A 72,089-nucleotide genomic window follows, 5' to 3' on the forward strand; every position below is an offset into this window, starting at 1 on the left:
TCTATTGGAGATGCCAATTTTGCCGTGTAGGAGAGTGCCCAGTGTAGAACCCTCTCCTTTTATTTCTTGACCCTGTCCCCTATCCCCTATTTTTTTTTTCCATTCGCATCTAGAAGTTATGGATGTAAAATCTGGTCATCTCAGCAGACTTATTAAGACTTTTCTAAATCTGAGATGATGATAATGGGAGCTTGCATTTGTGTAGCACTTTAAGGATTACAAAGCCCCTTACATATATTATTTCATTTGAGCCTCACAAAAGGTAAAAAAAAATGCCTTGTAGGAGCCACCCAATGGAAGGCTCTTTTATTAATGGGATTCCACATTCCAGGATGAATAGGGCAAATCATGGAAAAAGTTGGCAAATTTTATTTTCCTTTTTAATCTCAATTAACAAGCATTCCTTTTGTGCCAGGCACATATCCCTGACTTTTTGATATGGAAATTAAAATATGTCCAAGACTGGGATCAAAGCAAATCCTAGGTGTTTTGGGAATGTGTGTGTGTATGTATGTATGTATGCATGTATATAATAGATATATACATATATGTGTGTGTTTGTAGCAACAAATAAAGCAGTATCTCAGTTTGTTTTCATCTTTGCCATCACCTTTTGTGAGGCTCAAATGAAATAATATATGCACTTGCTAGCCTAGAAGGGGTGACACCCAAGAGACTGGGGAAAATGCCAAAAGTCTGACCTCTCCCTGCCTCCCTTCCTCCCTTCCCCCCTTCCCCGACATCTCCACCCACCCCATGGCACTCAGCCATGATATAGAATGACAGGGACTAGGAGATGGTTTAAAATGACAGCCCTGAACTGCAGAAGCACATCACTCAGTCTACAAAGTGCTCAGGCAGGAGTCTTCCTTTACACTCTCCCTCTTCCCTTCATCATGGCCTATCTGGGGGCCCACTTTGCCTTTAGATCCCGTTGGAAAAAGACAGATGATGAGCTGTGTCGACATAGCATGTCCTTTATCCTCCACAGGGCAATCCGCAATGACTTTTTTCAGAGTTACCTTTATCTCCTGGAAAAACTTTCTCTGGGTGAGTCCATGAGACCTGCAAGATCAGGTGCTTGAGGGGGCTGGCTGCTTGGGACGTGTGAGGGGGGAAGAGGGAGGAAAAGAGCCTTTCACATTTTCTTTTGCTGTTATGAATCACCTGGAGGGCAACTTCCAGCAGACAAGTGGCTGAGGACTTCTTTTGGGGGAGAGGAGAGAACAGAATCTCTGGGGAACTGTACCTTAAATTGTGAGTTGGAACTGCAGCTTTCTATTCTGAGATTCACTGTAGTCAAGGCATTTCACTTCCCATTTGAGATCTAGAAATAGAAGCACTTCTTCTGTCTGAAGGAGATGCACCAAGGTACGATGGGAAGTGTACTCAATGGCACTAAAGCCACTCATTTCAGGTATGTCCCACTCTTCCAGAATTTATTTGGGATTTTCTTGGCAAAGATATTGGAGTGGTTTGTCATTTCTTTCTCTAGCTCATTTTATAGATGACCTCAGTTCAAAGTCCACCTCTGACACTGACTATCTGTGGGACTTTAACAAGTTCCTAAGCCTCCCCAGACCTCAATTCTCTTATCTGAAAAATGAGGGGGTTGGAAAGGATGCCCTCTAAAGTAGCTCCTAGCACTTATTTTTATTTTATTATCCCAAGGGTATGTTTACTATTTTGCAAATTTTTACAATTTTGCAAATATTCAAGAGTTGGATAAATTTGAACAGCAGCTTCTTAAGGATCCAGGAGGGTGTAGACTCACCAAACAATGATAGGAAAACGATTTTAGCTTGGGTTTCTGATAAGTCCCTTATATTAAATTTAATTTGATTTTGAAATGACTCCAGTGTGATATCCTTCCCCAAATTCTTATACTTTAAATATCCTTCTTTGATCTTTAGGAGACACAATAAGAAGCAGAGAAAAGAAAAAAAAATGCAGCTTTTGATTCTTTTTATTTAACAGGAATAGAGAGCTGGTAGAAAGGGGATTTGTTATGAGAAACTGGGACAATATTCCACTAGTCCCCTCCTGTTTTCAAGGATTTGGACAACAGAGTAATAAAAAGCTCAAGGATTTGGACAACAGAGTAATAAAAAGCTTATCAGATCTGTCTACCCTTTATGTCTATTGAATTAGTCAAATCAGAGCATCATTTATAATTAATCTATAGAAAATGGTCATTACTAGGGAATAAGTTTGCTTTTTATAGTCGAGTTTTTCCAGTAACTGAAAGGGAGTTTTCATGTATAATTCCCAAACAATTTTTCTGAGGTTGCCTGAAATACCCTTTGGATTTCAAGTGAAAGCAGTTTTTAGCGTTTGGAAATAGTCAACAAATTTAATTCAATTCAATCCACCTTTAAGTGCCTACTATGTGTCAGGCATCATTCTTTATGATGAGAATATAAAGACAAAATAATCCTTGCTCTCTGAGAACCTTATAGTTTTTAGGAGAATACAACACATGCACAGATAAGTAAGCACAAAGTATATACATAAGAATAAAAAGTCTTTTCAAAAAGGGAGAGAGCATTAACTAGAAGGAAAAAGGCTCCATTTAGAAGGTAGCACCTGAGGAATGTTTGGAAGGAAATTGTACTACTTGAGGGGAACATGGATAAAGGACAATCTGAATTAAGGCTTTTATGCCTAAAACTATTTCTGAACAGGGTTTTTGTTCATGGAAAAATTATAATAAGAACTCATCCTTGTTAAGGAGTCTTGAAGTTGGATCAATTATATTTTGTGTGAATAAACACAAAGGCATTTATTAAGTGCTTATTGTGTGCTAAGCACTAAGAATATAGATACAAAAAGAAAGACAGTCTTTGTCCTTGTGGAATTTTTTCCCCTCACTTCCTAATAGGGGAAAACAACAGATATAGGAGAGTGATGGCCAGTGAAGTTTGTGTTTGGTCTGGTTAAGTCATTAGGATTGTTGGATTACTTTATCTCTGGTTAAATATTAAGAACTCTTACCCATCAGAAGATGGTACTCAAGGGTGGGAGTAGGAGTTCCTAGTTGGAGGTTGAGGGTAGAACCATTCATAATAATAATAATAATAATTCTTAATAATGGTGTGAAGATTTTCCAAATCTATTAGGTGATCTTCATAATACCCTTTGTGGTAGATAAGTATGGGAAGTCTTATGCTAACTTTACATAAAGGGAAATTGAGGCTCAGAGAAGTTTTGTGATTTGTTTATAGTCTCATAGATAGTTGATGATAGAACTCTAGAAGCAAAGAATGCTTGACTTAGAACCAGGATAAAACTTGAGTTTGAATTCTGCCTCAGATGCTTACTAGTGGTATGACTTTGAGTAAGTCACTTACTTAAACATTGGGTCTCAAGTTTCCTCATTTCTAAAATTGGGATAATAAGTATCCTGACTCACAGGACTGCAGTGAGGATCAAACAAGATAAACTATAAAAACGCTTTGCAATATTAAAACACTGTATCACTGTTACCTCTTATTGAAATCTTTGCTGCTACTTTGATGCTAAAATAAAAATGTTTTCTATACCTCTCAGCACTGAAAAAATCTCTCAAAGTTGATTTTGACCTATTTCAATGGTGACTGGCTTTGTTTAATTCAGGTGAATATATGCCCAAGTGAGTAATACTTACTCTGCTCATAAAAAAAAAATCATGAAATCTACAAGTTGTCTCACTTATAGTAATTAGCACTTATAGAAAGTGCTATTTCTCTTTCAACAATGCTTTTTAAGATAGCACCTGAGAGCCATGAGCTATTTTCTAGGGAATGACTATTTCTTCTGTTTTCTCTCTTCAATTAGTTTTGAATAGTATAACCGAATTGTATAATTTATATGACTTCTCAGTGTTCTCTCATCCTTTTGCCATCCTTTCTTTGCCTATTGTAGACAGATGAACTTTATTGTACATCTCATAAAAATCTTAGCTTTCTTCCAGGCTTAACTTAGATGATTCTTTTTTGGAGAAGTCTTTCTTCCTTATTTTATTATTGATGAACTGGTTTCTAGCTTCTTACAACGTTCAATTTGGGTTCTAAAAGCTTTCCTTATCCCCTGAGTTTTCATCTTAAATGGTCTTGTATTTACTTATTGGTATAACTATTAACCACTCTCTCCACCTTCCTCCCCAATAAAATATAAACTCTTTGAGATAGGGACTAATTTCTTATTTCTTTTCTGATGTCCAGACCTGAATCTCTAACTTATTACAGGATAGCTTCTCTTAGAAGATGCACCAGTCTCTCAAATTCAAAATATCCTCAACTGAACTATTATCTTTCCCTCCAAACCTTCTCCTCTTGACTTTACTTTTTCAGCCGACGGAATCAGAATTCATCCTTATTTTGCCATGATCAAATTCTGGGAGTAATCTTTTTTTACTTTTAAAAGTGTGGGAAAGTGTTTCATATAATTTTTAACTTGTACTTTCAACTATACCATGATGCCCATAATCAAATTTTCTTATTTGTAAATTATCTAGAAAATAACCCTAGTTCTTTGGCTAGGAATACCAAGGGGATTAAGATCTATGACTATGGCTACCTTAAAACTAATTTTAGGCTTAAAAGCAGTTGGTAGTCATTATCAAGTAGTGACACATTATGATTTGCCCAAGGAGATTATATACAGAATGCCTCTTTGAAATTTGGGGAGTCCATTTTGATTACATTTATTCATAGATTTTTTTTATGGCCAGCAATTGGTGATATCAAGATTTTACTGTGATGAAAAAGTAAGTCCTCTTTACAAAAGTAAGTCCTCCTGTCCTAGGGCCTATAAGAGAGATCTTAATGTTGAGAATTATTATAGAAGGAGAGTGGGTTGCCTATATAGACTATTTGTAGAGAAAGAGATTGGAAGGAAATCAGTCTTCACAACTAAAAAACTTTATAGTAATGTTCTGCTATGAAGTATTTTGCTGAAATGATTTCCCTTAGCTGCAGAGATTAGTGATTGAACAAGCACCTGTTCAATTAAAATTCCACATTTGTATTATGAGAAGTGCTATTTACCATCACTAAGCTCTAAAAAAATGAGAGCAATGCTTGGTAGCTATCTTCCCAGTTGGAACAAATGCCAATATATGCTGTGCCACATTTTTTGATGACGAGAAAGTGGGGGGAAAATCTATTCAAACGTGAATTTTGGGCTGGGACATTCAGAAAGGAAGGCACTCTTTGGAGGTTACAAATATGCTTTGGTATATTAGCCAGAATTTAATCTGGTTTACTAGCCAGACTTGTTTGTGGATGATTGTTTGAAATGACAAGAAAAAAGAAGGAAGTGAACATTGCTTTGAGTACTGAGGATCAATGGACAAATCTGTAGACCTTATAGAGTATTTAATAACTCAAAACTCTCAAAAATGATTCCAAAAGTCCAAATGATGTATAGAAGATTTAAAGTGTGGCATTTAAAAAGGTTTGAGAGGGATAGTTTCTGGGTAATTTAATCATTTTATTAATAAGGTCAACAGGTTATATAATAAAAAGACGGTCATTTGGCCATCTCTCTTAGACCAAAGACAATCAAAGTGGTGGGCTCACAATTTTTATAACTTTTGAAGAAAAGCAGGGCTGCTAGTGACATCATGTCACCCCTTGCCTTGAACTATCTAGAAAAAAGGATCTATCTTCACCAAAGCTTGAGTAGAACACAATGGGCTAATGTAGGTTTAATTCCTTATAAGATTAGGTACAAAATGACCAAGATGAGAAGAGTTAATGAAATCGTTCAAGCATCACTTAGATCAAGACTTTGGAATAAGATGAGAGCCTTGAAATCTCCCCAAGATATTGGTTATTAATCAACATTTCTCACAAAAGTAAGAATTCATCATCATCATCATCGTCAGTATTCATTATAACAGATGTGTCAAATATGTGATTAGTGGGTGACCTTGATGAAGTTATAGATCCAAATCACATTAAAAGCAATTGGGAAATATTTAACAAAATAAATAAAAATTCAATAAAACAGAGGTAATTTAAATTTGTGGTTTCCTAAGTCAACATGCCATCCACAGGGATCTTTATGTTCAGTTCAGTGGCCCCATTTCTATTTGATTTTAGAACCATTTCTTCTCCTTTAGCAACTAGCACAGTATCCACTCAGAAGTATGTACAGTTAGGCAAGAATTCACTATTACTGAGTGGCACTATTAAGTGTGCCAGTCTAGGTTTAGAACTATACATCCAGAGCTATCATTCTTTTTGTTTTTTCAGCAAATAACTATCCTCAGATCACTACCAATGCTTCTGTGAAGGCTAAAGATCAATTGCCCTCTAGTTTCATTCATTAACCTGGTGACTTCTCATATAAAAGTTGGGTTCCTTATGACTCACCATTCCCATATACAGGTTTTCTTTTACTATTTGAGTGCAGAGACTATTTCATTACCTATTTGTAACTCTACAGCTTAACTCAGTGCCTCACATAGTAGTCAGATCAATAATACTTATTAAGTATCTCTTTGTACCAGGCATTGGACTAAGTGCTGAAGATAAATAAAAAGGCAAAAATATAATCACTGTCCTCCAGGACTTTCATCTTAAAGGGAAAGAATAATAAGCACTTAAAAATACTTTTTCTTTCTTTTTTTATTTATTAATTCACTCCCTCATTCATTTCACTTTCAGTGTTATGATACTATTAATTCATAGATTTCTTGAAATACAGACACTCTTGATTGTCTTTTGGGAGAATCAGATATAGATCCAGAAATCAGTATCCAATTAAAAATAATAGCTAACACTTATGTAATCCTTTAAGTTTTAAATTGTTCTTTCTTAAATTTCATAACAACTCTACACTCTTTTCCCTAATGATCTCATCAGCTCCCATGGGTTCAATGATCATTTCTCTCTCTTTTCCAATTCATAATCCAAACTGCCAAAGTTATATTCCAAAATCTCAATTCTGACTTCATTTCTATCTTACTCAAAAATATTCAGACTCTCAATGGGATCTAGAATAAAATACAAAGTCCTCAGTCTGGCTTTCAATCCCTGCCTACCAAGCCTTTATCACTTGCTTTCTTTATTCTATTAAGGTGCTTTTCACAGAGTTATAAAAAAGTTATGACACCATGCTGATTAGATCCACTACAAATTTATGTTACTTGATTTGAACAAAGCAATCAGAGCAACAACTGAACCATTGTCTCTAATGGAATCACTTATCCACTCTTTCCTAAGCTATTCCAAACTTCTTTGTTTCTTCTCCAGGCTCCCATGGCAACTCCTCCCCTAAAGGTAATTGCTTTTGGGATAACTCAGACTTTATGTCCTATAGGGATCTCAAATTCAACATGTCCAAAATAAACCCATTATCTTTTCTCTTCTTCCAAACTTGACCTTCTAAAGAGGAATTCCTGAGTATAAATGATATTTCTCCTTTGAAATTATTCTGTTTCATGCATGCTTCTTGTTTATTTACCTGTATACATGTTTTGTCCCCTTATTCTTATAAGGAATATATTATATTATACTATACATATTATATATATATACTATACCATTTCCTGTTATATTTCTATAATGTCTTAAAAATAAAGAATATTTTATTTTTCTTTGAATTCTCAGTGCCTTGCATAATGCTTTGTACATAGTAAACACTTCATAAATATTTATTGAATTAAATTAGTTAATGCAAGCACAATTATTTTCATTTTATATATGAGGAAGTTTAGAGCCAAAGAGGTTATGATCATATAGCAATTAAGTTTCAGAATCTGGGTTAAAACTCTGCTGTCTTGATTTCAAATTCTGTACGTTTTTTTTTTAGCCACATTATGCTATTCTTTCTAAGACCTACCATCTTTAAAAAGAGTGCATTGGGTCAGCTTCTACTGGCTGCTAAAATTTGCCACACAGAGCTTCAAGGAATTCTAAAATGACACCATTATATATCCCAGAAGACAAAGTTGTTTCTCTTCTCCAGGTAAAGAAGTCCTGTGAGTTGTTCCCTCAGAGTCCAACATGAGGCACATTTAAGCTATCAGGAGGGATGAGGCTGGAGGCTACTGTGACAGCTCATACATCTTATTTAGTTAAATGTTTCTGTCAAGTAGGTGAAAAGAAGTAGTTGAGCTGACAAACCAGAAAAGGCCCCCTCCAAAGGCAGACTCCTGCGAGCTATATATCCCCCTCACGGTGGAAATGTTGCTGGCACTATGGAAAGATGGGAGCATTCCTTTTCATGCATTAAAATTTTAAGAGGCTCTACCAAGCAGTTGACTTAAACAGGTGATGATGACTATGGTTAGTTTTACTGCTTGTATTGGATCAAGGAGGTTCTTGGCTTGTTTTCCTGTAATCTTGGAATAATGTTCACAATTGGGCAATCACAACATTTATTTATATAACTCTCTACCATTTCACAGAGCTTTATACATATAATCTCATTTTATTTTCATTACAACACTGCTAAGAAGGCACCACAATTTTATTAACTCCACACTACACAAAAAGAAATTGAGGTTCAAGCAGGCTAAGCTATGGACAGCATCTGATAGCTAGGGAGAAAGAGAGCTGAGTTTCAAATGGAGATTTTTGGGGATCCAAGTCTAGTTTTCTTCCTTCTTCTAAGTTGTTATATTTATATCTTTCATTCTTCCTACCACAGTCATTTCCCAATAAGTTTTCCTCTCCCCACTGAAACTTCTTTTGAAATGAAGAAAAAGTTTAACGAAACTGACCCATATGGGACATGGATTATTAGGTTATTCAAATACTGAGCTGTATCTTGTATCTTGGAAAAGGTGGGATTAATACTAATTAATGATGAAGCTCCTGAGATACTTTCTAAGAGTTATGGTGGCCACCTTCTTGCCCATACCCATAACTCCAGATTCTCTTAATGCTATTACCCAGACATGAGTAGCTTTTTTCATTTAGTCCCCAGACACTTAGGGTTTACATAGTCTACAAAAATAAGATTTGACATAAACTGTCATAAATTAGAATATGATTGTCCAGTCCAGCAAGACATTCTACATATTCAGTCCGCTAGCTGATATTTTAAGAGACAGAAAGGACAAGGAAAAGGTCAATGGGAGAAAGATTAAGTTATTTAGAATTTGGGTCATCTCTCATCCCTAAATCCATCTCCAAACTGAAGTAAGGTTATCCTTTTGCTAAATTATTTTTTAGGATAGATATCTGTTCACATCAGAGGTTACTAATTCTAAACCTAAAAAATTCTTGAGTACTTTGGCAGGGTAAAAGGAAGGTGGGACTTGGAGTGAATTGGAGAAAAAGGAGGACTCATCTGAAAGTTCCATGAGCCAGTTTGGTCTAATGAATAGAACTTCATTCTAGGTGTTGTCAGGAGGCCTGGCCTGAATTACCACTCCCTGCTATATAAAGTGTAAGTGGCTATTTTTGGCTTCACACCCCAACTCACAGGGATGTGGGAAGGATTAGTGAGATGAGATCCCCACTGAGCTTGGAGCTGTTTGGGGGAAAGGAGCCATGTACAGTGAATAATATTGTTATTCAGATAACTTACAAAGAATCTCTCCAGGGTTTGCCTTTCTGCCATGATTAGTTTCTGAGATCCCAGCTTTATTTGATTAGATCTCAGGAATCTGTCACTGGCAGTGCTCTATAGTAAAGGTCAAACCAATACTGAACTCCAAGGGGAAGGTAGTTTATTGTGGAAAGAGTATTGAATGGAATTAAGGAGAACAATCTAGTTCGAATTTTGTGATTAACTATGTGTTCTGGGCTTCGACCAGGAAAACAAAACCCCAAAGATTTGATGACATTTCTTGTTAATATGAAACCCATATGGCATAGTGGATAGAAAGGTGACTTTAGAATTAGGAAGAACTTGGTTCAAGTCTCACAAACTGGTTTTGTAATAATGAGCAAGTCACTTCTTGGTTCCCTTAGGCTACAAATGGCAAAGCACTTGCCAATTTGTTTTGGTTGAAGTAGTTTCCTTTCTGGGAAGGTATTATCCAAAGGAACACAAATGATCAATCAATTAGAGGACAGGAAATGGATTCCTAGAAACTTTAGGTCTCTCTTCAATAATGTACTCCTTTCTTCCTTTAAGATCTCTCTCTCTCTCTCTCTCTCTCTCTCTCTCTCCTCCCTCTCTCTCCTCTCTCTCTCCTTTCTCTCCTCTCTCTCTCTCTCTCTCTCTCTCTCTCTCTCTCTCTCTCCCCTCTCTCCTCTTCCTCTCTCTCTCTCTCTCTCTCTCTCTCTCTCTCTCTCCCTCTCTCCTCTTCTCTCTCTCTCTCTCTCTCTCTCTCTCTCTCTCTCTCTCTCCTATATCAATAATTGAAATTAAAATTCAGAACTCCCCCACTCTACTACTTTCAATTGGGGTGGTAATAATCTAAATACAACTAAAGTGGCACAGGTAAAATTCTTTTCTTTCCTCTTCCCTCAACATCCCGCCAATCATATTTTTTTCATGACTATTGTGAATTCCTTCAGTTTCTCCTAATCTTCCCTCCTCATATTTTCCATTTTTTGGTGGGAAGGAGTGAGTAGTATATTTTATGCAAAAGAGATATAATCTGCCCTGCAGGTCTCATATCACCTTTTCCTTTCCAATATATCTCTCTCCAAAAGGTATATATTTCCTTCAAGGGCAAGACCACCCTTCCATTATCTCAGATTATCAACTTCTTTCTTATACTTGACTTCTCACTCAACACAAAATGCTCTTTACAAAATCACTAATGATTTGTTTGGTCAAATCAGTTGGTCTTTTCTCTAGCCTCATCATTCTTGATCTCTCTTTGACACTTGAATTTGCTGATCATCATAAATATTTTCTTCATTATGAATTGGTGAAAACAATGAAAGGATGTCATGTGTAAAAACTGTCACATTACATCATATCTACACCGAAGAAAACTGATTTCTAGCTTATTTTGGAAATCTTTCAAGTAAAGAGTTTCAGTCATTTTTAAATCCTTTTTTTTTTTAATGGTAACTATAATGGCACCTTGTGATTATTTGCAAATGGAATCATTCAAGGGAAGTTAGGAATTTGCTAGTCAAATTTTCATTTAGAAACTGCATAATTGATGTATGAGACTGGAAAATGAGCATCATGATTCAATGTAGATAATGATTCTTCTCTTAATTAATTAATTAATTAAGACACATAAATGTCTTAATTAAACTTTTCAGACAACCATTAAACTCAAGTATTGAAATAAAGTCAATTTAAGTGACTAAGTAGAAAATATTCTAGATAATGAGTTATGAAGCCTTAGTCCAAATCCCATCTCAGATACTTGCTAGTTGTATGATCCTGAGCAAGTAACTTAGCTTAGTTTCCTTGTCTGTAAAATAAGGAAAATAAAGCATCTATTTTTCGAGGTTTTTGTGAGAATAAAATGGAAGTTATTTGTAAAGCCCATAGAAAACTTTAAGTGCTAAATAAATAATACTACCTGTTATTATTTCATTAATGCTAAATATTGAAATTGAGCTTATGTAGTGTCCGTTTGGAATTCCCTGTTTGGGCGCCAAAATGTAGTGTCTGAACTAGCTGTCTGGAAGATCTTGGGACCAGCTTTGGTCTTAGTGGAGGAGATGAAGGAGGCAGGTGAGCCACTACAATGGTCAGGCATGGAGTCTCTAACTTCCAGTACTCTTAGCCCTTAAATACCTCAGTATGATTACATCATTACATCATACTAAATATGTGCCAACTAGAGAACCATTATCTCATCAATCACAACCGAGTAAGTGCTAACTAAAAGCACCCTGCTGTAAGTATCCTTTGCATCAACTATACTTTACCCCACTATCTGTGGCCCTTTACAAGGTTAAAATCAGATCTTAGAATTGTGGTATTATAAAGTATCAAACCAAGATTTTCCAAAATAATGAAGGCTATTAAGTGACATTGCTTTTACTAAATTGTCATTACAATGATTTTTAAGTGAAAGCAAAATGAATTTTATATTATTAATAAATAATTTATTATTTAAAAATTTCATAATTGTTTCATTTATTTTCAAGTATTTTTGTATGTATCCATATACTTACATGTACTTTTCTAATATTATCACCTAATGGTCCATAATAGGATAATATTTATATGCATTGCCTATACTATTATACTATTGTTAGGTGATACCTATTATTTCTTATTATTAGGGATTATTAATACTTAATAATAATATGGTTAGCTCTTACTTAACCTTTTATAATTATTAATATATGTATATGTATAAATCTTAAGAATATAAGTAATTATATGAGGATGGATATTCTTTTTTTTTTTTTTAACCAATAGGATTATCTGATCAAAAAAAGTTGGAAAGATACTTCTTTACTCATGAAATCACAGGTTTGAATAAAGAAAAGAAGAAAAAAGTATTCTGTTACACGATCTTTGAAATCTCTTGCAGTTCTGTGTGAGAAAGTGAACCCAAATTAAAATCAGAGACTCTTTGAGTAAGAAAAAGCAAAAACAGATTTATTATAATCTCGGGAGAAAGGGCAACTCCCATATGACAAGGTGTTTTTCAGTAAAAGAGTGCAAAATGCAAAATGCCAACACAGGATTATATAGACCCTCACCAGAAGCTCCAACCATACTCTCTGACCTTTTCTCTTATTGGTTGGAAAGTTCTGATACACCCAGAAACTAAATGAGGTCCCCAGAATACACTTTACTATATTAGGTACTTAAAGGCTAATTTAAGACACAGGGGGGAAATATTTGTTTATCTAAGATAATCAAACACCTGCAGCTTTTAGCTATAACTCAACTTGTTTTTGCAAAGTCTCAAGTCACAGGGCATGGGTCAAAGCCATATCCTTATGAAAGGTCTTCCCTCAGTTTATCCCTTTCATATTCTAAGGTTCTGTTCTTGACCAATTTAGGCCATGGATTCTTAAACTTTTCCCACTCACAACCCCTTTTTGTTCAAGAAATTTTTATGCAAGGTTGTATATATAGGTATATAAGCTAGGTATACAAGCATTTACTGATAATAAAAGAAATTTATTTTAAAACAATTCTTTGGTATACATATAATTTTATTATTTACTAAACATGAAAGTAAATTTTCACATTAATGAGATGGATGTGCTTGTTTATTTTTAAATAAAGAATTAAATTTTGACAGGATATTTGATACCTTTTACTGTTGCCAAATCTTTTGCACCCCCCAAATTCACTATGTGGGGTTGGTACCCACAGTTTATGATGCTTTGATTTAGATAGTCATTAAGAATGAAGCAACCCAAACTAGAATACATAGTACGATGAGTGGTAACCACTTACTAGTATAAAATCATGGGTGTTGTTGACCAAAACATTGCTTATAGTCATAGGAACTCTGAGCAAAAGGAACAGAATCTCTCCTTTAACCAAGGGTTGTCTTACTGAAACTGAAAAAAAGTGAGCATGGAAAATCAGATTTGAGACAAGGGGATCCAATATTTGGCCTTAGGCCAAAGTCTCCACCTTCATGAAGCGGGAGAGCCAGGTTTAGGATGTTTGCCATTTATATCATTTCTGCTTGTTACTTTTTACACAAAGTTTTTTTTTTTCAGTTTATGTGAATTGGAAATGTGCCCTATTCTCTTTGACTCAGTTATACCTAAGGGAAGACTAGGTATTGGGGTCAAGAGGACTTAAGCTTAAGTACTATTATCTACCAAGCAGATTCCCAAAAGAAAATCAGAAAAACCTTTGATAACCTAGATTATAAAGGTAATGTCCAATGTCCTAAATAAACTGCCTTGTTAGTTAACTTTTTGTGTTTGTGGCACTGAACACAACAGCTAGCACACAGAGAGTGCTTAATAAATGCTTTTTGATTGTATTCAAATAGCTTGCTTAGCTCCCCAATTTGACCATAAACTTTCTAATGACCAGGACTAATTTTAGTCTTCCAAAAGTCCCCAAAGTGCTTTTACCTACAAGGTACTCAACAAAAATTTATTAATTGATTGATTAATTAAAAACTTGTATAGGATGTATAATATATAAGGTCAAGGTCAGCATGGTATATTGAAAAGTAGATTTCTTAAGACTGTAACTTCAGGCAAACTTTATCACCTTTTTTAAGTCTTTTTTTTATCTGGAAAATGAGAAGATTGGACTATATAATATCTACATTTTCTCCTATCCCTAAATTCTATGAGTTTATGATTTACTATCCCTTGGATTTTACAGATTTCAAAAATATAAACAATCATGCTGGATATTCAAAGTAGATTATCTGACATCTAGATTTCTTTGATTTGGAAAGAGTGTTATTATAAAATATGAGGCTGAGCCTATGTAAATAGTTGGTTTGATGTATAGGGTTGACCCTGTACTCTTCTATATTTAAATTGCCAAGTTAATATATTAAGTCTCCCTTCATCAATCAAATAAAGCAAACTATTTAGAAGATATATATATATATTTAAAATGCATTATAAATATAGTAGAAAATTGCAGCAGTTGCAATTTCAGCCTCTGAAAATGAAATTAAGATTAACCCAAAGATAAGAGGTGAAAGTCACACTTCTGTTGTGATTGCAGAGTTGGTTTTTCTTTTTCTCTGGGTTATCCTATAGTTCCTACTGATTATCTTTTGTCACAGTTATTGCCTAGCTCCATCCTGAGACTTCTTGGGAAACTACAGATACCAAAAGAAAACTGACTCAAGATATGGCCCATCTTGCATGATCATTTGTGATATTCCATTTGCAGTGAAACTCTATGCTTTAACCAGCCAAGTCATCAACGGTGAGATGCAGTTCTATGCCAGAGCAAAACTCTTCTACCGTGAAGTTCCTGCGACAGAAGAGGGGATGATGGGAGACTATATTGAGCTGTCTAACACAGACATCCAGGCCTCCCGGGAATTTCTTAGGAAGTTTGTTGGGGTGAGTTATTCAAGTGAAGCTTTGATGAGGAGGCAAAGTGTGTAGAAAAGTCTTAGTGTGTAAAATAGAGGAAACTCATGGGATGCAACTGGACTGCTGCAGGATGAACTATTTTGAGCATTAATTTCTCCATCCTCCATTGGACCACCAATGAAGTTGGCTTCATTAAGCAACTAGTTGATCCATTTAGGGACATTTAGTATTCATAGCACTGGACTAATTCCATGTGTTTCAGAAAAAAAAAAACAGGTAGGTGGTACAATGGATAGAGTGCTGGGCCTGGGTCAGGAAAACCTGAGTTCAAATTCAGCTTCAGATATTTACACTAGCTGTATGGCCCTGGACAAATCAGTTAGCCCCTATTTGTCTCAGTTTCCTTATATGTTAAATGGGGATAATTACAATACCTACCTCTCAGGGTTGTGAGAATCAAATAAGAAAATAATTGTAAAACAACACCCAACTATCTAAATGTTGGTTGTTATTTTTGTTGTTTTTGTTATTATCTTCCAAAAATTGTGCTCATGCCATAAACTGATGACCACAAGGGGACATCAAAAGTTCAAAGATGAATTCTCTTCTGAACTGCACAGATAGGCAATTGATATCCTAATGAAGAAGATACATGTAAATACAAATTGTAGATGTGATTGGGTATTTTCTAATTTTTTTTAGCTAAAATTATGCATATATGTTGCTTTGCATTAATAGAAATAGCTAATAATTGACATGGTGGAGTTTTTAAAAATCTCCTATAAGTATATTAGTATTTCTAGGGCCCATGATTTTACTGGTTGGGATACTTTATCCTTGATAGAGTTTGCAAACTTTTATAACTTTGTAGATAAGAATTTGCTTAGCTAAAAATTCATTTCCTTGACTCCAACATTGGAGTAAATCTTTCTGTGCTTAATTTTGCTGGTTCTTAAATAAGAAAAATACAGTTCACTCCTAGGCATGGGCATAAGTAAGTTATTTCCTTAAAAAGAGTACAGTAGAAGTATGAATACAACAAATATCTGTTTAATGAGTGAATAAATGAGTAAAGGGACAGATCCTATCCCTGAAATTTATTAGCTTTTACAAATGACAGCTTTCCTTAGCCTCAGTTCCTTTAACCATAAAATGAGTGATTTCCACTACATAGCCTTTGAAGGCCCTTTTAGCTATAGATTTATGATCCTAACTCTTTCATTAACACTGGTATCATAAAAAAAGACTAATGTTCCATCTCAATAAATTGATTAACAAACAATTATTAAAGTATCTGCCACTCTAACAAGCCAGGTGCTAAAGTTACAAAGACAAAAAGCAAAACACAATCTGTCCTGAAGAAGCTTATTCTACAAACAAACAACATTTACATAATTAATATATCCAAAGTAGATTCAAGGTAAATTTTTTGTGGAAGAAATATAACAATTTTGGACTATCCTAATCCTTGTAATAATCTTTTATGAGAAGGTTCTATAGTGTGTGCACAGGAAATTCACAGCTTATTAATGATAATACTCCAAAAGCTCATTTGTCAATTGATTGGCAGGTATTTGTAGTGAATTTTCTCACAGAAATAATTATAGACTTGTAGGGTTGGCTTAAAAAGCAGTGAATATATTTGGCCTAAAATATAGTTGAATTGTATCAATAACATTTAATAGTCGAAACTCCCAAGTCCTAAGCCCCTCTGGATCTTGAGTTCCTTTCCCCTTCTCTCAAATATATCTGAACTCTGAGACCAGTGGTGAGGGCTGTGAAAGATGGTAGCTGAAGAGTCACTTCTCTATTTGGTCAGCTTCCCATCAGCTATAGAATCAGGGATTTTGGTGATAGCTATTATTTGTGATTATGTTTCTTGGGGTTGGGGGTGGGTACTTGTAAGTAAAATATTCATAATTTTATTAATGTTTTGTGAAATGGTAAAAGTCCATTCCCTCTATTTAGTGGAATATGAACCACATCTCTCTCCAATCAAGCTTAATATGTCTCACAGGCCAATAACTTTTATTAAATGTTACCATATACTAGGTGCTATATTATCACTTAAGGATGCAAAAAAGTCAAAAGACAGTTCCTATCCTCACTGTATAATGAGGAAACAACATGGAAACAATTATGCATAAATAAGATATGCAGGGTATCATCCCAAAAGTCCTACTGAAGTTTTAAGCTGTTGAACCTTGAAGCTTTTAATGCTTTAATAATTTAAAATTTCACTAAGATTTTTGGAGCACTAAACCAGAAATGATCAACAGAGAGAAGGCGCTAACATCATGACTTATCTTGCACCACAAGGGAGATAGAAAATAATCACTCTATACTTAGAGCATATTTAGGAAATTGTGTTTTGTTATGTGAGTCGCATTTTAGTAAGGATATCAGCATGTGGGAGAAATAAACTTGGATGGTGAAGAGCCTCCAGAAAATGTCATATAAAGAAGTAGAGATTTCCCCAAATGCAATGAGCCGCCTCTGGAAACAATGGATTCAGGTAAAGGCTGGGAATTGTAGGGAAGATTTCTGCATATGTCCCTTTTCAGGTAAAATTTTGGTCCACTTGATGAACCAAACACTTGATGAATTTAGTCACTCATCTTGTCATTTTTGTTCCTTTGAGTAAGATGACAGTCTGACAGTAAGGATCCATGGATAGGCTCCATTGACTTTTCTCGTTCCCCCTCTCATTTTTCAGGGGGCTCAAGGTCATGTAATGATGGTAGCTCCCAGTTCCTTTGAGGTGAGAAAACTTTTTCCATTTTCCCTAATGCTGAAGGAAGATTTGAATAGAAAAAGTTGGGCAAAGAAAGGGAGCATCAATAAGAAAATAGTACAAAAAGATTTTTGTATTTGTATTATAATAGGAGATGGGTCATTGTGCCAGTGTCAAAAGAGAACTTCAAATTCTACCTGACACTACTCCTGCCACTTTGGACAAATCCCTTAACATATTAGAATTTCAGTTTCCTCATCTATCAAGAATATATAGCACCTATGGTCCCCTCTAGCTCAACATTTATCACCTTTGTCTTTACTGAATGACTTGGGGCTTACAAAGGCTCTCTTTCCAAGCTATCAATGCTTATTGTGAAGTGTCCTGTAATTGGATACAAACAGTGTATTTTTAGAGTTAATATTGCTATTGTTACACCAGGGTGTAATGATTTGCTAAATTAGTAGCTAGAGCAAGATCCAAGAAGTGAGGGAATACTTGTCTCTGACAAGATTTATTTTTGTGTCAGCTGTGAAAAGGCAGATGTTTGAATATTTTTATTGCTTTCACTTCAGCACACAGTTGCAAAGAGGATAGAAAGAGGGTTTGCATTTGATGCAAATATGTTTCTTGAACACATAAATAAACAAGACTAGGCTGCTGCTGATAGTAGTATTGATGTCTTGCCACTCTTCCAACTTCTTAAAATAGTGAATTTGCTCTTTCTTAAAAATAGCTAGTATTATTTCATAATATCCTTGTGTTTCCCAAAAATATGATTTTGGTCTAAATTTCAGATTATCCTTTCTTTAGGACAATTTTTAAAAATAAATTTTATTCCTCCCCCCCATTTTTTCCCCTTTCTACCCAATGTACTCCATTCCCATCAACTCCCATCCTGAAAGAAAAAGGAAAAACCAAATTTTTGTAACAAATTAATATAGAAAAGCAAAATAAATTTGTATACTGGCCATATCCCAAAGAAACTGCAAATTTGAATCTTAGGGAGATGTCTTGCCTACTAAAGATGAAATTACTTGCTCAGGGTCACAAATCAACATTCATTACAAGTAGGACTTCAACACTATTTTTTTCTGAATCTAAGGCTGGTCCTTGATAGAGGGGAGAGGGGAAAAGAGATAGGGAGACAACACTCTAAGACAGCAGTTTTCAGAGTGTAGTCTGAACACTCCTGGGAGTCAACAAAAGTGACCTTTTAGGGAGTCTGCAAACCCCAAACTATTTTCAGAATAGTTCTAATATTGAATTTCCTTATTAAAATACTTTCCCCTTTTCTATCTAGTTATGAATATGAGACCAGATTTTCTTTATATACTTTATTTTTAAAAAATTTTCATATACTTTAACAACAATAACATCTCAATAGATTGAATGTAGAAGCAGATATGAGAATCTAACTGTCTTCTATTAAGCCAGACATTAAAAAAATATTTGCAAAAAAGATGTAAAACAATTCTATTTTTTCACTATTTTTTTGGGGGAAATATAGTTACTTTAAAGAAACTATATTATGTTAACATGTAATATATTAAATATGCTAATATATTTCTGTATGAATATGTATTTTAAAATTTTATTCATTTATTTTCTAATATTGTAAATATTGATATACATATCCATATCAACATTAGTTTTTGGGGGTCCTCAATAATTTTTAAGATTATAGGGACTTCTGAGACCAAATAGTTTGAGAAATACAGCCCTAGGAGATTGTATTATTATATCCTTTCCAGAATGACTGTATATAACTGGACTCTGTCCAGTTAAACATATGTTTCTCTCTCTCTCTCTCTCTCTCTCTCTCTCTCTCTCCTTCCCCCACATGTGTGTGTATCCAAGCTAATTTTATGAAATTATTTAAATAGAAAGAAATCAACACATGACTATATTTATGCCTTTTACATTCCCTACAGACCAGACACAGTCAAACAAATCTTTGTCTAGCTTGTTGCACTTCATGGTTTTTGTGCAACAATTTCATCTACACATCAAATGTGGCAGGGAGGGAACTCTTTAGAAAGTATTCTTTGAAATTTGAGAGTGGACATATGTCTAGTCATGATGAAGTAGTGTAGCCAGAGCGAGAGTGCTTATGTTGTCTGTGTCTGTGTAGCACTGGGACTTCTTCCATGAGTTCAGTCTTCCCATCCCTTTCTCAGAGAACTATTTAACTCCCAAGAGAAGAGAAATATCTGTGAAAAGGTGGAAAGTGCAATGGGGCAAAGAGACGTGAGAATTTATACAAGAGACCAGAAGAAGGATTGGTTTTGAGTAGCTTTTTTTTTTTTTTACATATACATAATATATATGTGCATATATATGCTCATATATATACATATATATAAATACATATATCTTATTCAACCAATTAATAAAACATCTTAATCACATTTTTTGTTTTAATTTAGCTTTTTTTTTTAACCATTATTATTTATTTAACATTTATGTAGATCAGTTTCTTTCTCTATTAATTGGAAAGACTGGTCAGTCTCCTAATTTTGCATGCTTTTCCATATGCATGTATTGCCTGAAGATGATAGTCTGTAGCACAGAAGGGTCAGTGGTGCCTTTATCTCTTGCTCTAGTGTTCACTTCTGGGCATGATAGCTTAGCAATGTTATTGATAATGTCCAGAGAAGGTCAGCTAGAATGGTGAAGGGTTTCAACATTGTACCATGTGAGGGTCAGTTGAAGAGACAAGGCATCTTTTGTTTAGCAAGTTGATGGTTTTCCTTAGCTCTTGAAGAAGACCAGAATGATAGCACTATGTTAGGATCAAAGTGACTTATCCAACTAGCTCAGATTGTTCTGCCACAGGTCAGACACAAAGAGTCCCTATGAGCATTTGGGGTGCTTCTCTAACTTTGCACATCTCCTGTTTTTGCTGAGCTAATTCAATTCTGCTTTGCTCATAGAGCACAACACCTTCCCTGGTGAGGGTACTTATGTTGAGGGGTAAGACTTTACAATGGGTTTAATCAGCTGTGCATAATTCAAGGAACACTGATTCAAGATCTCCCCAGCTTCTGCAATATATATCTGAAAGCATTTTACAGTCCTAAGGGAGAGGATATTTTCCTCTTCTCAAAAACCACAAACTGATTTTCATACAAGGTTTCTCATACAAGCCTTTTCTTGGTTTCATTTCTGCCATCTTTAATTCAAATTAATTCTCCAATTTATAATCTGTATCACATTGTTGTTTTTCATCTTCTACCTAATTCCCAATTAATCAGGAATCTCCTGTTCCAAACAACTTGGGGAAAAATGAAGAAATAACCACCCAAAGCTCTATCACTTCCCCACTGCTCAGGATCCTACACCAGCTCTCAACTTCTTCCACACCTTCTTGGACCTCAGTGCTACAGGAGGCTTCTGCACCTTGGGCTCTGCACCCACTTCCTAGCACTTAGTGGCAGTGACTTACATGTCAAACTCCTAGTTTTTATGTTTCCAACAAAACTTTTTTTTATTATAGCTTTTTATTTAGAAGTTATATGCATGGGTAATTTTATAGCATTGACAATTGCCAAACCTTTTGTTTCATTTTTTCCCTCCTTCCCCTCACCCCTTCCAACAGATGGCAGGTTGACCAGTACATGTTAAATATGTTAAAGTATAAATTAAATACAAAATAAGTATACATGTCCAAACAGTTATTTTGCTGTACAAAAAGAATCGGACTCTGAAGTAGTATACAATTAGCCTGTGAAGGAAATAAAAAATGCAGGTGGACAAAAATAGAGGGGTTGGGAATTCTATGTAATGGTTCTTAGTCATCTCCCAGAGTTCCTTCGCTGGGTGTAGCTGGTTCAATTCATTCCTGCTCCATTGGATCAGATTTTATTCATCTCGTTGCTGAAGATGGCCATGTCCATCAGAATTGATCATCATATAGTATTGTTGTCCAACAGAACTTTTAAATAGTCTTTGATTTTTGAATTTAAGAAAAGCATTGCACAATCCTCTATTCCCATAAAGAAGAGGTGTTATTATGGCCAAAGACTTCAGCCAAAGCCAGAAGCAGGAAGCAGGGATATACTCCATAGGCAAATGCTCAAGAAACGATGTCTGGCAGTGTCTGGGAAAGACTATATATCCATCAGAGAAGTGTCCAGAGGAGTCATGTTTGGCAAAGACCATATCTTCATCAGAGTAGCATCAAGTTAAGTACAATTCAAATAGTCTGTGTCCTGTGGAAGCAACTTGTCCAGTAAAGTTCCAAAAGAGCTGTGTCTATAAGCAGGGATTAGGCTTCTGAGGAAGTGGTATTATGGTATCCCCAAAAGGAACTGCAGTTTTCAAGACATCATTGTGTCCCTCTAAATGCATCCTGGCCACACAAGATCCCTATGTGTGTGTCTATTCTTCCTACTGATAGTATCTGAGTAGATTTATGGGGGATAAATTTTATTTCTCTTATATTACTATGCTTTTATATTAAATTCTTTTGCTTTGAACTAATTGTGTTCTCTGACTGATTACTGAAACTAAACAAGTTTGTGGAAGCCTGTGAGCTATGGTTTTAATACATATGGACTCAGAGCGTACCTTGGACCCAGGATAGCAGATTCTAGGAGATCCCTGTAAGTCCATGTGCTAATGGTAGTTTTCATCTTAAAGAGCAGCACCCAGTCTCTCTCTCCTATAGTTGAGAAAAAGGTCCTTTGTGTGGGAGAAGTAACTAGCTTTTCTGCTGTTTTCCTTCTCTCTTCATTCGCATATTTTTTCCCTTGATCTGAATGCTCAGAAATCAGGAGTGGATTTTCTACTCAAGTTTCTAATGGGCAACTCCAAATGTCTTGTTACCTTAATTTCAAGCACAAAGTTTAGACAGAGGTCATCCCAAGTTTGGCAAAATAATTTGGCACAGCTGAAACTTTTAAAATCAGAAAAATGCCTTTTTATTTTTCTTTTTCAATATGAAAAATTTGTTTTGGCTAATTCTCCCCACCCCCTAGTTAATGGAATGTACAGACTTGCTTTTTGCCCAGTTTTGGTGAGGGGCGGGGATGGGGGTTGTCATGAAATTTTAAAAATATAAAATATTACAAGAGTCTTGAAAAGTTACCAATTTTTTCCAACTGAAGAAAATTTCTGATTTCTTCAATTATGAGTGTTCTCTCCACCTTGAAATAATTTCTTATATGAAGCTAATGATCTATATGTTGTTTTTCCCATTAGAATGGAGGCTCCTTGAGGGAAGGAACAGTCTTTTGCCTTACTTTATATCCCAGAAACTTAGCTCAGTGGCTGGTACATAGGCTTTTTGACAGCCTAACTCTGTATTTATTTTTATACACAAATGTGTTTCTCCAGAAGAATGAACTTTTTTTTTTTTTACAGTGCTTTGTGTGTAGGTGCAGCAAACATTTAATAAATACCAATTGAATTCATTTGAATGGAAATTATATTAGATCTAATCTTTGAGGTGAAAGACTGAGGCTAAAGATTGATACACGATCCCATTCCATCCACATTGGACCTCAAATAAACCATAGACCATCTGAGGAATGCTTTAGGCTACCCAAAAGAGATTTCAAAAAATGTTCAAATTTTAAAGCAATTTCCAAAGAAAACAAATGATCTACTTCTTGATCTTCTTATCACAGTCAAAATATAGAGTCTATGCATTTGCTTCTAGATAGGTAGCCCATGCTATTGGGAACAAAAGGTCAGTATCTTAAGATATCAAGGAATGTTCAGGGGAGGAAACTCCATGTAGTTTAGTGCTATTGTGATAGCCTCCTAATTGGTTTCTAACTCTAGTCTATTCTCTATTCAATTGCTAAGGTGATTTTTATAAAATATAGTTCTGATTGAGCTCCAGTGGCTTCCTATCACTTCCCATTTGTCACTGAAAGCTCTTCATCACTTAGGTTCTTCCTAATTTCCAGTTTTCTTTATCCTGGTTCATGTACTTTGCAACCCATCTATGATGCCTTTCTTGCAGTTGTTCCAATATGACACTCCAACTTCTGTCTCCCAACAATATGCTCAGATTGAATTCCGGTTCACCTTCTGCAGTGCTATTCATTTCCTACTAAATTGAACTAGAGAAAGCTACTCAAGCTATGCTAAAAATTAATTCTCTAATCCCAACTGGATTCTCACTGTTGCAAGGCAATCCTTTTTGTTGTTTTTGAGCTGTTTCAGTTATTTCTGACTCATTGTGACCCCCATATGGAGTTTACTTGGCAAATATATTGCCATGGTGGGACAGCTAGGTGATGCAGTGGATAGAGCACCAGCTCTGAAATCAAGAGGACCTGAGTTCAAATCTGGTCTCAGACACTTAATACTTCCTAGCTGTGTGACCCTGGGCAAGTTTATATATATATATATATATATATATATATATATATATATATATTGGCATGGTTTGCTATTTCCTTTTGCAGCTCATTTTATAGGTGAGAAAACTGAGGCAACCAGGATTAAGTGGCTCATACATCAAGTAAGTGTCTAAGACTGGATTTGAACTCAGGAAGATGAATGTGCTTTATACACCATGATGCTCCTTGGCTGCTCAGGCAATCTTTCTATTTTTCCCTAATAGATTTTGCTGTCCCACTCAATCCTAGCAGCTGGTCCAAACTCTTCATTTCTCTCATAGTTCCCCTCCTGAGCCTACTCCCTTAGCCAAAGATTTTGTCTCATACTTTGCTGAGAAAATCAAAACTATTTTCTATGACTTCCTTCTCCTCTCCTTTTCTTACAACTACTTGACATCATCTCACATGTTTTATTCCAATATCTCCTCCTAATCAAGAACAAAATGTTTATATGTACTCTTGTTTGCATCTTTCAAATTTTTTCCACAGCAGATTAACCCCTGCTTTCCTGCATATTTTCAACCTTTCTCTATATTTGGATTCCTTCCTTAATGTCTACAAATATTATGCTGGTCTCCACCAACTTAAAAATCTTTTTGCTTTTGTCTTATAACTTTCCTCCCTTTCTCAGTAAAACTCTTGGAAAAAAGGCTATGTGCACTAATTGCTTCCATTTCCTCAATTCTTTCTTCACCCCAATCCATCCTCCATTTAACTACCAAAGCAATGTTTTATCCCCTCACTAGGAACACTGATGCTGGAGGATTAATTAAAGCTAATGAGTTCTGAACTGCAAAGGTTTGAGGTAAATTGGTTGTCCACATTAAGTGTAGTACCAATATGTTGAGTCCCTAGGAATAGAGATGACCAGACTTCCTAAAGAGGGACACATTGGCCCAGGTTAGAAAGGGTCAGTCTTCTTCCTGATCAGTGATAAGATCAGGTCCTCAAGTCATATAGGGAGACTCAGATTAAAAAAAATTTAAAAGAAGAATAGGTTGGACTGGATGCTGTCTTAGTTGTCTCCCAACTCTGAGTTTACAGCTTTACTCTTTGAGGTAATTGGGAATTGCTAATTAAAAGTTCACTGCTTCAGATACAGTTCAAGTTGACTTTTACATTGTTTTTTTTTTTTTTTTTTTTTTTGCAATTAATTTTTTACTTAATGTTTTTCCTGTTACATTAAAATTTTTTTCATTTGTTTTTAAGATTTTTGAGTTCTAGGTTCTTTCCCTTATCCCTACCTACAATTAAAAAAACACATGTGAAGTTATTTTCATGTTCTTTTTGCTGTCTACAGGGTCCTGGGAAAGCAGGTACTGACTGTGCCTTGGACTGTGGTTCTGGGATAGGAAGGGTCAGCAAACATGTTTTGTTGCCAGTTTTCAACAGTGTAGAATTGGTGGACATGATGGAAACCTTCTTAGCTGAAGCCCAGAATTACCTACAAGCCAAAGGTGACAAAGTGGAAACTTATCACTGCTCTAGCCTTCAGGAATTCACACCTGCCCTCAGAAAATATGATGTCATTTGGATTCAGTGGGTTTCTGGTTAGTATTGTATCACTCTATCATTTTCATTCTCCTTGTTCTAACTAATAGGAAACCCAGATTCAGAACAAAAATTATAGGAGGCACAATATTCATTATAGGCTATACATCCAACTTATAGAAGATTTGAATGAGGCTTGTGATTATACTTTCAGATAAATGATAAAAATGACAAAAATAAAACAATGATAATGAACACTATGAAAATGTTTATGTTTGAATTTAGAGAAATGTAAAAAAAATTCACATAAATATCTAAATATTAAGTGAAATAATTTTTATAATTTTTTTCCAGTTATGTTTTCCTGCATTTTTTCCCATTTCAAACAGAATTCACTTCATAGGATGTGACATGTTATGGAGAGAAATATATTCAAAGTGCTTTAGGGATGGCAGGTGAATAAGCAGGAGTCATCAGAATTAATGTCTTGACAACTTATAGGATATGTTTTTATTTGGGGTTGTAAAATGGATCCCCTCTTTTCATTATCCTTAAAAACATGAGAAAATCCTATAAGATGGAATTACGCACACACATACACACACAGATACACACAATACACACCTTCACCCTGATGAGGATTGAATTAAGAGAGCAAGTCAACTATTAATATTTTTTACATTTAATAAGAGGCAATTTATGAGCCACAATACATTTATCTGATAGAACTTTCCTGAGTACTTTGAAGCTTCATTCCTTTTTATCCTGACAATATTCCTGTGAGTCTGATAAGGTAGGTCCATCCTCAACTTCTGGAGTTTAATGTTTGATGTAAGAGTAGCAGCAGAATGATGACCTACTGACCCACCGCTATACCTGTATCCTCTTGTCTCCAGGGAACCTGACTGATAAAGACCTCCTTGAGTTTCTTTCTCGCTGTTGTGAAGGTCTGAAGGAAAACGGTATCATCATCTTGAAGGACAACGTGGCCCGCCAAGGTTGTATCTTTGATTCATCTGATAGTAGCGTCATCCGCGACATGGACATTCTCCAGAGCCTCATTCACAAGAGTGGGCTGGTAGTTCTGAGGGAAGAGAAACAAGAGGATTTTCCAGAGCAATGTGTGCCAGTGTGGATGTTTGCTCTGCGAAGAAAGGTGATTCCTAGGATCACAGAATGAGAGTTGACAAGGACCTTAGATCTGTACCTGACTAATCATCCACCCTGCTGTTTTACATTAAAATAAACCAAAGCCCAGAGAAATTAAGTGATTAACTCAAAGTCATAGTAGCAGAATGGAAATTCAAATTCAGGTTCCATGATTCTAAGGTCAGCATTCATCATTTTATATGTACCATATTGCCTATCTAATCAGCAAAATGAGAGGTTGCGGGCCTGTATAGTATTTGGAAATGGAAGTGTAGGAAGTGAGATTTTAAAAGTCTGTTAGAATTCAATTCACCTCAGTATACAATTTTTCACTTTCTGTATTTCATGTATGTGGTTTTTTTTCCCTTTGGGTCTATGTCTTTTTTAAATGATATGATTAATACGGTTTTGGACAATTGAATATGTATAACTCATATCAAATTTATTATAGTCTCAGGGTGGGGAGAAGTGATGAAGGGAGAGAAAAAATTTGGAACTCAAAAATTTAAAAAATGAATATTAAAATTTTTGTATGTAACTTTACATGTAACTTGGGAAAGTTAAATATTATTTAAAAAGAATTCAATTCAACATGGTAGATACTATTAAACATTATTGTATATGCAAGACACTAGTTGAGAAGAATATATATTTTTTAATAATTATAACTTTTTATTGACAGAACCCATGCCTGGGTAATTTTTTACAACATTATCTCTTGCACTCACTTCTGTTCTGACTTTTTCCCTCTCTCCCTCCACCTCCTTCCCCCAGATGGCAAGCAGTCCTATACATGTTAAATATGTCACAATATTTCCTAGAAACAATATATATGTGCAGAACTGAACAGTTCTCTTGTTGCACAGGAAGAATTGGATTCAGAAGGTAAAAATAACCCGGGAAGAAAAACAAAAATGCAAACAGTCTGCGTTCATTTCCCAGTGTTTTTTTCTTTGGGTGTAGCTGCTTCTGTCCATCATTCATCAATTGAAACTGAGTTAGATCTTCATTTTGTCGAAGAAATCCATTTCTGTCAGAATAAATCCTCATACAGTATCATTGTTGAAGTATCTAATGATCTCCTGGTTCTGCTCATTTCACTTAGTATCAGTTCATGTAAGTCTCTCCAGTCCTTTCTGTATTCATCCTGCTGGTCATTTCTCACAGAACAATAATATTCCATAACATTCATATACCACAATTTACCCAACCATTCTCCAATTGACGGGCATCCACTCAGTTTCCAGTTTCTGGCCACTACAAACAGGGCTGCCACAAACATTTTGGCACATACTGGTCCCTTTCCCTTCTTTAGTATCTCTTTGGGGCATAAGCCCAGTAGTAACACTGCTGGGTCAAAGGGTATGCACAGTTTGATAACTTTTTGGGCATAATTCCAGATTGCTCTCCAGAATGGTTGGATTTGTTCACAACTCCACCAACAATGCATCAGTGTCCCAGTTTTCCCACATCCCCTCCAACATTCATCATAATTTTTTCCTGTCATCTTAGCCAATCTGACAGGTGTGTAGTGGTATCTTAGAGTTGTCTTAATTTGCATTTCTCTGATCAATAGTGATTTGGAACACTCTTTCATATGAGTGGAAATAGTTTCAGTTTCATCATCTGAAAATTGTCTGTTCATATCCTTTGACCATTTATCAATTGGAGAATGGCTTGATGAAAAGACTATTTAAAGTTGGGCTCTTCTCTCAAGCAGTTTCCAATATAAGATTCTATTTTGAATTTTAATGAGGTGTTGGGAAAAAGAGACTAATATTTACATGAATGATAGATGATGATGCATGTCCACATGACTTGTTATTTCATACTTTTCCCTCTGGGCTCATAGCTTATAGTTGGAAGGAACCATGGAGGCCAAACCATATCTAAATAAGAATCCCTTCTATACCATACCTGATAAGTGTACCTTTGTTGAAAACCATAAGGGAAGCAGAGTCAGCTATCTCTCTAGAAAGCCCATTCCATATTTTAAAAATCATTAAGCAAAAGTTTGTTCATGCTGCCCATTCCACTTAATAAGATCTTTTCCCAAATGGAGCTTAATTTGCCTGTCTGCAAATTTTGTTCCTAGTTCTGTTCTTTCCAACCAAGCATACTAAGTAAAATCCCTTTTCCATATCATAGTCCTCCTGACACTTGTCAGCTAACTTGGAATCACTTAGGTGATTCTTTATGTCATGATGGCCCTTTATTACGGCATTGGTGACTCTTTGAATGCTCTCTAGTTTGTCAACATCCTTTCTAAAACAGTTTTGAGTACAAAAATCTCCAGTGGTCTGATTAGGACAGAATGCTATGGAACCATCACTTTTCTAGGCTTTGTCTTAATATCTGTCTTAATGGAACCTAAGGATGCATTAGTTGTTGTTTTTTTTTTGACTGCTATACTATACTATTGACTCTTCTAAGGCTTATAGTCAATTAAAAAACCATATTTATTTCAGATGAACCACTATTAGACACTGATCAACTATATGTGGCCACAACTCCCTCATCTATTTTGCTCACAAGATTAGCATGAGAAATATTGTGAGATGTCTTGCTAAATCCTAATAAACCATATGGAGTTGCAAATATGACACTAAATTTGTAGTGGTAGCAGACTTGAATTCAAATACTACTTAGATAGTTACTAGTATTGGAACACTGGGCAAATTTCTTGATCTCTCTCAGACTGTTTTCTCATCTGGAAATTCGGTATTGTAATTGTACCCACCTCATAGGGTTATTGTGAAAATCAAATGAGATAACCTGTAAATAACTGGCAAACCTTACAGCACTATATAAATTCTAGTATCATTATTAATACAACTGTATTATCTATTATCTATAAATCTAGTAGTAATTGTCAAAACAGGAAATGAGGTAAATTTGGCATGACCTGTTCTTGATGAAGTCAGGCTGACTTTTTGTGATCACTGCTTCCTTTTCTATATACTAAGCCACCATCCCTTTAATAATACAGTCTTCATTTTTTTTTTTCAGGAATCAAAGTCTGTCCGATTGGCCTAGAGTTTACAGATTGCTTTAATTTCCTTTTTCAAAAATCAAGGCAGTTCTTTAGGTCTGTTATCTCTCTCCCATTTTCCAACATCTTTGAAAAATTTCTTAGCTCAACAAATACATTTATGGTCCTTTTACTCCCAAGGGATAAAGTTTATCTAGTCTTCGTGACTTGAAATTATCAAGAGCAGCTTTGGCTTTATCTCCCTCATTAGCCATTTTTTTGTTTTATTCTTTCCAGTTCAAAAATAATTTTCTTTTAGTGGGGGAAAAACATAAAAACAAAACCCAGAAGCAAAACATGAGCAGAACAGCTCTACATTCTCTCTGTTATCTATTATCATCACTTCATCCATTCTGAGTACTTGCCTTCTTTGATCCTCTTCTTTTTTTCAATACAGAATAAAAAACACCCCAAAACCAAAACATGAAACCTTTTAGTTGCCCTTGGCATTCATAGCTAGTCTCAGTTCATTCTGAGATTTGGCTTTCCTGACTTCATTCAGCAAATATTTGTTAATACAATTTTTCTGCAAAAGACATTTACCCACACATTTGGGAAACTACAGTGACAATTAAGATGATGCAATTGTACTCAAGGAGCTTATGCTTTGAGAATAGTGGGTGTGTGTGTGCAAGATTAGGTGTTTTCTAATAGCCCTTTTGTTCAATCATTTGAGTTATATCTCTAGCTGGTTTTCTTGGCAAAGATACTGGTCTGATTTGCCAATTTTCTTCGCCAACTCATTTTTCAGATGGGGAAATTGAGGGAAATAGGATTAAGTGATTTGCTCAGGATCACACAGCCATAAATTTCTGAGATAGGATTTGAACTCATGAAAATGACTGTAGATCCAGCACTTTACTCATTATACCACTATTAACTCTTAGAAGGTATAAAGCCAGTCCTTTATTCACCAAGTATTTGTGAAGCACCATTTGTGTATATGATTGTGTTGTGCTTCATTGTATGTAACAGATAAACAAAAAGAATAGCATGACTCTTTAAAGGAACATAAAGACCCTAAAAGACCCTATTCTTTTATCCACCTTTCACAGATGTACTTTAGGATAGGTTTGCTTCTAAGTTTTTTGGTATTTGGGGTGGGGTGAAGAAGGGAAGACTATTTTCTGTTTAGAAAATAATGGTTTCTTGATTGTGGGAGAATTTGTTAAGATCTATTATGAAATAATTTTCATGATTTAATTTTGTCTTTTGTTCCTCACTTGGAAGAAAAGTGATATGGTCTGTTTTTTCTATTTGGGGTCAGTTTCACTTACCTACAGTGGAAATATGGCTATACTTTGACCGTAACAAACCATGATAGGAACCCCCAGGCAGAAATGCATTTCAGTGATGGGGAGACATGTCCTTTTATGAATAAGTTGTTGATTGTCCAAACTTCTGTATAATCAGTCTTGAATGGGAATAAAAGTCATAGATAAACTTAATTTTATTTAATCATTGGCTTTCCCCCAACAATAGTTAATACTGTTATAAAATGATAAATTTAGGGAGGAAGAGAAATGAGAGGTGATCCAAACCAACCCCCTCATTTTATGTAGGAAGAAACTAAAGCCAAAAGAGGAAATTACTTACAGATCACACAGATAGAAAGTAGCAGAACTGATGTTCACTTGGACTGATTTCTGTCTCTGAAGTTAACAGACAGCATAATAATTTGAAGGGAATGAAGAAGTAGAAAAAAAGGATCAGTTATGAGCAAACTTGCAAATTGAATTGTCTGGATTCCAGTTAATCCTCTGGTTTAATGTAAAATATAATTTTGATTAAACTATTAAAATTGAACAGTGTTGAATGTTATGTACATATCGTTGTTTGTAGGAATGTGATGCTTAAATAAAACTACTTGTGTTTTTAATGATCTCATTTCTCCATGATTGATTTTCAACATGAACAATACACATGAGTTTGTGTGCACATATAAGAGACTGTGATCTTTTAAAGGAGGACCAGCTAATTCACTGGTTTTAGAAAATCACCTCTTAGGGAAAACAACAAAATAAAGCCACATAAAGGTAGAGAATCTATAGAAAAGGTCTTACAGAGTATTTTTTAAATTTTAGTTTAATAATATTTTATTTTTCCAAATACATGCAAAGATGGTTATCAGCATTCACCTTCACAAAACCTTGTGTTTCAAATTTTTCTCCCTCTCCTTTCCCCTCCTCAAAACAAGCAATCTGATATAAGTTAAACATGTGCAACTCTTCTAAACATATTTCCATATTCATCATGCTATTAAAAAATCAGATCAAAAGGGGAAAAAATTGAGAAAGGAAAAAAAACAAGCAAACAAACAACAGTAACAAAAGGGGTGAAAATATTTTGCTATGATCTACATTCAGTCTCCACAGTTCTCTCTCTAGACGTGAATGGCACTTTTTATCACAAGACTATTGGAACTGCCTTTAATCACCTTGTTGAAAAGAGCCAAGTCTGTCACAGTTGATCATTATGTAATCTTGTCATTGCCATTTACAATCTTTTCTTGGTTCTACTCACTTCACTTAGCATCAGTTCATGTAAGTCTTTCCAGGCTTTTCTGAAATTAACCTGCTCATCATTTCTTATAGAATAATAATATTCCATTATGTTCATATGCTGTAATTTATATAATAACTATATATATTATATATAACATATATATAATTTATGCTATAACTAATTGGAGAATAATGCTGTTCTCCAACTGAGGGGCATCCACTCAGTTTCCATTTTCTTACCACTACAAAAAAGGCTGCCACAAACATTTTTTGCACATATGGGTTCTTATTCCTTTTTAATGATCTCTTTGTAATACAGACTCAGAGATACTGCTAGAACAAAGAGTATGCACAGTTTGCTAGTCCTTTGGGCATAGTTACAGATTAGTCTCCAAAACCAACCAGAATGGTTGCATCATTTCATAACTCCACCAACAATGCATTAATGTCCCAGTTTTCCTACATTTTCTCCAACATTCATCATTATCTTTTTCTGTCATCTTAGCCAATCTAAAAGTTGTGAAGTGGTCCTCTAGAATAATGAAACATCTCAAATCTATTGCATATTAAACTCAGCTATGTGAACTAGGGATATTTAGCCTGGAGAAAAGAAAGCTAGAGGGTGAGAAGTGGGGCAAATGGGGGTCTGTCTTTAAAGAATTTAAAAGACAATTGGATGGAAGATGTATGAAACATGTTCTGTTTGACCTAAGAATAAATGGTGACTCAATAAAAATAAGAAATGACAAAGAAGAAAATTTAGGTTTAATACAAGGAAAAACTAGTTAACAATGAAAGCCATGACAAATTTTAATAGGTTATCTCAGGAACTAGCAGACTTCCTCTTAAAGGGTGGATTTAAAGAATAACTAGATGGACATTGGTGATGTTTTAGCACAGAATCTTTTCTGAGTATAGATTGGACTAGCTGATTGATGAGGTCCCTCTCTGAAATTCTGTGACTCATACACAAAGTTGTGTGTGTGTGTGTGTGTGTGTGTGTGTGTGACTCTTTTTGTACTGGACAGTCATTCCTTATAAAAAATAATTTTAGAAAAAAAATCAGCAAGACATCAATATTTAAAACAAATATGAAAACATATGCAATGTATTACTCTTTTGAACCTCCCAGCTTTGCAAAAGGGTTGACAGGTAGATCTTCTTCTATCTCTTCTTTGGGGTTAGCCTTGTTCTTTGTAATTCTGCAACATTTATTTTCAATTGTATTGTAGTCATAATAGATATAATTTTTTTTGGCTCTGCTTACTTCACTTTGTATTATTTCATGTAACTCTTTCTATCCTTCTTTCTATTTATAATATTTCTCTCTCTCTCTTTTCTTTAGAACAGAGTAATATTTCATTATATTCCTGTTCTAAAATTTGTTTAGTTATTTCCCACCTGATGGGTCTCCTTGTCTTTTAATCCTTTGCAAATACATCTTGGTGAAATCCCTCCTCCTCTTTTTCTTCCTTCTCCTCCTCCTCTTCCTCCCTCTCTCCCTCTCCACCCCCCCCTCTCTGTCTCTCTCTTTCTCTCTGTCTCTGTCTCTCTGTCTCTCTCTGTCTCTCTGTCTCTGTCTCTCTCTCTGTCTGTCTGTCTCTCTCTGTCTCTGTCTCTCTCTCTCTTTCTCTTTCTCTCTCTCTCTCTCTCCCCTCCCCCCCCTCAAATCAGGACATATGCAGTTAGCTCTTTATTCAAAATTTTTCATTTTATAGATAAGGAAAATGGGACCTAGAAGTGATTTGTCCAAACATTTAAAAAAAATAAAAAGAAATAGAACATGAGGTGTTCTGTTATGCATTACAGGGGCATTTTAGCCCATCTTTTGTTTTGTTTTCTTTTTATTTCCTGCAACTGGTCTTCTCTGAGTGATGTCAAAGAGGGGGCCTGTATCAGATACATCCAGCTGTCTGTCACAAATAATTAAAACCAGTTGTGTTATTGCTTTCCTTCGTTCTGGTTTATTCAGTGATGCTTTGGTGTCCAGGCCAAAAAACTACCTCCTACAATCACCAGTGGCCAGTACTTATCAAAGGTCATCTTAACTTAATTAGGCAAATATGTGAAAAATAAATGTGAAACAATCCTAGGTTATTAGTTATGCATTGGGTGGGAATTAGAGTTAAGGGAAGCATTAGCTAGGATGTAGGAACCAATAAATTTATTTTCAGAGATGCTATGGATATAGAAGATGAATATTGATCTAGATCAATTTGCTCCTTTTCTAAGAAATCTCTTAACTTCATCCCACCATTATTATTTCATCACTTTGCATTTTGCTAATTATATGACAAAGAATTTGCAATATATTATACATTTGCTTTTGTTCTTTAAGTATTTCATATACAGTATTTATATGTTGCCTCCCTTGCTACATTATAAACATTCTAAGGGAAGTTTTTTTGTGTCTTCATTGGCCATGGCATCTAAGACAATAGAATGATTTCATGAATAGATATTACTAGAAGGACAAGTTTGAAGGGAGTTTAGTAATCGCACCACACTCTTATCAGTGGCATTTAGGGGAAACAAGCCTTTTGCATGGGAAAACCTAACCACAAAACAATTTTTTTTGATCCAACAGGACAGGGAAAATTATACTGGGAATGATGTGACCAATATGGCTTTTGTTCTCTCATCTATCTATATAGAAGAAAATAGGACATATGCAATCAGTTCTTGATTTTCTCATTCCTTTGCTATCTTCCATCTTAAGAATATCTCTGGGCTATGTCAGCCCTATCTGACCACTAAGTAAGAGAAGATCATATCAAGGATATTGAGGATTGTTGCCACATAAGTAAATGAGCTCAAAGTCTCATACTTTTCTCTGAATTAGATAGAAGGCACTTTATAGCTAGATTTTCAGCTCTCCCCCACTATTTTCTGCTACTCTGGATAATTTTCAATTCAGTCATATTTCAGTTGACTATCAAATGAATTTCACTTAAAACTAAACTATTCTTTTGCTTCTGATACCATAAAATTGTCTGGCTGTCCATAAAGTGGATGACTGAACATGAATTTTGCTAGTAGAGAAATTTTTCTCTGAATGAGTGATTCCTCTGGGTCTTTGTGATGAAACAAAGGTTGGTATACACTCCCCAGGAAAGAGACAAGGGGCAGTTTCCTAAAAGTAGACTTCTAAAAGCCTCCTCATTTTTTTAATTGTTCCCTTTGCCTCTTGGGGTTCAAATTGGAAGCCACCAACTTTCTTAGCTTCTACCCCTAAGACTCTAGTCAGATCACATCTAGAGTACAATGTTCAATTCTAGAAGCTAAATGTTAGAAGGACATTGATAAATTGGGGGTATATCAGAAAGGCAGCTAGGTGGTATAGTAGATAAAATATAGGGCCTGGAATCAGAAAGATTCATTTTTCTGAGTTCAAATCCAGCCATAGACTTTTACTAGCTGTATGATCTTGAGCATGTCACTTAACTTTGCTTGCCCCAGTTTCTTCATCTATAAAATGATATGAAGAAAGAAATGACAAACTACTCCAGTATCTTTGCCAAGAAAAGCCCCAATGGGGTTATAAAGAGTCAGAAATAACTGAAAAAGACTAAAAAAACAACTGTCTGAAGGAGATTTCTTGGAATCATGAAGAGACTGGATCTGATCAACAAAAATAGGTTAAAAGAACTAAGAATGTTTATCCTGAGGAAGAGAAGACTCAGTGGTCCAGGATAGCTCTTTTCAAGCATCTGAAGGAATTTCATGTGGAAAAACTTTTGTTTGACCTGAGGATAAAATTTGAAGGAATGAGTAGAAGTTGCTGAGAAGCACATGTAGGCTTGACATAATAAGGGCAACATTCATAATAATTAGATCTATTCCCAAATGGAGGCACTTCTCACCAAAGGTCTTTAATCAGAGACTGGTTTTTTGTCTCTGCTGGACAAAAGGAACGTGGTAAAATTCTTTTTAAAATGTGGGTCAGTCTGGATGATCTCATAAGTTTCCATCTCTAAGTTTCTATAATCTTACAATTTCTTGAGGTTCTTCTGGAAGTTTACATGGGATTTGGATGTCTGGAGAAAATGCAGAATATCCTTTCTGGAAAACAAGAGAATTTGAACTACCTTTGTTTCACTAAGGGGGTTCAGTGGGATACATACCTATAGACTTATAAAAGATAATATATAAAAGGGACCTGAAAAACTGGGGTGTGAGGAAGGAGGATGACAAAGATATCTGGCTTGGGAGCATGGTAGAGGAAGAATAGATAGTCTAAAGAGAAATGAAGATTATTGTTATTATTATATAACATTAAGATGAAGTCATTATAATTGTGGATAATAATATTTTAAAGATTCCAAAGCCTTTTCCTTAAAACAGCTGTATAAGGCAAATAATGAAAATATTATCTTTCTTTCACAGATGTGGAAAATAGGACTGAGAGACATTGATCAATCATTAAGCATTTATTATAAGAAATTTATTTATAATAAAATAATGCTTTATGAATCATTTTGGGAGAGAAAAATCAGAGGAAAAGATAAAAACCACGGGAGAGAGAAAAAACAACAAAAAAGTGAACATATCATGTGTTAATTTACATTCAGTCTCCTTAGTGCTTTTTCTGGAGGCAGATGACATTTTCTATCCAAAGTATATTGAGATTGCTTGGACCATTGAACCACTGAGAAGAACCAGGTCTTTCATAATTGATCATTGCACATTCTTGCTGTTATTGTGTACAATGTATACCTGATTCTGGTTCTTTTGTTCAGTATCAGTTCATGTATATCTCTCCAGACCTTTCTAAAATCAGCTTGTTGATCATTTTTTATAGAATAATAATATTACCATGACTTGTTCAGCCATTCCCCAATTGATGGGCATCTACTCATTTTCCAATTCTTAGCTACCACAAAAAAAGCTTTAGCAAGCATTTATTAAGAACCTGCTATGTTCCAACTATAGTTTTAAGCTTTGGGAATACCACTATAAACAATTAAACAATATCTTCTTTATTATTATTATTATTATAGTAACTTTTTATTGACAGAATCCATGCCAGGGTAATTTTTTTTACCACATTGTCCCTTGCACTCATTTCTGTTCCGATTTTTCCCTCCCACCCTCCACCCCCTCCCCTAGATGGCAAGCAGTCCTATATATGTTGAATATGTCCTAGTATATCCTAGATACAATGTATGTGTGCAGATCCAAACAGTTTTCTTGTTGCACAGGGAGAATTGGATTCAGAAGGTAGAAATAACCCGGGAAGAAAAACAAAAATGCAAACAGTTTACATTCATTTCCCAGTGTTCTTTCTTTGGGTGTAGCTGCTTCTGTCCATCATTGATCAATTGAAACTGAATTAGGTCTCTTTGTCAAAGAAATCCACTTCCATCAGATTACATCTTCATACAGTATCATTGTTGACGTATATAATGATCTCTTGGTTAAACAATATCTTCTTATGTAACTTGTCCATGTTCATACAGACTAAATGAGCTGTATTTCCAGAGTAGGTCTCCTGATTTTAGTACTATTTTCAGACTCTCTAGCAATAGATGCTTGAGATGAGCCTTATCAGAGAGGTTCTTTGGGGAGACATTAAGCCCCTGTACCTCAGACCTTGGTCAAAATTTGCCTTTTTCCAGACTAGACAGTACTGTGGGCAGAATGTCTGTGTAAAGGCAATTTGGCCGGTTTTAAGAAGAGGGAACAAAAGAAAAGTATGGAAGGCTCTCATTCTCACTCCCACTAGGAATATTTGGTGAGGAGGAGAGAGAAAATGGAATGTGGCAACCAGGCTTCGGTGTCTACCAGATGTTCTCTGACAATGCACATTGTTAAAGTTGAAATGTAAATTGTGAGAGAGTTGGGTCCATCAAACAATGAAATAATGGATGGTGGTTCAAGCCCTAATTTATTATAGTCTGCCTGTGTGTTGCTTTGGATTCATCTATTCTTTCCTGGAATGCAGTTCACCCCTGAAATAATTACACAGGTTTTTTGGCCTCGTTCCAGGCTCAGAATATGTGTGGAAAGGCAGTTTTCTTTAGCTCTCTCCCTGCTCCTCATCCTTTCAGTGTTTCCTCTAAGGTTTCATGCCTTCACATTCACATGGAATAAGAATGTGGTTAATCACATCTCTGGGGGATTTGGTGGAGATGATCTCTAAGGAAAGCAAGTTGCATCAGAGGACCATGAAAAGATTAAATATAGAATATATAATCAACTAGATGATTCTTTTCACAGACAGATTCCCTTGGTTTTTGCTTTGTTGGTACAAAAATTATAAGGAGATAAGACCATCCCATCCCATCTACTCCATCCCCATCTCCTCATCTTATCTCCTTTATTTTTATTTCTTAGTTTGTCCTTAAGTATTCCTGAGGAAGTTTGCCACCCTTTCTTATTCCTCCCTTCACCCCTAGTCTAAGTTCAAGATTTAATATTGAATTTAGTCAACTTCTAAATCACAGAGGATGAAGAAAACCCCATAAATCAATCTTAGAATTCAAGGGAACTTCCATATACAACCTCATCTGTAAGGTTTTAGAACCTATAGTTCAGAATTGATCCTTTCACTGAGGGAAAAGGGTTCTGGGTATTTGAACAAAGAGAAACTCTGTCTTCCCATGATAGATCATTAAAGGAAAGTTCAGATATAGAGATGGGATTCTTTCAAGTAAAATTATAATCACCAAAGTACAGTAATCTTGTGATTACTCTTGGTCACCAACAGAAAAAGTTATAATAGGGAATTCATCTGGGGCAAAAATAGTTAGGAAGAGACATGCAAAGAAGAAAAGTATGGTGGTTGTAGTGGCAATCTCCAGTTGGTGTGATCATGGGAGAAAACTATCCTTCAGAGAATCTGACCTTTACTTCTTGGGAAATTAGGGAATCCATGGTAAAAGGCAGGCTCTAGATGAAAGGTATCTTGACAAAGAGAACCTGACAGGGATGGTATGGAGGAAATTAGAGAGTTATAAGAGTCACCATCCATGTAGGGATGGTGGTCACTTAGGAGGAAGCATGTTTCCTGATTGTCTGCCTCTTGGGGCAAAACTCATGTTATATAGGGATATAGTTTACATGTTTATATCAATTTATAGATAAAGATATTGTTATAGTGATATAGCTCTACCCACCAAACCATTTCTTTAATATAATGGAGGAATATAGGAAGTGATAGCTCTTATTTCCTCCCATTTTTCTTAGATGAATTCTAAAACTCTTCCATTAAGGAACACAAATCTTACATAAACAAAAATATAACCATACCTAATAAATCAATCATGTATTTCAAAGTTCAACCTTACCCCAGAGGCAGTCAGAAATTTCTCCTTTCTAGCTAATTCATTTTTAGATTCCCTATGGCTATTGCTGGAGGGATTCTTGTTTGAGACACTAGCAGCCTGCTTCTGAGACAGGAGACTTGGTATCTCTCATGTGGATGCCTCCATTTTCATTTCATATGAATTCATTCATATATGAATATGAATTCATATTCATTTGACATATCCTCCATTGAGGGATATAATCCAAATACTTTTTTACTTAACACATGGGAAGAGATAAATTGACTTATGCAAAGTCACACAGATGGCAGAAGGAACTTTCTAACCATAGTTGTGTATCTGAGGTCATTGCTATACATACCCTATATAGAGATGAAAAGACCAAGGTCTTCCTAAAGCTGGGGTAAATGGGACATCTGTTGGAGACAAAGGCTGCAGCCGTGTTCTCCTGGGTCTGAGAGAGGTGAAAAGCCAGTGACAAGGAGTCTGGGTGAGACACTCAGCAGTTTGCCAGCTAAGCTTTTTTGGCCAGGCTTTCCCTACCCCAACATTGGGGTGGGGAGGAGGGAGTGGTTTCAATTACAGCAGTTGCTAATCTGAGAGAGACCCAGACAGAGATTGATGAGAACCCTTGGCCCTCTCCTGCATGAGGGCAGTCTCATGCCAGAAGGCCTGGCTCCAGCAGAAACCTTTTGGGAAGCCAAAGTTGTCTGCAACGGGATTTGAGGCCCCTGCCCCTGGAAAGATAAAATGGGAGCCAGTGCGGATGCTCACAACACTGCTTCTCTGTTCAGGGGTTCAGTCTGTTTTCCAAGATCCTTGCAAGCCGCCTCCCCATCCCTGGTGGGGCTAGAAGGTGAGGTGAGATATGCTCTGTAATCTGGAGCCTTTAATTTTTTGACTGCTCCAGGTAATTGGGTTTGCTTATTGTCAACCTGGAGATGCATCCTTCCCCTCCAAGCCTTCAATAGAGAAGATTGGGGATGACTCTAACTTTGTGGGGCTACTGTATGACATAGTCTAAGCAAGTCGTGGCCATTGGTAAAATTCACCCAGTGGAATAAGACAAAGGGAGTTTTATGTAAGGAGGAAGTGCCATTTTCCATACAAATTACCTATTCTGTGATACCATACACTACTTACACTAATTTATGAACTCTATGCATCTTGATTTAGTAGGCTTCACTGGCTTTGTTAATTTTAATCAATCCAACAAGTATTTATAAAGTACTTATTATATGTAAAGCTCTGTGTCAGGTATTAGGGTCACAAAGACCAAAAAAAAAATAGTTCCTGTTTTCATGGAGGTTATGGGGCAGGCGGAGGAGCAAAGCACAACTTGTATATGTACAGATAAATTTAATAGAGGTGAACTGGCTTAGGGGGATATTCCTGCCTGGCTGTAGTCCAAACTCTAAGAGCCTATTGTTGGTTATGTATTATGTAATGAAAATAAACAAACAGAACAAAACCTTTCTAATTGGCTGTATAGTTAGAAAAAAATAACAACTAGGCAGATACAAGGAACAACAATAATCTTACAAAGTTTATCAGAAGTTATTGCTTGCCCAGTATTTATGCTTGTAAAGACCCCTCTTAACCCAACAACAGCAGAGTAAAGAAAAAAAGGAAAAGAAGATCATAACTATTCAAAAGGGAATGCTCTATTTCTTCAGAATTTAGCCAGAAACTGACTCCCCCTAAGTTTCTGCATGGTCTTAGAGTACATACAAGCATGAAATATATGCACAGGGTTCAAGAACTTCTTCCTTCTGCCCTGTTACCCCAGTGCATTCCTATAATAAAAACAAATTTTAAAATGCAAAAAAGCTCATATTAGGGGAACATGGTAACTGGGTAAATCAAGAAAGATTTCTTGTAGAAGTTGCACTTCAGCTGAGTATTGATGGAAATTGCAGATTCTAAAGAGGAAAGATAAAAAGAAAGAGCATTTCAGGCATGGGGTACAGGCAGCCAGTGCAAAAACAAAGACATGTGTGAGATAGAATGTCATAAATGGAAAAGAGGAAGTAAACCAACTTAATTGGAACATAGAATGAGAAAGGAAGAATAATATATAATCATTATGGAAACTTTCCAAACAGGGAAGCTAGTATATTAACCCAGTGGTAGTAGGGAGCTACTGAGGCTTCTTGAACAGAGAAGAAAAAGGGTTCAATGAAAGTACAGGTCTTGAGCAGTCCTGTACCTTAGCCCCCATCTATTTGGTTGATGTGTGGATGACAGATTGGACAGGGAAGGGGTTGAAGGCAAGAAGACATTAATCAACTGGTTCAAGTCAAATATTTATTAAGGGCCAGAAAGAAGTCAGGCTGGAACAGAGAATAAAAAAGACAAAAACAAATCTCATTCCTAAAGAGTTTACATTCAAACAGGTAAGACAGCATATAAACAACTAGGCAGGTATAAGATATAAACAGAAAAACTAAAAAGCATGTTGATAAGGAAGCCATTAGCAGATGGAAATATTGGGAAAAGCCTCTTGGGGTGGGTAGATTTATGCTGAATCTTTTTAAAATTGAGTTTATTTTTTTCAATTACATGTAATGATAGTCTTCAGTAATAATTTTTATAAGATTTGGAGTTCCAAATTTTTCTCCCTCCTTCCCTACCTTCTCACCAAGAAGGCAAGAAATCTGACATATGTTTTATATATGTATATATGTATATATATATATATATATATATGCAATCATGTTAAACATATTTCTACATTGTTTGTGTTATGAACGAAGAAATAAAACAAAAGCAAAATCTATGAATTAAAAGCAAAACAAAACAAACAAACAAAAGAGATAGAATGCTTTGATCTACATTCAGACTTCATAGTTCTTTCTCTGGATGTAGATAGCATTTTCCATCATGAATGAGTCTTGGGACTGTTTCGGATCATTGTAGTGCTGAGAAGAGTTAAAGCTATCATGGATGATCATCTATGATAAATCTTAAAGAAAGTCAGAAAAATGACAGGTGGAGGTGAGGGATTAGGACATGCCAGGAGTGGGGAAATAGCTAGTGCAAACATACAGAAATGAGAAATGAAGGATGATTTTGAGAACTACAAATTAAGAGGCTAGTGCTATAGTTCAGGTGAGAGATGAGGAAGACTTAAGATTTTAGAATTAAGGAAGATCTGCATTGGAAATGTATCCAAACTCATTTTCCCTGACAAATGATGGTACTATCAGAGCAAATGAATCATACTTAGGTGATAATGAGGTGACAGGGAGTTGCTCCAGACATAAGCAGGAGGCCATTGGTTAGGCTGGGCACCATTGTCTACAGCATAGGCACTCAGCCTCGAGTGATATCTCAGGGTGATTTATTCTCCTTCAGCGTTTTATTTGAGAAGAGGAGGAAACCCTGCCCAATTCAGTGGAGTGGGAGAAGAGCTGAGGGAGCAATGATTGCAGAGAATGAGGGGAAGCCAAGAGCTCTAAAAGGAGAAGGTTGGAGTGAAATTCATTTTCCCACCTCCTTCTCTAGCAACAAACCCTTAGGGAAATAGGATCCTCTGTGTATTTTAGGATTAACTGAACAAATTTATTGATGTGACAAGGTTCCTGAACCAAAGCCAATAAGACAAGTGGGGAGGCCGAGAAAGAATGGAAAATGTGGAAGAAGCTACAGCTTGGCACGGGGCAGCTGCAACACCTGGGGCCTAGTGACAACTCTACCCCCACCTCTTTTGGGCTTGGTTCAGCCAGCAAAGGCCTTTTTGTTCCCTCTCAATTGAATAAGTAGTTAACTGTGGTGAAGACTTGGCCCCCTAAGTTATTTACTGTCTCTGTGCGTCATTTTCTACATTAACTAAACAGAAATAACCCTAACTCCCTCATCTTTTACTTCCCTCCTTTCCTCCCCCAGCATTTCAATAGTGAGATGATGATGATGGCAGTTAAAGGGGGGAAAATGCTCTTGGGAACAAAGGTGCTCACTATAAATACAAATTATAGCCAGGAACACATTTTATATCAAGTCCTTGTATTTTCTGTTCCACTTATCAAGTTGCCAAGTGGATCCTTTCCTTCTCACAGAATGAAAACTCAATGTATTTTCCTATATTTACACAGACACTCCCTGCATGCTCTCCTGGCCCTCCACATTGCTTTTTTTTTAATTTAACAATGCCATGAGGGGCTGACATAATAATAATACATCTGGTGACCCATTTAAAATGGGCCACATTTAAAGCTACACTGTATTAAAAGGGACTGTTTTAAATGGACCACCCTGTATGTTGCATTAGATTGTGCCTTCCTGCCAATGAACTCAGAAGGATTTTATAAATAAAAGATGATGTTAGGGAAAAAGCCCCTTAAAAAAAAGAAAGAAAGGAAAAAAAAACTCATGGCAAACTCTGATGTAAGAAGTTTAAGTGTCCCAAAATGGCAAGATGATTCTAGCTCAGGGAGATGATCTTTGGTGAATGTGGGGTCACTTAGTTTCCCTCTACTTGTTGTGATTTAGAGCTTTAGGACCCGGTGAAAATTGTCCAGCCTGGATCCCTAAGGGAGAATCCTTCCAGGCCACAGCCTGTGAACTTCTTTGTTTCCTGGAAGAGTATCTGCAGAAACCATGAAAGGATCTCCAGTTCAAATGAAGGCAAGAGATGACTTTCTGGTTTATAGTAGTTACTGCCTCTCTGCTACTAGATGCTTCCTGACAGGGGGTTCTGTTGTACTCTAATGGCATGAATGAACAAGCAGAGTTTAAACTCAAAAGGAACTTCAGTGAGAAGAAATAAAACCTTACTCCAGACCTTCAACCACATCTGAAGCCAGCTCTCAGTTCCAGATCCTTTTAGATGTCCAGGACTATTCTGATTGCTTTCTGTGGGAAAATAAATTTCCTTTTATGAACAAACTCCAGGGTTTCTTGATGATTGGTGGGACTGGTGCCTGTCAGGATGGCAGGAATCTGGATAGTTTTGGCCCAAACATAGGCACCAGAAGGATTAGGCATCTTATTTCACAACATCCTTGGTCTAGTTTCTCTAGACAAAGAATACTGGATGGTTAAATTCCTTAATTCTGTCCTGAAATGACCCAGAGAGATTGTAGCAGGTAAAAGTACCAATACTGCATTTTTACTTTCAGAAGAGCCAGATGTGATCTACTAGATAAAATTTCAAGATGAGCAGATATACTTCAGAAATTGGTGAATTTACATATCGGGGCTTGGTTTATTGTTTCGTTGATGGTTAAAGGCTTAACAATAATAATATTGATAATATAGGTTAAATTTAAAAAATGTGTACAAACTTTTCTTTCTTTTCTCCCAGAGAACGTGATTGTTTATAAATAATCGTGTTTATAAACGTAATGGTTTACATGGTTTTCCCAGTTCAACTGTGAACTACTTGAGAGTGGGAGACCTTTTTTTTTTGGAGTCTGTATCCCTATGGCTTAACATTCATTAATTCAATAAGCATTTATTAAGTGTTTACTATGTGCAAGATGCTAAGTGCTTGGCATATATGGTGCTTAATAAATGCTTGTTTTCTTTATCTGTCTTACTGGTTTTCAATATAAACTTGGTTTTTAATATAAACTCCTATGATGTATCTCAGGTACAATACTCTTATTTTGCTAGTATAACAGGAGACTGATAATCCAAGGCCTTATGAACACATTCAGGATGCTAGGCTAACATGGAATTCTCATGTAGATTTTGGAGGATATAAAGGTAATTTCTTTCCAGTCTGCAAATCATGTGAAAAAGAGCTTTTCAATTGACTGCTGAGTCAGGCTTATAGAGTGCTTATAAAATGCACTAACTCTTTCTGCCCTGGTTGCACTTCAAGGATGAGGTAAGGACAGTTTTAAGGTTCCAGGTGGGGAGAGACAGAGCTAGAGCCAGTGTTCTACTTTCCATACCAGGATTAATGTGAAACCAAGAACATTTTCTTTGATACTGCTTCTTGGTTTGGAGTCTTGGTGAAAGGAAGTTATAGAAATTGAAACAGATATTAAGTGATTTACCTAATGCCAGAGCTAGCCATCCGATGGTTGGCTTTGAATTCAGGTTTTCCTAACTCAGGGTCCAGCACTCTATCCAAGGTGCCACCTGGCTGCCATCAGTAGAGGAATTTTTCTCATTTAGGAATGACCTTTATCCAGTGAAATCAGGTCCAGTGTATATCTTCAGCCACTCAAAAGGAGCAGGGGATGAGGGAGAATGAAGACACTATTAAGGATTGCTTCTAAAATATCAATGATGTAGGGAGGAAAGATGAATACAATATAAGTTCTTTGAGGTTAGGAATTTTTTCATTTCTATCTTTGTATACCCCAAACCTGCCACAGTGACTAGTCTATTGAATGCTTATTGCTTATTGAAAAGTAGATGTTCATCCATAGAATTTGTAGGTGTGGGGTGAGAGAGGAAGGATTGGAAGAGGGGATCCTATGGATCTACCTTCCTACCATTACTTTTCTTTGTTTTAAGAATACTGGGATCAAGATATGGGGCAAAGAAGCCTGGGGAGAGAGCCAGGAGATCTGGATTCTAGTCTTGGCCTTTCACTTCCTAGTTCTTTGATCTTGGACAGCTTCTGGACAGTATCTAATTTCCCTATCATTGAACTATGAGGGCTGAACAAGCTCCTCTCCAAAAGTTCTTTTAAGTGCTAATAATTGATGATCTTTAATGCCATTGTTTGATAGTTTAACATAAAGCTTGTAATTCTTGAGTAAAACTTGGGAAACTTTTTGATTGAGACTTTTTTTTTCATGAAAAAGAGGAGTTGCCATATGAAATCCTTATTAGTTTTCAAATTTACTTCTTCCACTCAGGGTTTCTGCTGATCAAACCCAAGCTATTTTGTACAGTTTGTAAAGGCCCAGTATGTGTGATACTCTGGCACACAGCGAATTATTTCCAGTGTTCAATAAAGAAGAAGGATCAGTTCTCATATATCCATTTGATCCAATAAACATTTCTTCCCCCCTTCTTTCTCCAAAATGTTTATCTTTTTATATCATTTCCATTCCAGAATACCATTCCAAATGAATGAGAAAAGATTTTTTTAAAAAGGGAAAAAAATCAGCAAAATTTACCAGTATATCAATTATGTCTGGCCTTATATGTAGTGTTCTATGCCCAGTTACCTATCACAGCAAAGAAGGTACATTCTCAAATCTCTCCTTTAAGGCCAATCTTGATCAATATGATTTAATAGCATTCATGTTCAACTATTTTGTTCTTACTGTTCTATTTATTGTGTATATTGTTTTCCTGATACTTCGATTTGAATTAGTGCATATAATTCTTTCTGAGTTTCTTTGTGTTATTTGTACTCATTGTTTTTTTTTTTTTTTTTTTTTTTTGCTATGTAGTAAAATTCTGTTCCATTCTTTTAACATAACTGTTTTAGTCATAGTCCAATGGATAAACATCTATTTTTCCAAAAAAAAAAATATCTATTAAGCATATATCCCAGTCACTGCACCAGGTGCTGGGAATACAAAGATAAAAATGCAGTAGTTCCTACCCTCAAAGAGCTTGTGTTCTGCTTATTATCCTTCCCTAAGCCATGGGTGCTTCACAAGGAATCAAGGTTCATGTACAGTCTAATAACCAACTAGCATATGGAGATCATTTGATGGAGTGAAATAAATGTTCTTCAGGGGACATCTCAGGTTCTTAAGAATTCAGAAAGAATAGGGGTGAAGAATGCTTTCAAAATGAGGAGAAATCAGAAAAATTTCCAGTTTTATTCTTCAGCTTTTCTTATGGAGAACTTTATGATGTCTTACCCAAAGGGCTTAGACCTCAGACAAACCCTTTCCATAATGAGTTAAGATGCATTCCTCCACACTGCAGACTGGAGATAATGGAGCTCCTTGCCCTTTAATCCATGACCACTGTGGATCGAGTTACCTCTTCGAAAGAGCTCTTTTCTGGCTAACTAAATGAATTGAAATTGATGGTCTTAATTGTTTTCTAAATTGCAATTTTTCTCCCACAGCTGTTTTTTATCAGTGTCGAGTCCAATGGGCTCTGTCAGTCACAAGGGGGGGGGGGGAATGAAGTCATGTGGTAATAAAAGAGTAAGAATTGGGGGAGGAAGGGAAATGCCATACAGTATATTGTCTAATTGAAAAATGTGCCACGTGAATGCTGTACTTGAAATATCTCCCTCCCTGGGGGCTACTCACAACAAACAATGCACACATCTTCTGCGCTATAAAGATTAGAGCTTTCCCCCCTTACTCCATTAGAAGTGGGCCCTTGCAATAGTTTCCTTCCTTTGCTTTTTGTGAGTGAACTCACTTAGATGGAATAATGATGAAAGATAATTATCTTTCAGAATAAAATCCTGAGCACTGAGAGTAATGCACTGGATTCATGAATAGGGAGGTGGTGATGGAGTAAAAGAATTTACTTAGCACTCCAGAGTTATCAAGAGAGAGGAGATGCCAGAGAACTGGGAGGCGCATCCCAAAACATTGACGGGGAAATGGCTGCTAGCTCTAATATTCTTAAAAGGAAGCTTGAGCTGGTGAGCATATAGTAGTAAGAAGAATAAAGTGAAGCCTTAAAGAGAGGAAATTTGGGGAAAGTGCTACGAAAGATGGACAGTCAGAGAGATCAGAGAGAGAGAGAAAGAGAGGAAGGGAGGAAGATAGAGGGAGAAAGAGAGACACAGAGACAGAGGAAGAGAGAGAGATGGAGGGAAAGGGAGAGGAAGAGGGAGAGAGAGAAGGAGAGGGAGAGGGAGAGAATGCTAAATGAAGATAGAGATCCATACAGGGCTCAAGTGGGAGTTAAAAATGTAGAGAGTCAGCATTTAGAAATAGTAAATAGAAGTAACAAGGCAAAGTATCTGAGAATTATATAACACAGAAATACAGGCTCAACGCTGGAAATAGAAATTATAAGGAAACAAGTTATCTTGTTTCTGCGTTGTCAGTATAGTATATCAGTTATCATATATATATATATATATATATATGTGTATATATATATATATACATAGCTAACAGTATAGTGGTATCAAACTCAAAAAGAAATGGTAGTTATTAAACTTTAAGGATTGCTGTGGGCTGTATATTGACTTACAAAACGATATATTAACAGTATCTATGTTTTATTGTAATTTTGTTTATTTATGTATTTTCCAATTACATTTTAATCCAGCTTGGGCACACTCAGCGAACTGTGGGCTACATGCATTTGGTATGCATATACCTCCGATTTAATCCATTCTTAATGTTTGGATTCCAGACTGAGTAAAGTGTGTCTAATTACTAAAACTCTCTAAGGATACAATGGATAAAAAACTAGCTTGATGTCAGAGAGATTTGGGTTTGAATCCTATGTCAATACTGCATGAATTAGGCAATCATTATCTCCTCTGGGACTCAGTTTCCCATTGAATGTTGGTGGATTTGAATGTGGAAGTTTCTAAAGTCCCTATCAATTCAAATCTATTATCCTCTGAATTGATTATTTAATTTTCCTGAGTATCTAGGGAAATAAAAAGACTCTTCTTTTGTGCTATATTTTAAGTACATGATTTCTTATTTTATCTTCAATGAAGGTGGCCACCGAAACACATACTCATGGCTTATAAGGCAACTTCCACTATGCCAGGTGGCTCAAGAAGTATAATAAAAATATCTCACATTTACATGGCATATTCATATTTTCAAAGCATTTTGCAAACAATTTTTTGAGGTATTCTACTATTTCTCCATTTTATAGATGATGATTGGGGCCCAGAGAAGTCAAAATTACTTATCCATGTTCATGCATAGCACAAAATGAGTAAGAGACCCATGAGCAGTTCTTCTGATTCCAAATCCATTGCTCTTTAGAGGATATTAATCTCTGTTTCCAAAAATTGTTCTCTATAAAGGACTGATAGACTCTCTATGTACCTTTGGAACAAATCCCATTATCTCTTTTTTAAACTTTTTTTTTTCTTTTACAAAGCCAGGCTCATATAGCTAGTAAGTTTTAAGTCAGCTAAGGTCGCATTTGAACTCATGGTTCTGCTGACTGACTCCAGGATCGGTGCTCTCTCCACTGTTCATATAGCTGTCCCTTCTCTTTTAAAAATTTTATCAAATTTTATTTCAGCATTCTCTAAGGGAAAATTATCCAAATCCTTTTGTTATATTAAATATTGTTTGAAATAAATTTTTGAAATAAGCTACCTTCTGGGGCTGATTTTTCACTCTTATAGTATTTATAGTATAGGAACACTATGTCATTATGGAGAAAAGCCTATAATATAGTGGGATAATAGTAATGACCAACTGACATTTATATATTACTTTAAAGATAACAAAGCTCTGTTCTCTAAGTTTGTAATGTTTTTGCTACTCATCTCTACCTCATAGGTTCCTTTGGCTTTCTTTAAGACAGTCAAAATTTCACCTCCTATGGTAAGATCACCAACACTGGTGAAATCTTAGTCGTGAGATGGTAGCAGAGTGGTATAATCATTTGATTACCTTTCTCTTCCTTCTGCTGATAATCATCAAATTATCTATCTATCTATCATCTATCTACCTGTCTATCTATGTACATGTGTATATATGTATGTATACATATAATTATATGCAATATATATGTATATACACACATGTGCATATAATTAATTATATAAAACATATGTATATTAACTTATAAAAGTATTTTCAAATTCACATAAGCATGAAGATATAAGCATTTGCTATACCTATTTCAAGTGTTTAACCTCTGGAGTTCTTCAAGTCAAGGTTGGATAGCCTCTTATTGTGAATGTTGTTCAAGTACAGGTTAGACCAGACCACCCCTAATGCTAGTTCCTTTGCTCTGGTTATATTCTCCAACTTATTTTATATATAACTTGGTTGTTCATAGTTGTGAACATGCTATTTCCTCCATTAGAATGGAAGCTGGGACTGTCTTTTGACTTTCTTTTTATCTTTAGTGCTTGGTACCATTTCTGACACAAAGTAAGTGCTATATTAATGTTTTGTGACTGCCTGATTTTATATATTTTATCTCATTTGCCCTTCACAAATTTTCACTTCTGCCTTTTTTACAGCTGAGAAAATTGGGGTTCAGAGAAGTTTAAAGATTTAATCATGACCACGTAGTGTCAGAGGTGAAATTTTAGTCTAGGTCTATCCTGATTCCAAGTATAAGATGCTGTTACTTTGTATTCTGTTACCTTTTAGCATACTAGAAAGAACTCTGGATCAAGTCAGGACCTAGAATCTAGTCCTGGCTGTGTGACCAATTTACAGTCTATCTTTGGACAATTCGCTTAATTCTATCTCAGGTGTTATGTGATTTTTTTCAATTTCTTATAAACGTGAAGATAAATGTATGTGGTTTACCTTTTTCAAGGGTTTGACCTCTTTCATTTGAATTCTTCAAATAAAGGATGGATGGTTTCATATTGTGAATGTTGTAGAAAGGACCCTTGTTTAAATACAGGTGGACCAGATGGTCTCTGGGGTCCCTTCCAACTTCAAGGTTCAATGATTCTATAGATCAAACAAAAGGAAGAAAATGAAAATTCAAATGGAACAATATTTTTGAGAAATTGATTTGTATTTGAGTGTGGAATTTCATTTTTTGGCTCGGTAATGGGAAATGAATTGTAAATATTTTGTGACACATTAATCTTTCAAGGCCCAGCTGAAATTCCAATCATCCCCCTTTTCTTTTTCCCCTTCTATCTTTCATCTCCCAGAAGTCTTTGGTTACTATCAGTCAGCTCTCCTCTCTTTAATTGCCTGCACTTTCTACATCTTTCATTATTCTTCATTCTGCTTTTGTTTTATAATTATTTGTGTACAAGTCTCATGTTTCTCCTATTAGACTATAAGCTCCATGAAGTCAGTGATCTTACTTTATTCTTTATTTTATATTCTGAATCACTTAGGAGAGTGAAAAACTACAATTTGTTCATTCATTTAGTAAATATTTATTGAACACCTATTAACTTAGAATCATATAATCTTAGAATGTCATAGCTGGAGATAACTTGAGAAGACATTTAGTGTAATCCCTTTTTTCTTCACTTACCTGGAGACTAGGTAACATGTATTAATGATTTAAAAATTCATGAGAATCAAATGTGTGTATGTTTAGTTATTTTCAAAAGGACTAAGTGAAATGAAAATGTAATGATAATCAAATGATTATTAAAATTTGATAATGACAAGTAACTCATTGAGTATATTGGAAGGCTGGATGGTTAAATCATCTTAAAATGTTGAGCATTTCCATAAAAATAGTCACACAATAGCTTGATGGGGAAACCCAATTATAAAAAGAAAAATAAATCATTTTATTTTTGTGTCTCTCCTCCCTTATCTGGGAGACAGACAGCTATGAATAAGACTTTTTGTCCTGAGGATGCAAAGAGGATGAAGAAGATTCTATTATATTGAAAATCGCCAGTGGGTTATTTCTTTCCTTCAAATTCTCAAAGATTCAGCTTAGGTTTTTTCTAAACACTGGGGGAGTCTTAATCTCAAGAGGGTAGCAGAGTGGTATAGAATTAAAGAGCAGAGAGGAATTTTTTGAGGTGGGAAAAGAATAATTAAAGAATTGGTATTTAAGGAAATTAAACATATGCCACTGAGATCAGTGAGATCTTTCAATGGAGCATACTACATATAGAAACTGGGATAATTATAGACAACCAGCTGAATATGGTATGGCAAACTAGTTGGGGAGTCTTAATAAGACTGAAAGGCTCATCAAGAACATCTTTTCTTTTAACACAGAACCATGTTCTGGTGACCCTAAGGATAGTTTGATATTAAAAGAGAGAAAGAGAGATGGACGAATATGCTCATGTGAGGAAAAGGGAAGGAAAGGTGGAAGGGAAAAATACTGTTAAAGACCGAGAATCAGTTTTAGCATTTCTATAGAGTTGAGGTAGAAAGGCCACACCTGGAAATGATAAATCAGGATATGTGGAGAGAAAAGTGGGGGCCAGTCATACTGTGAATCAAAACATGATGGAAGAAGGGAAATTTGTGCTGAAACTTTGTGGAGAAATGGTTAAAATTGTAAAGTTGTCTGAGAACCACAGGTCTCTTCAATTGTCCACACAAGGGTAGAGTGGGATAGGGTGAGAGGTGACAGTTGGTAGAGTCAACTTTACCTTCTCCTGGTTGCCACCACCAGCTTGAGCTTTTTTTGACAAGTGTTCCACTAATTCAAAAATAGGGTTCATGTTTCTTATGAGTATAGCATCCAGGGAGTCAAGATTATGGCTTTCTGATTAAGTAAAGCGCCTCTTATACTTCCCCACAGAGAGACTAATTCTAATTTTTTTATTAAAGCTTTTTATTTTCAAAACATATGCATGGATAATTTTTCAACATTGACCCTTGTAAAACCTTGTGTTCCAATTTTACCCTCTTCCTTCCACCCTGTCCCCAAATGGCAAGTAATCCAATATATGTTAAACATGGTAAAATATATGTTAAATCCAATATATGCCTACATATTTAAACGATTATCTTGCTGCACAAGAAAAATCAAATCAAAAAGGGAAAAAATGAGAAAGAAAATAAAATGCAAGTAAACAACAACGAAAAGAGTGAAAATGTTATGTTGTGATGCACATTCAGTCCTCTCAGTCTCTCTGAGTGTAGATGTCTCTCTTCATCACAAGATCATTGGAACTGGCCTGAATCATCTTACTGTTGAAAAGAGTCACGTCCATCAGAATTGATCATCTTATAATATTGCTGTTGCTGGATACAGTGGTCTCCTGGTTCTACTCATTTCATTCAGCATCAGTTTATGTAAGTCTCTCCAGGCTTCTTTAAAATCACCCTGCTGATTGTTTCTTATAGAACAAGAGCAAGACTTAACTGGTAGGTTGCCTGAGATTGAGATCTTAACTAGAACTTGATAAAATCCTTCACAAAATCATTTAAGTTAGAGTCAGAAGAAACCTCAGCAATCATATAATCTAGCTCATGCTGAAAGCAAAGACTTAATAAGTTCAATAATTGGTCATTCAATACTGAGCATAATGCCTGGCACATGGTAGGTGCTTAAGAAATGTTCATTGATTGATTGACACTTTTCTTGAAGTTTTCCATTGAAGGGGAACCCATCAATTCTCCACTCCATTTCTGGATAGTCCTAATTATTTGGAAAATTTTCTTGTCATGGACTCTTTGCAAATTCCCCTCACTATTCTCTGCTAGTTTTTGAATTTAAAAGTTTGATCCCTTGATTTCAGAAAAACCTGGGAAGACATAAATGAACTCATGTAAAGTGAAGTGAGAAGAACCAAAAGAATACTGTACACAGTAACACCAATATTGTAACGATGGTCAACTGTGAAAGAATTAGCAAATCTGATTAAAACAATGGCTCAAGACAATTCCAAAGAACCTATGATGAAAAACAGCATCTATCTCCAGGGGAAAAACTGATAAATTCTGAATGCAGATTGAGGTACACTTTTTAAAAACTTTCTTTTTATTGTTTGATTTATTTTGCAACCTGGTTAACATAGAAATTTATTGTGCATGACTTCCCATATATAATCAATATCAAATTATTTGCCTTCTCAAAGAAGGGTAAGGGATGAGAGGGAAAGACATAATTTGGAACTCAAAATGTAAAAAAAAATTTTTGTCAAAATGTTTATATCTAATTGGGAAATATTTAATGAAACAAATCCAAATATATTTTAAAGAAGAAAAAAAATTGTGCCATAGTAATAGAACCATTGCATGTAAAAGAGAATGCTGAGAAAACTTGTTGATCAGTGAACAGCATGTAACAGATGACTAAAGGTTTTAAAAAATGAGAATGGAATGACTAATATGAAAATTATAATAAGGTATTGAAAAAACTGTGTTCATTTTTATTTTTTTTTGGTCCATGCCTTATTCCAGAAACTTATGAAAGGGGAAATTTAGGCTAACCCCAAAGTTACATGTGAAGAAGCCTGAGGATAACATAATGTTAGGGGTTTCATTCTATCATCAGAATTTTCTGTACTCTAGCCTTGTAGACTGAACACCCAAGAATTCCTTTTTGTTGGCTGGTGTGGATTTGTCCATAGGGTAGAACCAAGTCTCATTTGGACCCAGAAAGAGCAAAAGTTTTCTTTGTTCATCTCTTTGGGTCTGTGAAGGTCTATCAGTGCTTCTTCTGAGCTCTCTCCAAGAAGAAACTCATTTTTCTGGCAGTCTTGCCAAGCTACTCAAGCAGAATATCTATGGCTCAGAAACTTCAAACAGTAAAGGAACTAAAATTCCAGGCCAAGGGAAATACTACTTTAGACTCAAAAAGAGAACTTCTTGGAGGCTGAGGTAGTCACTGATTATAGGAAATGATTCATTAATTCCCTTCTTCTGCCCTAGAACCTGACCCTGCTCTTTACCCATCTCTACCCTCTGTACACTTTTGGTAAATGAAAGTGTGAAGAAGACGGGATTGTAAACAAGAACTCTGGGAATTCCTAATAGAAATGGGAACTTATGACCTTGATGAGAGGTTCTTTGATTCCTGACGTTTCTGGCGCACATACACATGGCGCATGAAGGGTGATCTGGCTTTAGTGCTTCCATAGCAACCACATCAGGAATGGGAGCCCTCTTTGTAAAAAGGGGAAAATGTCCAGGAAACCATCATAGGAATGAGACACATCCTTGGTCTCAGCACATAGACTTGGGCGGCTCTTACACAAATAATCACTGGAAAACCCCAATTCCTTGTTCATTGTGAAAAGAGACAGTACTGGAGGGAAAACTGAATGAAATTGTTTCTCTTTCATGAAAACTTAAATGTAAAAACCTTTCTATCCAGACCCTTGTGGTTAGAATATCTTGACACCTCATAAATTATCATAAAGGCAAAAGAACTTTAAAAAAGGCTCAAGTCAGCATTTCTCCCTGTCTCCTCTCTCTCTTTTTCATTTTGTGGGTTCTAGTTGTTTAAAAGAAGCAATAGGAAGCGAATGTTCTGAGGAATGTTGTTTCTAGGTTCTGAGTTTTTCTGGACTGGATTAATTCCTTTTTTTTTTGGTAGCTGGAGATTGTGTAAGTCCTGGTGGTAGCTTCTAAGAAGCATGATGGAGATAGTAGGAGAAACTGAGAGACCCTCTCCTAAATTTGACTCTCTCTCTCTCTCTCTCTCTCTCTCTCTCTCTCTCTCTCTCTCTCTCTCTCTCTCTTCTCTCTCTCTTTCTTTTTCTCCTTCTCTCTCTCCCTCTCTCTTTCTCCCCTACTCTCTCTGCCTGTCTGTCTGTCTCTCATCTCTCTCTCATTCTCTCTGTCTCTCTCTCTCGGAAAAGGAGAGGGGAAAAAAAAGAAGGTGTAGAATCCTAGCTATAAGATACTTCTGAGGTTCTATAGTGTAATCTTTAGATAAAGAAGGGGCCTAGAGGGGTTGAGTCTTTCCCACAGTCATTCAGAGCAGGTGGGGATTCAAAACCAATTTCTCTGACATCATCTACAATATTTTTTCAAGACAGAGCATGCTATTTTTCCTATTAAGAGGAAAAAAGAGGTGAAGGAAAGGAAAAGGAAGCAGGGATAGGAAGAAAAATAGTTTAGATACATAGCTGAAAATGCAGAAAGATCACTTTATCCTGATTTTTTCCCCCAAAGTCACTATTTCATGAGACAAAAGCTCAAAGACTCCTTCTATATTCAATTAATTCTAGCCTTTTCTGCTGTTGTCTCTTCCCTCCTGGGGATAATTCCCATTTTTTTTGGCACATAGTAGGCCCTTGATGCAAATAAATTCTAAATGAATCAACTGGGGATTAATCCTTGGAGAGGTATGATGATTTATTTTATGAAACTCAAGGAAGAACATTTGGAAAGCACAATATTCCTAAAGATCAAATTGTCATAATGTTTAATGAATCTGGATTTTTGTGGGTGTATTTGGGTTATTGTGTGTGGCAGTGTGGTGGGTGGTCTGGATGGGTGGGGATGTCCTTGGTGAATATAAAGTCCTCTATAACTGCTGTAAAAATAAAAATAGGGAGCAGTATGCCCAAACCACCAGTCATCCAGTGACCAAAACTGACCTTGGCAGAAATGAATACCAGGGAAATGGAGTCTAGTATTATCAGCCAATGTTTTCAGTTCCTTGTGGACTATTTTCAAGGCCTGCTGGGTGGGTTTTTGGCTCCATTACCCAGTCTGCTACAGCCTATGGGATTCCAGAAGCTTGCCTGTCTCCTTCCAGGTTCTTCCAGGGGGATATAGTTCCATTTCTGGTCATCATTTCTTTAATGGAGTGAATCTTCTGGTTCTCCATTCCACTGGAATATGATTAATTTCATTTGCCCTGAAGCTGAATTTCAAACTACACACCTATAATCAGTTTTCACATTCTTCATCTGAAGTCTCATTCAGTCAGGAGCCTGTGCTAATATATATATAAAAGTACTTTATATTTATTATTTCCACTTCTCCTCCCACTTCTTAATCTTTTGCAATTCAATTCCACACCCTATCATTTGACTGGACTTCTGTCTTTGAGATTACCAATGATCTTTTAATGACTAAAAAGGATGACTTTTTCCTTACTTCTCAGCCTTTATGACTACTCTGGAGCTTTCAACATTATTGGACACATTCTCCTTCCCAGATACTCTTTTCTGACACTGCTCTTTCCTGTTTTTTCCCCCCACATGTTCAACTTCATCTTTTCTATTTCTTTTGCTGGATCATCCATTGTCCAATTCCTGAGAGAAGACATCCCCTAAGGCTGTCCTGCCAATTTTTGCTCTATATCCTTTCTCTCTTTCTGTTCTATCAGTTCTTATAAATGTAATGATCATGTCAGGGCAGGTGACTTCCTAGTCTTTATCCAGAGCATCAGTACATGTGACCAATTGTTAGCTGTAAATCCTTACTATGGTATCCTATTGGCATTATGAACTTAACTGGTCCAAAATAGGATTCATTATCTTGCTCTCTAATTCTGACTGTCTTTTAGACTTACTTCTTTCTGTTGTAGGAGTTACTATTGTTCCAGGAACTGAGGTTTTGGACCATCCTCAACTCTTCCATCTTCCTCACCTTCAACACATATGTCTCCCCTAATTATCCCCCTTAATTTCACCTCCACATCTTATACATCTGTACTTCTTTTTTACTAATATGGTCCTATTCTCTCATCATTTCCATTTAGACAATTTCAATTGCCTTATAAGTTGGTACCCAGAATCCAGTGTCTGGATCTATAAGCAACCCACCTCCTGCCAAAGCAATCTTTTTAAAACACCATGTCATTTCTTTGCTTAAGAAATGTGTGTTGCCCTTTTGTCTCTGGGTTAAAACATAAATTCTTCAGTTTTGTATTTAAAATGCTTTACAACCTGGCTCTGCTTTGAATTTCTTTAATATTTTTTTCTTATCATACTTATATACTAATATATCCACACATAAGCCAGAATTTTATGGGAAACTATGAATTGTTTCATAATACTTGTTGTTTTTAAAAGCACAAGATAATTAGGTTGCTTTTGTAACATACATGCTCTGGCCACACTCTCTTAGGGCTAGACAGACTGGGATATCTCTCTTCAGGAGTCTAGGTTGTCCTAAAAGATTGAGGATAGTGAAAAATCTTTTCTGTAATGTCATTTAACTTGAATCCCCCATAACTAGCTATGCCATTTCAATTCAACTACTTGATATTGGGTAGATTTCACAAAGAGATATGTATTTCAAACATTTAGCAAAAGCAAACATATAATTATATTCGTCAATACCTCTGGGGTATACTTTTCCCTATATCACCTTAGGCCATGAAAAAATATGCTCAAAGCTTAGTTCAGCTTCTATATAGTGTTCTTCCCATCAAGTTCCATTCAAGACTCTCATTGCCACTAGGTGAGTCCTATTTTCAGCTTTCGGTGACATGGGTTCAGAAGACTGCTCCCAAAGATTCTCTTTGAACCTCAGGAGATTGATGCTGGGTCAGCTACAATAGCTGGTCTGAATTCTGCCTTTTTGAATCCTCTGGCTTGCTCTCTCAATCAAGATTGCAAACTCTATTCCCTGTATTAAAACGGGGAAAAAATGAATGAAGATTAAGAAAGATCAAATTTGTGACCAGATGGCCTTAAAAAAGAAGGGCTTAAGGTTCTTTCTCTTATTGCACAGTACATCATGGGCTACTGTGATTCATTGAGTTATACTTAAATGTCTGAACTTAACTCAAGCTTATTTTGAAGTTAACAAAAGTTCTGTTTACCCAACCCTTTGTGTAGATTCTCCTCCTAGACTTTTAACCATATTTTTAGCCAACCAGAACTAGTCACAGAATGTCTATGCATGCTCCACAGTCTCTCCAAGGCATTGCCCTTATATGTGATCATATTTCTCTTGGAAGTGACTCTACTTTTCTTGACACGGAATGTACATCAGTGATATATACAAATGGGATTTGTTCATATGCCAGACTCCATTATACCTTCAAAAGCTGTTATACTTGTCTGTGCTTCCCTCAGAACTTTTCTGTATATTTAAAATTATTTTAATGGCCTTTTTGTTTTTTCATTATTATTGTTTTCTTTGATTTTGTTTCCTTTTTCTTTTAATGCTACTTTCATAATCAGGAACTATGTGTATAAAAGCAGATCTCTCTACCTATCTTTCTAGCTAGCTAGCTATATGTTGTCAACTATAATATTCCCTCCTATGATTATTCCCCTTCTTAATGTCTTTCTCCATTTTCTCACTTGTTTCTTTGTTGAACTTGATTTATTTCTAAACTAAACCACTTGTGTTTGTTTAACCCTCCTTTGTCCATTTAAGATAAGCATGAGGTTAATCTAATGGTTGTTCCACTGACTCCTTCCTCCATGTTTGTATATGCTGCTTAGATATTTCAATTATGAGAAATAGTACTCCATTTTTCCTCCTTTCTATACTAATATATTTATTTTACTCTCCTTTTTACCCCTCTTAAAATCCTCAGAGTAAAACAAATCCATTCTCCACGTCTTGTTTGTTTGTTTGCTTATTTTTTAATTTAACTTTCTCAATATCCTCTGAAATATTAATGTTCTAAAGAGACACTTGTTTCTTTTCCTATTAACGGAGCATTGTCATTATGTCATCATCTAATTCCTTCCAATTGCTCAAATGCATTTATCTTTTTATATAAGTTATTATTCCTTGATCACTTTTCTGGCTCAATTGATTTCTTTTATATTAGCTATCTTGACTTTTAACTTTGCATTTCAAAACTCCTACGCAACTGTTTTAACTAATCTGTTCAGTAATTCTTTGATGCAATTAAATATTCATTTTTTTCCTTTGTAGGAACATATGTAGCTTTTCAATAAGTTATTATTGGTTGGAAAAACATCTTTTGTCTTTTGGAAAACTGTATTCTAAGTTCTTCTCTTGTTTATGGTAGAAGATGCCATGTCTTTGGTCATCTTGAGTATGGCTCTTTATGCTAGTGTTCCTTTGGCTCCTTGTGCTTGTGTTTCTTTTGACTCCTTGTGTTTGCATTCCTTTCTAGATACTTGCAGTATTTTTCTTTAATACAGAAGCTCTAGATTATGACTGACATTTCTGGAGCTTTTTTTTGGTTTCTTTTAGGATATGATCAGTGCATTACTTGACTGTATCTAACTCAGTCTGCTCTCATTTTATTATTTCTTGAATAAAAATTTTATTTTTTTATTATTTCTTGAAATATAGTAACCAAGCTTTAAAAAAAATCATAGTTTTCATAGAATCTAGTAATATTCAATTCTGGCCTTGTTGCCCAACTGTTGTTTTTTTTTTTTTTTTAATATCAACTATCTTGCATTTCTTCCATTTTTTCAATTTTATAATTTTTCAATTTTTTTTTGATTTCTCATGGAACCATTGATTATTATTTGCTTTTTCTAATTTTCAAGGAGTCTATAACTGGAAGGTCAATAGATTCGATATGAAGTAGCAGACATAGTCAGAGGACTGGAGTCTAAATGAATTGAATTCAAATTCTGCTTCAGACACTATGTGATCATGGGCAAGTTATTTAATTTTTCTGAGTTTGTTTCCTCTCCTTACCTATAAAATATAGAAAACAATACCTACAATATCAATCTCATAAATCTGTTCTAGGTAATATTTCTGTAAAGCACTTTGCAAACCTTAAGGTACTAGATAGATGTACAGCACATTTCACAACTTTTTGGCTTATCTTACTAATAATCTGTAGGAAGTTATGAGGCAAACTTTTATTTTAACTTCAATTCTGAACACTCAGAAAGAACATGTAGGAAAAGTAGAAATGATAGTACCACAGTAGTGGTCATAAAGAAGGGGACACTGGGATAAAATCTGATAATGTACCCTTGGCTTTAGGGAAGCAGATTTCAAGCGTTTAGAGGATAGAATAGCCAAGTTCCCATAGCCAGAGATCCTAATTTACACACATGATTTCATTTGATTATCCTAACAACTCTGTGAGGTTAGTGCTATTATTTACAGATGAGGAAACTGAGGCTGAGGAGAAGAATTAACTGATTTGTTCAGAGTCATATATCTACTATGTGTTTATGATAGGGCTGAAATCTTGATCCTCATCTCCCTAAGTCCAATACCACCTAGTTGGTTCAACAAGCAGAGATTCAATTGTTTCTTGATCTCCTCCTTGCTTCTATGGGAACTAGGTATCAGAATGAATAGAGTGCTGGAAATGGAGCAAGAAAGATTTGAACTTCAATCCTGCCTCAGGAACTAGTTAGACAATTTATTTAACTTCTCTCAGGCTCAGTTTTCTTATGTGTAAAATGGGATCATTAGTATAATGATATAAAATTCTTTATAAACCTAAGCGCCCTATATAAATGTTAGTTATTTTTTGTTATGCTTTGGCAAATTACTTTTATTTTCTTTTGTTGTTATTGTTGTTGGCTACAAATCTTTACAAAAATATCTGGAGGAATTCTATGAATATAATATATCTAGATTTTGATGAAACATTGGACAGTCTCTTATAATATCTCATGCATTGTGTTATTTTCTCCTCTCAGTCTTTATCTGGAATATTATATGTAGTTCTGGACACTCCATTATTTAGGAAAAGCTAGAAGTAAGGTAAGCTTAGAGGAAACATTGTATAATGGAGAGATGGCTAACCTTGAAGTCAGGAAAACCTTGGTGTAATCCTTCCATCTGACACACATTAGGTATGTACTCTTGGACAAATCATCTAACCTGTCAGTTCTGTAAGTAATTCCCCTAAGACTGTAAATCAGAGACAAGTGGCCAGATCTGTATTAGGAGAGGGAGTTTTCAGCCTGGGAGTTCCCAACATCCATTAAATTAAAGATCTGAACGAACAAACAAGACAATAAATAAAATGACAAGCTTGAGAGCATCTAGAAGATGATAGCCACAATAGTAAAAGACCATCAGATCACTAGAGAAGTTGAATAGGGAGGTATAGTGTTGATAAGAGGTATATGGGGACAGAGGTCTTAAACCATAGATTTAGAACTGGAAGGGACAGTACCTGTCAAATAATCTAACCTCTTCATTTTATAGATGTAAAGAAATATTTAAAGATGTTGCTCAAGGTCATATAGATTGTCACTGTCCAAGTCAGGTTGGTAATAGTTTTCCAGACTGTTACAACAAGAACAATTTGTATAGAACTTAAGTTTTGTAAGGTGTTCTACATATTAACCCATTTAATCCACACAACTACCCTACAAGATGCTATTATTATCCTCATTTTGCAGATATGGAAACTGAGGTTGAGAGAGAGTGATGCAGAAGAATTACATTTGCTCTGTATAGTCCTAGAGGCTAGAAGTATGACAGGTGTGGGGAAGTTACAAAGAGGCAATTTTATTTTTTATGTCAGAATAAATCTCCTAAAAATTAGGGGATATTCCAAAGTGGAATGAATAAATTATCTTGGGAAATACTAAAGACTATGCAATTATATTCCAGGTGTCTACTTGAAGGGATTTTTATTCAATTATAGTTTCGACTAAATGCCTGCTTGTCCCTTCTAATAAGCATAGTTTTGTTTGGTAATCCTATTCAATTCAATGAGAATTTGCCAAAGGTTCTTGAGATGCTGGTCACTGTAATATGGGGCAGCAAAGTAACAGTGAATAGAGTAGTGGACCCGGATTCAGGAAAATTTGAATTCAAATATGAACTCAGACACTTACTAGCTGTATGACCCCAAATGAATCACTGTTTTCCTCAGTTTCCTCATCTGTAAAATGGGATAATACTAGCATCTATCTCCTAGCATTGTTGTGAGAATCAAGTAATAATTGTAAAGATCTCAGTAGTGACTGACACATAGTAACCAATGTATAAATATTACTACTGTTAGGTTTTATTATTATAAATTATTATCATTATTATGAATACAAAGACATACGTGCTATCAAGTAGCTTACATACTAGTAGGGGAAAACATTATGAATATTGTTGAATATGTCATATTTTTATTATATTTTATATATTTAAATATATATTTAGCATATTATATACTTATCATCTATGTCGATATATAGATACATAGGTAATAAAATATAGCTACATAGATAATAATATAAAATATTCAATATCAAATCAAGGGAAAAGAGCTGTGCATAATTAGCCTAGAAAGATGTTGTTCTCATTCTAGGTAGGATTCAGATGCCCAAAGATATTAAATGTCAGAAGTTAACATTTTATCCTGGAGGCAAAATGCAGTCGTGTATCAGCGTGATATCAGTGATCAGAGACATAGGACAGAGGCATAATTAGCCTGGTGCTTGAGGAATATCAATTTGAGTACTTTATGGATGGTAGATTGTAGATGGGAGATATTGGAAGACCAAACAGGGGACTGTTGCAATAATCTAGATGAAAGAAGATGTGGGTCTCCTGTAGTATAGTTGTGGTCAGCACTAAGCCTCTCCTTTTGTACTACCCATTATCATATATGCAAAAATATTGCAAAATGAGATATTACAGTGGAAACTTTTCCTGGAATGTCTTTTGAATAGTGTTAGAAACAATAGCCAGAATAATGGATGGGGCAATTCACTTTTTAACACTCATCGGTTGTGTACATTACCCGGAATTATGATAAGAGTGATTAAGGGAATTATTATTATAGTCTATTTCCAGTTTGAACAATAATCAGTTAGTATCCACTGATACGGATTCAATAACTTTTGGATGTGGGGGAATCTCTAAGAAGAAGGTATGGCCAAATCTTTGTAAACATTATGACAATGCTATTAAAAAATCTGAATTACAATAGATATAACAGATAGGTTAATATGTCTATAAAACACTAAGCCCGGTGTTCTACTAAATCATCCCCGTTTTCAGGATCATGTTCTGTTCCCTTAAAAAAAATTTGTCAATTTGTCAATTATCAATTTGTCTGGTGTTTTGAAGGGGTGTATTTAAAACACAAAGGATACCAAAGACTGAGATTTCAATATTTTATTTGAACAATGAACTGATTTTAGCACATGCTAAAAATGACAAAACATTTTAGATTGCAGTTATGTTTGCCATTTTCTGTAATTCTACATCAGACCATTATTTAAAACATAGTTTAGTGTTGGTGCCACATCACTTTGAGAGGAGTCACTGAAATAAGAATCCATTATTGGCAAAAGCCAAAATATGGGGCTTTTTCAAAAAAGCAAAAAACAAAACAAACAAAACAAAAACCCAAACAACCAGTCAAACAAAGAGAATACTTTTAATGCAATGATCCACCAAGAGGACATTTTTGTGAAAACTAATAAAGAAACCCTATGAAACCAACAAATGTCCAGTTGCAGAGTTACAACTTAGACCTTATAATATTAAGTTGATTTACCGATTTTTTTGTTTCCACTCTTGATACAGGGTTTGTTATATTAATATATGTTGCTGAGATAACAAAAGTATTAAATATGAATATAAGTATGCATGAACATGATTTATGTAAGAGGTTTATAGTAGACTGAATTTGCTTATTTTAAGGTTATAATAAAAAGCAAAGTATTGATTGCTATTAACAAAATATGTACTATGTGCAGGTCTTTAGAACTGTCCTGTACATCATTTAATGAGATCATTACAAGTAAGAATTTTGAATGTTTTGGAAGAAAATTTTGAAAACTTAAAAATTTAATTTGAAAAACTTTTATATTAAATCACTTAATAATTGATAATCAAATCAATATTAATAATAAACAAAAATTACATATGTTATATTAAAATTTTATATTTTATATTATATAATGATAAATTCATACATCTTTAAATGAAATTGTTTACACAGGTGGGGGGGACTTTCTGAAATAATTATTTGTCCTATCTCTTCATCCTCTTCTTTCCCCCTAATATAGGGGGTCTTATGACAGCTTGCTTGTGATGTGAGTATAGAAAAGGGGACACATGTGAAAGATGCCATGGACCTAGAAGTGACAAAGCTCAACAACTAATTAAATAGGGAGGTGCTATATACATTTTTTTTTTTTTGCTGAATTTGCCATGTTTCTTTCCAGTTTTGGATTGTTTTAGCCACAGTGGAAAATGCTGGATAACCAGAAGATGGCAGTCTTTCTTGGACATGGTCAGTGGTCTTGCAACCACACATTCTCCCACAAATATGGGACTTGCATGTAGGTCTAGATGAAAAGACTGGAGACCTAGTTACTACTCAGGCTTTATCCCCCATGTTTCTCAATAAGGCCTGAAATCTCAAAGTTTTTCCAGTCTTCCACTGGCTGCCAGAGGAAATGACCTGGATGGAATGGGGACTATTTGCCAAGGACAAAGACTCTAGTGCACTATTCGTTGTCTCCTATAGTAAATATGAGAGAAATAAACCCAGATGATCAAAGGGAGAATGATTCTGAACTAAGCATTTTAGTTTATAGTAACTTTGTAGTATTTAAACAAATAATCTCTACACAACAAACCATATGTATAGTAGTCATTTATAGCTTAACACAACAACTTCCCAATCTTTGGGAGCAAATGTGTTGAAATAATCCAAAGAGTTTCTTGCTGCTGAATCTGCTGATATCTGGAATGTAAGTCTTTACCCAGTATATTTCATTTTTTGCATTTTCAAGTGTATTAACATCACAAAAGAAAACTCAGTTTATGCACGAAATCTAGTATTGAACCAGAGCTCCATCTTTGCCCCTTTGCAGCTTCTGAAAGGGAATGGATTCTGCTCCTCACCAGGTAAGTCAGCCATCCCTTCTACACACAAAGTGAATTTTATAGAAAGCCAAATGCATATTACTGCATTTTCATCTTTATACTAAAAGAGAAAAGTATCCTGTTTGCTTTTTAGTTGGTGCACCCCTTTGGTTTTATGAGGTTGCTTTAGTAAGTAATTATTCTTGTAATACCAAGGACTCATTTATGGACTCATAAAGGCATCCTACTCCACTCAGATTAAGAAGCAGATCCTTTACTTCTGGTCTAGCAGTCAAAGACTTTTGCTAGAGTCGAATTGCCTTGCCTGCTGCTACAGGTTTCTCTTTTTCTTTGGAAACAGTCTATGGAAGGAACCACGTGACAGGGAGGAAAGAGGATCAGATAATTGGGATCTTTAAGATGGTTATTATGAAAAATGTTCTGGAACCAATTCAAATACCAATCAGAAACCACATTGTTCAACTAAATCACTTTCAGATGCCACGTAAGATACAAAATACAATTATTTCCAGTTTAAAAATATAATGTTCCTTTAAAAAAACACAGTATTTTATTTTATTATTATTTTTTTAAAAAAAATCTGCCTTGGCTGGAATTCAGACCCGTCACAGATGATCTACAGACGGGCTTTGTGCCGTTCCCTCTGGATGTAGGGCCTATAGACCTCACCGTAATGCATTTAAAAGTTCCGTAAAATGGATGTGACGGCTGTTTTCTTTGTGTATTACAGAAATATACAGAGTTCAGAGGCTCCATGGCTGCACTTTGAGCATGTATGTCATTATAGGAATGAAAAAAAGATGATGGCCAAATGCTGTATTAAAATCCCATTAGAAACGCTGGGAGGAATTTATGGCTCCAGTCTCTTTTATCTGACAGGCGTCACTTTAGTAAAACAGTGTATTTTTTTTTTTTATCTCCTTCCAATTCCCTACAAGGATACAGAATAGTTGTGTGTTTGTGTGTGTGTGTGTGTGTGTGTGTGTGTGTGTGTGTGTGTGTGTGTGTTTTACCACTAAAAAGGCAAATATTGGCAGATTTCTGTGAAGGTCTTTGTACTATATCATCGATTCTTCTCTATCAGGTGGTCTTACAGAATAGATGTAGAATCTAAGAGTTGGAAGGGACTTTGGAATTCATCTTGTCTAAATCCTAAGAGACATATTTATTTCCTAGGGTGACTGATTCACTGAGGAATATATACAATTGTTTACCTGACCTGTCACCACTGTGATAATGAAGGAGATCAGCACACTGTGTGAGCTTAGGAGAAATTTCTTTTAAAGGATGAGTTTCCTCTTGATCCTAAAAGGGAATTTCAATCCTTAAGCAATCTACTTTGTCAATCTGAGTGTCAGAGGTCAGATACCTTTCCGGGGAAACTTCCACATAGTTATGCAGGGGCAGAGGGAGGATTTGTCTCTCCTTGTTGATGAAAGTATTTTCAGCCCTGAGAATATCCGGATGTTAGGCTGTCTCACTTTGTGGAAATGGAAGGAAAAAAATAGAGCAAGCATCCCTTTTTATCATGTTTTATGTTAATGGACTTCATAGACTTTTTTTTTTTTACACAAATTGAACATTAGTAACAACCCTGTGTCAAACAATTCTATAGGTACCATTTTTCAAAGCATGTGCTTATATCATGTCTCTATGTAATGCTTTAATAATTCTCATCATATTTTATACTCTTCATTATCATCATCATCATCATCATTATATTGTAACAGATATAATGATAATAATTATGAAAAAGTTTGAACTATTGCAATATTACAAAATATCTTATTATATCTTTGATGGAAAGATGTATAAATTTAGAGACATCTCTACTCCAAATGTTCATGTGGATTATTTGTACCTCGTCTTTGATAGAGCCTTTTGAGATCAAACTGGTCTGGAATCAGCCACAGTTGGATATCGTGCTTTGATCCCAACACAAAAATGTCATTTTGGTTCTTTTTGAGAACAAAGGACAACAACCATGTGTTATGGTGATTTGTGATCAGTAATCTTTGATATTACTATTGTAATTGTTTTGGGACACCACAAATTGTGTTCATATGAGACAGTAAACTTAATTGAAAATTGTATGTATTTTAACTTTTCCCCCCACTTAATAATCTCTTATCTCTCTTCCTCTCTTTGAACTTCCCTATTCTTCAAGACACAACAATATAGAAAGATGTTACATATACTTAATTGATAAAGCAGTGGCAAGTTTTGAGAAGATTGCCTTCAATTTTGAAAGAAATTCTAGTATAGATAAAATATTATAAAAAAACATTACTTCCTACAGAGAAATCTTTCATTAAAGGAAGAGTCAATTGATGTGACAACTTCATTGTTGTCTTAATTTAAAAAATTGCCCCATCCACCCCAACCTTCAGCAACCACTACCCTGATCGACAGCAGCCTCCAATATCAAAGCAGGACTCTCCACCAGAAAGAAGATTATATATTTTGCTGAAGGCTTAAATGATGGTTAGAATTTTTATCAACAAAGTATTTTTAAAATTAGGGTGTTTTTAAATATAACACTATTGCACAATTAATAGACTACAGCATAGTGTAAGTATGCATTTTATAGGCACTGGGAAACCAAAAAATCTGTGTGACTCACTTTATTGTGATATTTGCTTTATTGTGGTGGTCTGGATCCTAATCTACAATAGTTCTGAGATGTGCCTGTATTGATAGCTGTATGGGAAGCAAGAAAAGAGACTGAATGGGAGGCTAGAAGAACTGAATTATATTCCTATTTCTATGATCAATAAACTAAGTGAACTAAGGCAAATAACTTAACTCTACTAGTTTACTTTTTACTCTAATGAAAGGGGTGGATATTTTGACGTTTGTTTAGAACCTGTTTAACAGAGAGATAAAGGCACTTAAAAACATTATCCATTTAATCTTTACAAGAGGCATGTTAGACAAAATGGGGAGAAGGATGGGGAGAGGGGAACAAGTTTAACATGAAATGATGGATAAACTAATGCTTGAAGAAATTGAGTGTTTTGCCAAAAGTTACATAAAAAGGAAAGATCTGGGACATGTCATCTCAATGTTTCATTGGAAATTTACTCTATAAAACTACATTGAACTACTTTTTAAAAATAAATAAAATAAAATATAATTTTAATAAAATAAATAACAATCAAATTTAATAAAATTATCTTTTAGAAAAGTCACTGTTTTGGAGCCAGAAGTTTTGGGTTCAACTCTGCCCCTGTCTTTTCTGTCATTTTCTTTCCACTATTAACAGAAAATTCTTTTTAGGTGGATGCCTTTTAAAGTAAGTAAGTAGTTACAATGGGAAAGTCAGTGACCAAATCAGGAAAAGTACAAAACTTAAAAATCAAAAATTTAATGTATTAAAAAGATATTTCATTTGGGGGATGTAGCCAACTGTTTTTTGCTTTCAAATGAAGACATGAGTTGCTTAATACTGCTGGCTGAAGTATATTCCTCTAGGACTTGAAGGAATCTCTGGCTTTGACCCTGTTGCTGATGAACCTGGATCATAGGTCTTTAAAGTTCAGAGCATCCTGAATCTTGCTTCTTTATATGGGTTATGAGGTTTCCATCAATTTTCTTGTATTTAAGATCTGTACCATGAGATATGAGTCCAGTTTAGCAGTGTTGGAGCAAAGATATGAAAACAATATCTTGGAGATTGAGGAGAAGAGATAGAGTGGAGGAATAGAAGTAGATGCTTTATGAATTCATAACTTTACTGTTAAACTGTGGTGGGAGGCAGGCAGAGACTGAGGCTATATAAGATTATCTAAATATCTTTGAACAGCTTTAAACTATTGCAGCTCAAAACAGCATTATCCATAATCAAATAATCAAAACAAGGTTATGGTTCATTTTTGCCTTTATCAATGAACAAAGAAGAAATCTCAATTTATTAAAAATCACACACACACAAACACATCCTGGCACCACCACCACTATCACTACTGAATTATAAAAATTAAAATAATGAAAAAGACAAAGAAGTCCCAGAATGTATGGAAGGATGTTTTGGGACAGAATCTCTAGGACAGCAGTGGAAGATTTAAAAAAAAAATCAACCAGCTTTTGGCCAGGGTGGATAATGGAGGGGGAATATGCAACACACGTTTAAGTTTTATCTGTATTATTAACAATTTCTCCACAGCTTTCTTAAATCTAGAAATGAGCAGAATGATAAATCACACCCTGGTTTGTAGCCTTTGCCTATTTCCCAAGTATAAGTATTCATATGAATATTGAGCAATCAATTCCATGGAGTCAATATGAGTTACCTCCACATACCCCAACTATGATGAAGGAGTCTTCTCTTGCTCTGTAAGAATTCCTGGGAAGAAGAGACAAGTAGAGTTGAAATGTGTACTCAATTTCTCCACACTTAAAAAAATCTTTTAAAATTATTTTCTATTTATTTTTAAAGTTTTTTGAGTTATAAATTCTCTCTGCTGCCTGCCCACTTGCTGAGAAGGCAAACAATATGATACTAGTTGTACATATGAATCCATCCAAAATATTACCATATTAACTATATTCCAAAAAGAAAGAAAGAAAAATAAAGTGAGAAAATTATATTTCAATTTTCACTCACAATTCCTATTTTCTTTCTCTGGAGATGGACAACATTTTTTTTCATCAAAAATCTTTTGGAATTGTCTTAGGTCATTGCATTGATCAGAGTAGCCAAGTCTTTCACAATTGATCATCATTATGATATTGCTGTTACTGGGCATAAGGTTCACTTCACTTTGCCTTAGGTCATAGAGGTCTTGCCATGATTTTTTCTGAAACCAGATCCTAGTCATTACTTATTGCATAATAGTAGTCCATCACAATCATAGTACATGACTTCTTCAGCCATCCTCCAACTGATGAACATCCCCTCAATTTCCAATTCTTTGCAATCTCACAAAGAGATACTGTAAATCTTTTTTGTTTCTACAGGTCATCTTTCTTTCTTTTTTTCTCTCTTTTAAAATAAATCTCTTTGCAGTACTGATCTAATATTGTTTGGTCTGGGTATACACAGTTTTATAGCCCTTTGGGCCTAGTTCCAACTTGTTTTCCAGAATGATTTAATCAGTTCACAACTGTATCAATAATGCATTAGTATATCTATTTTTTCTAATAGGTGTGAAGAGGCATCCAGAGTTGTTTTAATTTGCATTTCTCTAATCAATAGTGATTTAGAGCATTTTTATAATATAGATAGCTTTTGATTTCTTCTAAAAATTTTCTGTTTATATATCCTTTGACCATTTACCAATGTTTTTATAAATTTAATTCAGTTCCTTTTATGTTTGAGAAATGAGGCCTTTATTAGAGAAATTTGCTGTAATTTTTTTGATATTATTCATTGTCTAAGATCCATATATATATATATATATATATACATATATATGTATATATATATATATATGTGTGTGTGTGTGTGTGTGTGTGTGTTTGTATATATCTATCTATATATCTATGTTTTAGCAAAATGTGATTTCCCTTATTATGTCTTTTATTTATGTCCAACAATGAATAAGAAGTTAAAAACAGCCAAATGGAAGTTTGATGTCATGAAATTATGACATCAACAATTATGAGAATCAAAATGTGGAACTATTTCAGGACCTAATGAGTTTTCCTTCATTGGAATTTTTGAAAGTTTCAATAATAGTCTCTTTATAAATGACTTCTATTTTCTATTCCTTCAGTGTTGACTACATTTGAAGGTCCACTTCTAAATCATCATCTGTTTGTTTTTCATGACATTTAACATCTCAAATTCAAAATGTCTAAACCTCAAATTATCATTATTCTCCCCTAAAATGAATTATTTTCTTGACTTATTTTGATCAATGATCTTAATTTGATCTTATCATTCTACTCAGTAATCAAGACTAGAAAACACATGGTCATTTTGATTCCTTTTTCTTTCTTACTCTCAATTTTAGTTATATATTTTGTCTATCCATTAAATCTGGTCAATGATTCCTCTCAATATTTCTCTAACCTAACTCTTCATTTTCCTTAGCATTATTCTATGCCAGTTTTTGGTCATTTCCTACTTTGAAATTATTTTCCATGCCTTTACTCTCTCTATTAACACTTGATTAATCTTCCTAAAACCACACTTTCATCATGGTACCATCAAAGTTTTAGAGTCTCAACTCAGCTTGCCTTTCAAAGCTATCTGTACTGTAAAAAACAGATTATTTTTAAATTTTTTATATCCACTACTCCCCAGTATAAAATACTCTTGAGTCAATCAGGATAGTCTCTGCATTGTCATAAAAATATCAGGTTCCTACCAATGATCAAGCTTTTATCCTTGTATGATTTTACTTATGGAATCATAAAATCTCTTGGTTGGAAGAGACATTAAAGATCATTTAATACAACAAATACCTGAAAGAGAACGTTTCTTTCTAATTTGAAGCATAGAGTGCAGCTCAGTGCATCAACTAACTGAAGTTCTTCCTAAGTGCTCATTTACTACTTTAAGGTCACTTTGATTTTCTTTTAATTAG

General features: G+C 35.2%; 1 protein-coding gene across 1 annotated transcript; it reads left to right on the forward strand.

Moving 5' to 3' along the window:
* The first annotated feature begins 896 nt into the window (after positions 1 to 896).
* METTL11B (methyltransferase like 11B) lies at positions 897 to 27,045 on the forward strand. The gene is made up of 4 exons (XM_003767431.2): positions 897 to 1,050; positions 14,704 to 14,879; positions 25,243 to 25,492; positions 26,330 to 27,045. Exons 1-4 carry the CDS (start codon positions 897 to 899, stop codon positions 26,611 to 26,613), a joined length of 864 nt encoding a protein of 287 aa, XP_003767479.1. The 3' UTR covers positions 26,614 to 27,045.
* The last annotated feature ends 45,044 nt before the right edge of the window (positions 27,046 to 72,089 follow it).

The sequence above is a fragment of the Sarcophilus harrisii genome, chromosome 4, assembly GCF_902635505.1.
Source record: "Sarcophilus harrisii chromosome 4, mSarHar1.11, whole genome shotgun sequence".
In the NCBI taxonomy this organism is placed as follows: Eukaryota; Metazoa; Chordata; class Mammalia; order Dasyuromorphia; family Dasyuridae; genus Sarcophilus; species Sarcophilus harrisii.

What these genes read in the sequence shown, in the direction of transcription:
- METTL11B (XM_003767431.2), top strand. Translation starts at nt 897, where the DNA reads ATGGCCTATCTGGGGGCCCACTTTGCCTTTAGATCCCGTTGGAAAAAG. An exon ending in TTCTTAGGAAGTTTGTTGGG is followed by an intron (nt 14,880 to 25,242) that starts GTGAGTTATTCA and finishes TGCTGTCTACAG; the next exon opens with GGTCCTGGGAAAGCAGGTAC. An exon ending in TTGGATTCAGTGGGTTTCTG is followed by an intron (nt 25,493 to 26,329) that starts GTTAGTATTGTA and finishes TCTTGTCTCCAG; the next exon opens with GGAACCTGACTGATAAAGAC.